The sequence below is a fragment of the Carassius auratus genome, unplaced genomic scaffold, assembly GCF_003368295.1.
Source record: "Carassius auratus strain Wakin unplaced genomic scaffold, ASM336829v1 scaf_tig00214720, whole genome shotgun sequence".
In the NCBI taxonomy this organism is placed as follows: domain Eukaryota; kingdom Metazoa; phylum Chordata; class Actinopteri; order Cypriniformes; family Cyprinidae; genus Carassius; species Carassius auratus.
In genome coordinates this window covers 589,472-661,560 of record NW_020527781.1, presented here as the reverse complement: position 1 = coordinate 661,560, position 72,089 = coordinate 589,472, and the positions used below count along the sequence as shown (strand labels likewise).

General features: G+C 36.7%; 4 protein-coding genes across 5 annotated transcripts; 1 reads left to right on the top strand and 3 right to left on the bottom strand.

Annotated features, from left to right (window-relative positions):
- Positions 1-2,825: 2,825 nt before the first annotated feature.
- Positions 2,826-11,182, bottom strand: LOC113092864 (gastrula zinc finger protein XlCGF8.2DB-like). Of its 2 annotated transcripts, none has more exons than XM_026258636.1 (3): positions 11,056-11,182; positions 10,186-10,339; positions 2,826-4,484 (listed from the first exon to the last, which is right to left on the bottom strand). In XM_026258636.1, the coding sequence occupies exons 2-3, from the start codon at positions 10,268-10,270 to the stop codon at positions 3,400-3,402; spliced, it is 1,170 nt and encodes a 389-aa protein (XP_026114421.1). In that variant the 5' UTR covers positions 10,271-10,339; positions 11,056-11,182; the 3' UTR covers positions 2,826-3,399. The 2 variants fall into 2 exon arrangements, with proteins under 2 accessions (XP_026114421.1, XP_026114422.1); XM_026258637.1 differs by lacking the exon at positions 11,056-11,182 and adding an exon at positions 10,714-10,806.
- Positions 11,183-41,322: 30,140 nt separating this feature from the next.
- Positions 41,323-42,481, bottom strand: LOC113092865 (uncharacterized). The gene is made up of 3 exons (XM_026258638.1): positions 42,338-42,481; positions 42,173-42,226; positions 41,323-42,078 (listed from the first exon to the last, which is right to left on the bottom strand). Exons 1-3 carry the CDS (start codon positions 42,423-42,425, stop codon positions 41,528-41,530), a joined length of 693 nt encoding a protein of 230 aa, XP_026114423.1. The 5' UTR covers positions 42,426-42,481; the 3' UTR covers positions 41,323-41,527.
- Positions 42,482-48,931: 6,450 nt separating this feature from the next.
- Positions 48,932-51,920, top strand: LOC113092868 (uncharacterized). The gene is made up of 7 exons (XM_026258642.1): positions 48,932-49,124; positions 49,483-49,615; positions 49,761-49,868; positions 50,241-50,294; positions 50,395-50,547; positions 50,772-50,953; positions 51,264-51,920. The coding sequence occupies exons 1-7, from the start codon at positions 49,062-49,064 to the stop codon at positions 51,735-51,737; spliced, it is 1,167 nt and encodes a 388-aa protein (XP_026114427.1). The 5' UTR covers positions 48,932-49,061; the 3' UTR covers positions 51,738-51,920.
- A 12,345-nt stretch (positions 51,921-64,265) lies between these two features.
- On the bottom strand, positions 64,266-70,502 carry LOC113092866 (secretagogin-like). Its single transcript, XM_026258639.1, has 11 exons — positions 70,307-70,502; positions 70,082-70,152; positions 68,546-68,638; positions 67,729-67,818; positions 67,475-67,531; positions 67,274-67,351; positions 66,513-66,568; positions 65,811-65,856; positions 65,651-65,710; positions 64,850-64,918; positions 64,266-64,530 (listed from the first exon to the last, which is right to left on the bottom strand). The coding sequence occupies exons 1-11, from the start codon at positions 70,374-70,376 to the stop codon at positions 64,393-64,395; spliced, it is 828 nt and encodes a 275-aa protein (XP_026114424.1). The 5' UTR covers positions 70,377-70,502; the 3' UTR covers positions 64,266-64,392.
- Between the last annotated feature and the right edge of the window lie 1,587 nt (positions 70,503-72,089).

Sequence of the window (72,089 nt, the reverse complement as noted above, 5' to 3'; positions counted from 1 at the left end):
ACAGTACTTAACATGCATGTATTGCACTACTCCCCTGAGGACTCACTCTTTCCACTCTTTCTCTACTATAGGAGAGGAAGAATTGTATAAACTTGTTAAATCATCTAAACCGGGGGTGCAGAACGTTGTTCCTGGGAGGCCTGTGTCCCTGCAGAGTTTAGCTTCAACCCTAATCAAACACACCTGAAGATAACCAAGGTCTTCAGGATGCAGGTAGTTTTTTTTTTTTTTTCAAGGTTGAAGCTTAACTCTGCAGGGACACAGGCCCTCCAGGATCAACGTTCCCCACCCCTGATCTAAACCAACAACATGTATGTTAGACCTTATTCCATCTAAGCTTCTAAAAGAGGTGCTTCCAGTAGTTATAGATCATCTTCTGACTAATATTAATTCCTCATTGTCATTAGGATATGTCCCCAAAACCTTCAAACTGGCTGTTAATTAATCCCTCATCAAAAAAAACAACAACTTGACCCCAAAGAGCTAGTTAATTATAGTCCGATCTTGAATCTACCTTTTCTTTCACGATTATATTCCTTCTTTGGGAAAAATGGTATCTTTGAGGATTTTCAGTTCGGATTTAGACCTTATCATAGTACTGAGACTGCTCTCCTTAGAGTTACAAATGACCTGCTCTTATCATCTGATCGTGATTGTAACTCTATATTAGTGCTATTGAATCTAAGTCCTGCGTTCGACACTATTGACCACAACATTCTTTTGCATAGACTAGAACACTTTGTTGGCATTAATGGAAGTGCATTAGCATGGTTTAAATCATACTTATATGACCGCCATCAATTCATAGCAGTAAATAAAGAGGTACCATATTGATTACAAGTGCAGCATGAAGTACCTCAAGGCTCAGTACTAGCGCCGTTATTCTTCACGCTTTACATGTTACCCTTTGGAGATAACATCAGCAAACACATTGTTAGCATTCACGGTTATGCTGATGATAGTAGCCCGGCGAAACATACCAATTTGAAAAACTGATGGAATGTATAATCAATATAAAAAACGATATGACTGGTAATTTTTTACCGTTAAATTTTGAAAAAAACAGGTGTTAGAAAAACATCTCAAAAATATATCTAAATTAAGGCCTATGCTCTCAATGTCAAATGCAGGAATGTTATTTATTTTATTGGGTGGTTGTTCTGCACGCTCAGTAAACAAACTACAGCTAGTCCAAAATGCAGCAGCAAGAGTTCTTACTAGGACCAGGAAGTATGACCATATTATCCCGGTCCTGTCAACACTGCATTGGCTCTCTATCAAACATAGTATAGATTTTAAAATCTTGCTTATTACTTATAAAGCCCTGAATGGTTTAGCACCTCAGTATTTGAATGAGCTCCTGTTCCATTATAGTCCTCTACGTCCACTGCGTTCTCAAAGCCCAGGCAATGTGATAATACCTACAATATCAAAATCAACTGCAGCAGTCAGATCCTTTTCATATTTGGCACCTAAACTCTGGAATAACCTACCTAACATTGTTCGGGAGGCAGTCTAGATTAAAGACCCATCTCTTTAACCTGTCTTACAGTTAACACACTAATATGCTTGTAATATCCAAATCTGTTAAAGGATTTTAAGGCTGCATTAATTATGTAAACCGGAACCGGGAACACTTCCCATAACACCCAATGTAATTGCTACATCATTAGAAGATTGGCACCTATGTGAATATAAGTCTGTTGCTCTCTTATTCCGAGGTCACCGTAGGCACCAGATCCAGTCTGTATCCAGATCAGAGGGTCACTGCAGTCACCCGGATTCAGTACGTATCCAGACCAGATGGTGGATCAGCACCTAGAAAGGACCTCTACTGCCCTGAAAGACAGCAGAGACCAGGACAACTAGATCCCCAGATACAGATCCCCTGTAAAGACCTTGTCTCAGAGGAGCACCAGGACAAGACCACAGGAAACAGATGATTCTTCTGCACAATCTGACTTTGCTGCAGCCTGGAATTGAACTACTGGTTTCATCTGGTCAGAGGAAAACTGTCCCCCGACTGAGCCTGGTTTCTCCCAAGGTCTTTTCTCCATTCTGTCACAGATGGAGTTTTGGTTCCTTGCCACTGTCGCCTCTGGCTTTCTTAGTTGGGTCATTTCGTTTACAGCAATATTGTTGACTTGATTGCAAATGAATGCACAGACACTATTTAAACTGAACTGAGACGATGACATCACTGAATTCACTGATGAACTGCCTTTAAATGACATTTTGCATTAGTGACACACTGTTTTGCTAATGAATGTTGTTCCAGTTGCTTTGATCTTTTTTTTTAAGCGATAAATAAATAAAGGTGACTTGACTTGACTTGAGTAATTAATGATTGAATTTTAATTCTGGGGTGAATAAATTTCAAAGTATTTTTGAAAGTAAACTTAAAATTGCCTGGGGAACAACTGGGGGTTCAGTGCTTTGCTCAAGGGCACTTCATCCATGGGTGCTGAGTGTGGAAGAGAGCGCTGTTCATTCACTCCCTCCCATGACAACTCCTGCCAGCACCAAGACATGAACCTGCAACCGGGTTACAAGTCCAACTCTAACCATTAAGCCACAGCTGCCCCACACATATAATTTTTAAGATATACTGATTTTAATGTTCGCTGGACGGACTGTTGACGAAGTATAAGCTAATCTAATTTTAGAATCGGTTTAATCAAATTAATTTGAATCTTTAGATTCAATCCCCCTGTAAAGGAGCTAAAATTCCCTACACAGATTTACAGTGTTCAACAGAAAAGAAAAGGATGATAGCAAAATTTTTTTTCATTCTGCTGTAAAGCAACTTTAAAAAGAATACAATATAATAGTAAACAGTGAATTTTTATTTACGGTCAGTTCATCGTTGATTTAGTGATAATCCAGCTCAGTTCTGTTCTCTTCCAATTGTGTCTGTGCAAACAAGTCCATAATATTGTCAAATTCTAACTGTCCCCAACTAAGCAAGTCAAACGGCTATTGTGGCAAGGAGTCACTCACCTAAATGGGACATGTAATGAATGGTCAGAAATTTCAAAGTCAGATTCAGTTTCATATCAAATTATTTATATTTGTATTGAGAATTTTCACAATTACATTTCAGGTGTATCTGTGAATGATGATTATGCTCTTCTATTAGAGTGAATATGTAGGTAATTTCTGAAACTACTGCATTTCTTATGCCTCAATGAGAAACAGTACAATTTTATTCCAGAACAAGTCAGGAAATGACATGAAGTCTGACTGATAAGTCCACTCTACAGTGTGAGGTCTCATGTGAATGGTAATGTTTGCTTTAAGTTTGAATCTTATCCCACACTAAGGCCAAATTAAAGGCTTTGGTCTAATGTGAATTTTTCTCATGATTCTTTTTTCGGATATCCTGTCTCTTAAACTCCTTCAACACTTATGACATTTAATTAATTTTGAGTGAATTCTCATGTGGTGATTAAGGGTAAATTTATATCTGAAACTCTTTCCACACTGATCACATGTGAATGGCTTCTCTCCAGTGTGAATTCTCATGTGGGATTTAAGGTTTTTCTTATGTGGAAAACTCTTTCCACACTGAAGGCATACAAAAGGCTGCTCTCCAGTGTGAACTCTCATGTGGACTTTGAGGCTTCCTTTTCTAGTAAAAGTTTTTCCACACTGTTGACAGGTGAAAGGGCTCCCTCCGCTGTGAACTCTCATGTGAACTTTTAGATTTCCTTTTAGGTTGAAACTCTTTCCACACTGATCACACACAAATGGCTTCTCTCCAGTGTGAATTATCATGTGGTTTTTAAGGTTTCCTTGTTGATCAAAATGTTTCCCACACTGTTGGCAGTTAAAAGAGCTCTCTCCAGTGTGAATTCTCATGTGAATTTTTAAGGTACTAGATTTATTGAAACTTTTTCCACACTGTTGGCAAATGTAAGGCTTCACTCCAGTGTGAACTCGTACGTGATCGCTGAGATTTCCTTTTCGGCTAAAACTCTTTCCACACTGAGGACATGTGTGAGGCTTCTCTCCAGTGTGAATTCTCATGTGTTCTTTAAGGTTTCCTCTTTTGCTAAATATTTTTCCACACTGCAGGCATATGGAAGAGCTCTCATTAGCATGAGCTCTCATGTGGAATAAAAAGTTATTTTTTCTGTTAAAATATTTTCCACACTGCTGGCAGGTGAAAGAGCTCTCCCCAGTGTGAACCCTCATATGGACTTTAAGGTGTGCTTTTTGAGTAAAACACTTTCCACACTCTTGGCAGGTGAAAGGCTTCTCTCCAGAATGAACTCTCAGATGGACTGTAAGGTTTCCATGTTGATTGAAATACTTTCCACAATGAAAGCAGATTAATGGAGGCAGAGCCCGTAACTTTCGAGGTTTCTTTGCAGTCTGTGAGCAACATTTTTCTCCAGGTATAGAATCCTGATGCTTCTCAAACTGATTTTTCTCTTCCATTTCATTCGATAAATTATACTCCTCTTTCAGTGGCATCAGATCTAAGGTGAAAAGAGACAAATAAAAGTCATTAAGCATGTTATATTCTGGGGTATATTCTGCTGGTCTGTAAATAGTATGCTTCATTAATATGGGGTGTATCTGCACATGCTCCTCCAAACTGTTTTTTAAGCCAATTAATTTTAGAATGTCCCACATAGGACTACCCTTAACAATTAATTAAACCACTGGCTTGTCATGTCAAACCAACATATAAAGTCATTAAGTCATAAATATGAATTCATCATTTAAACTTTTTCCTACTCAAAATTTCGACCTAGTATGTCATCCGTGTCAACTTTTTTTTCTTGTACTTATGATTTAAAGGGGTGGTTGACTGCTATTTTTCTAGGCTTAATTGTGTTTATGTGGTGCAGTCTAACATGCTTAATAAAAAAAAAAACAAAAAAAAACAACCACAACAAACTATTTTTCACATAATTTACCGTTATTCTCAACTGCACTATTCAAGTCATGTCAGATACATCGTATTTACGAGTTAAACGCACATGAACGCTGCCACAAAGTTGTAATTATGAGTGGGAAACTGAATTTTCTTTAAGCTCGCAGTTTCCGAGTTGGGGGTGTCAATGAGAAACATCAATGGACCGATGGATACAACGCTGTTGTTGACAGTAATTTATTTAGTTGAAATTGATAGACAGATTAAAGTGGCTTCATAAATTATTTAATAAAAATAAAATTGCAAACCACACCTGATGCAATTTCCTTGCTTTTCATTTTCTATAAGGAGAGTTAACAAACCCTGTTTTATTTTCTTGTAATTTATTAAAAGAAGGTACATCGCCATCTTGTGCCGACTTAACTGACTTGAATGCACTTGATGTCGTAATTACGAATTGTCAACTCGGGAGTACAAAATTCACAGGAGGAACTGAACGAAGCATATCCCTTCGCTCATGAATGCTCTGTTGATTTCCTGGTTTTCCTTTATGAAGCCCCTCCCTTGGAAATACATAATGGGCTCAGATTGATTAACTGGCCCAGTGTTTTGTGATTCGCTAAACCGCATGCAGCTCGTCCAGAAATGTCACACCCCTCACCTCAGTGTCATGTGCTCTGGTTGTAAAGTATACAATGGCATCATCAAAACTTATCAATTTGAGCTTGACTGAGACCCAGAGAATATTAGTGAAGAGGATTGTGCAAAACCTGTGCAAACACAACTCTTACAGGGTGTTTTCAGAATCTTATATTTTTTTGGTTTGTTATTATATTTAGATATGCTGTTATTTGTGAATGCTACTACTTATGTTAGCTTCTAATCAGGGGTGTATCAGTTCACAAAATTCACAGTTCAGTTCGATATCACACAGTGGTGTCATGGTTCAGTACGTTTTCAATATGGGGGCAGTTTTTGGTTAACCACTGTGCCAACTGTGCCCCATCCCGTTTTTGATTAATTCTTTATTTAAACGGTACATACACATTTCTAAATCATACGATAAGAAAATGTATTAAAAAAAAACAAAGCACACATTTTTTGAGGATGCAAATAGCTTCTGAATATTTTTTTATCCAGTTTTTTTTTACTTTCAGAAAAAGAGAGAATAACAAATACAGTGTGCCGTGTGTGTGTGTGTGTGTGTGAGACAGGGTCAATGCATTTAAACAGCTCAGTTTAATCACTGTTAATGCACTGCTTTAATTGATGCGCATGCGCGCACACACACACACACACACACACACACACACACACACACCACTTGCACACAGAGATCTGAGACCGCGCTGTGCAAAAAGTAACATTGAGAAGCGCATAAACTTGACGGCAAAGTTAAAAATTTTCAACTCGGCAGCAGATGCGAATTCGCGTCAAACACAAATGCAAAAAAGCACCATTCGCGCGTAATGAGCGTGTTGCTCAATTCACATCATTTGCGCAAATTCGCATCTGTCGCATTCATAAATTCGCATCGAAAGGAGACAGACCATTAGGCAACACAGCTGGGGCACACATCTGGTGAATTTATTTATTTTTTTAAAGGGCAGCTGTGGCCTAATGGTTAGAGACCTTGGCTAGTTACCAGAAGGTTGTCGGTTGTGCACTTGGATGGGTTAAATGCAAAGCACCAATTCTGAGTATGGGTTAGAAATATCATGACTTTCACTTTCGCAACACAGATACCTTCCAGTTTCAGATAGTTTTATTTAACTCCCATCAAGTTAAAAATACAAAATAAATGCACAGCCATTTTCACTCTGCATCGAAAACATATGATCATGCTGTTGAATCTCTGATAACTTTTAAGGCTTATTCTGCAGCATTACTATAAGCCTTTTGAAGGGTTGTGTCACAGAGCTGTAAAAACAGTTATGCTCACCAAGTGAATTAATTGCGTGTGTGCCAAACTCTTTTTACAAAGCAAAAACAAACAGTCTTCTTCAATCCAAGAGTGTTTCTCTCGGTTAATGTGTGCGATGTCATCTTACAGTCTGAAAGGTCTGTCATAGCTAATTAGCACATGCCGTTGTGAATAATTAAGTGAAACATCTCATAGGATAAGAACACGCAGTCTCCTGAATAATTTAATAGACACTGAGGCGTCAGCAATGTACTATAGTCAATTGCCACGTCACAATTTGTGATGTCAACACAATGTACACTTTAAACCCAGAAGATGAAAAAAGGTCATTTTCTCCAACATTAACAGATCAGAGACCTCTGCTAAAATCTCTTACAAAACAGTCTGGGGTTTCATGACCCTTTAAGATGGTCTTGGTCTCATCCAAATTTGTACTTTTGCAAAGATTTTGGCACTATGATGCTTTTAAACCAAAACAATAGATCCAATGGGAAGTGGCATAACTTTGCTTTTAAGAGTGGTGGGGACAGCGCACAACTCATTTTGCTAGTTTTTTATTACCTAATTTACTTGGGGACTGGGTATAAAGTTAAATACATCAATGTACCAGGGGCAACGGCAGAAAATTTTGAACGCGAGTGCTGAGGGGGTGCTCGATTACTGACAGGGAGCTGGGCAATTCAGGGCTACAGACTCATTCTTCCCACTGGTCAAACTTTTTGAGTTGGTAGCAAGAGCAAAATTCTTTGTTTTTCCACTACAACATGCTATTAATCAATGCATGCTGATGAACTTTTATCATAGTTTATAGCTATAAGGAAACAAAAATGGTTGGATTCATTGTTATTTGTAATAAAAATGCACAACAACAATAAAACAGGAAGATTCAATGACAAACAATCTTTGAAAACTTATTAACAAAAACGAATTAGATGAGGTATGGCATTGGCCTACACTACATGCTGTATTAGGCTATATAATTACTGATAAATTACAGAACGTTTAGCACACACAGAGGAATTAAAAATAAATAGCCTAAACTTTTGTTATCCTTGCAGCGCGTCAGTTATGCGGTAGCCAATATTGTGGGACAAATTAACTTTAATTTTAATTTAATAAAAAGTAATAACTTCATAATAATAATAGTCCTCAATCATTCGGTTTATAATGCATACTGAACCGAATGCCTCGTTACCAACTGGTTCAATACAAATACGTTTATTGTTACAGCCCTACTTCTGGTGCAATCTTTTACTTTACTTTAGTGTAAAAACCATAAATCTTCGCCTAATTTTTGCTGTGCGCACCTTCGCGCTCCTGCTTCAGCGAGTAGAGGGAGCACAAAGTAACGCAGGGTTAGTTGTAACACACGTGTTCTGAATATTTATTAGTAACCACATTAACATTATACAGAAAAAAATGTGCACAAAATTTCAAAAAGCTTTTGAAGATATCACTGAACATTATTTTACCATAGTAAAATTTTAATTATGGCTTAAGTAAATTATTAATCTGAGTTTTCTTTATTCATTCATACACTCCGTTACAATGTGCTATTCTATGACATAGCTATGTAGTTTAAATTAATGAGAAACAACGAGAAACAGGTGAATAAAGACTGGCAGTCAATATTCAATATTTAGAAATTATTTCAAGACGTTAAGCATTTTTGCTCGTTTATGTGGGCCATCAAGCATTTATTGCAATGTGTTCATTGTTAAACTCTAAAATCCGATTATTTTTAATTCTTAAATAAAACACCATTTTATTTTAACAATTATTTTTTATTTTATTCCAGTGATTTCAAAGCTGAATCTTTAGCATCATTACTTCAGTCACATGATCCTTCAGAAACCATTTTAATATTATAATTTGCTGCTTAAACACATTATTATATTAACAGCGAAGTAAAAATTTTTTTAGGTTTCAGATACAGATTTGAATAGAAAGTTCAGATCGGAGATGGAAATCTTTTGTAACATTATAAAATGTCTTTATCATGTCTTTATGATCAATTTTAAATCATTCTTGCTAAATAAAAGTATTAATTTCAACCCCCCCCCCCCAACTGACTCCAAGCTTTTGAATGGTATATTGTTTTGATTGGAATAGTAGTATAATGTAACAACAGTTTTTATTTCTGTTAAAAATTCATCTTTGGATTTTTCTATTCATCATAGAATAAGGCAAAAATAGCAATATGTACATCGCAATACCTAATTAAAATAATGATCCCCCACACTATAGTTTAAAACATGTACAAAACTATGTGGATTTTTCAAATAATGGAGAACTTTCATGGGTTTTTCCTACAACAGATTTTAATGAGAGCCTGTTTAAGAGCATTTGCATTATATTAAGCCATTCAAGTCTCAATATCCTGGTTCTCTTTAAAATAATATGGATATCAACATCCATACATCAAAGTAATTGCGATGAATCTCATGATTTTGTCAGATCTTTTTTCGTCCACAGTCTCTATTGTTTTGAGTGTATTCTGTAATAATGATCACTTTACATATAATCTTAATGCCATTACGGTTAAGTTGATCACCCGCCTCACAGTTTGATTTATAAAAAATAGCTAATTTTTTTTTTTTGTGTGTGTTTTAGTGTTATAAATTAATGGTTTTCAATTTAGAAGTAAATAAAGGGCCTAATGATACACAAAAACTATTTTTGTTTAAAATCCCCTTGAACAGGAAGTTTTGGTCTGAACTAACGGTTGGAGAGACATGGTTACTCATATTATGGCCAAGCCATTAAACTGATGTCATCAGATAAGGAGTGCCCTTCCAGAGTGTAAGCCAATGATCAGATTTTTTTTTTTTTGGGATTAATACATTTTTTACCTTAAGACTTCTTGTGCTCACTAATAAAATAAATATTGTACATTTTGATTTCATGCTGACTTTAAGGTTACTTACATACAATTTTAAAGGTCCCCTAATGTGCCTTGAAACAAGCAGCATTATTCTATGTGATGAACGTTTCAACTGAAACAGAAAAAGAGGGCAGGACATATTGAGCAGCCCCACCCCCCTTTTAAAAATAGGGGGGCCAACAACTTTTGACTAAGTCTAAAGCCGCATTTGACAGCAACAGTCTAATAGATTACTGCCTGGATTCAATACGAAACTCTTAGTAAAATGTACTATCATGGATTCGTACATCACGATATTGATGCTGAAATGACACATCGTGCAGCCCCATTTCACTGTACCAAAAATACGACACTTTGAACAAGTCACTGATCTCAGCCAGCACTTCAGCATCTATACTATTCTTTCAATGGAAAGTAGCTAACATGTATGAAATGTAGCTGACATTTTAATGAGTATCATGTCACAGCTTTGTGAATAAAAAAAACCCCAACCTGTTTGTTCCTCAGTATCTTCTTGTTTCACCCTGACTGCTTCTTCAATCTTGATGTCTTCACACTCCTCTTTAATTAACGCCATCTTTATAATAGTGTCACGTGGATCTCAGTCGCTTCAGTAGGAGTCTTCTGTGTGTTTGGACACTCTGTCCTGTTTAAGATTTACATAATTAACAAGAAAGACAAAAAATCCAAACTAACTGCGTGTGTCTCAATCAGCTCCCGAGTTCAGTAGTCAATGCAATGGTATGAAATCGGTCAAAGAGATATTAGGTCTTTACCAAAAAACAAAAACAAATGTTACACAAAAACACTCAAAACTAGCATTTATAAAAGAACACAAATGATATGTAAGGTTCAATAAATGCCAAACATGCATCATTAATGGCTCAGGCGGCCTATTAAATCGTTGATAATATATGTTTGGTATTTATTGATTCACATATTATATAATGGATTATACATTCATCAAAAAGATCGCGGATTGATTGTTAAAAGTGTCAAGTTTGTTCTCGTTTCATTTACATTGTATTGAGCAGCGTGCGGTGATTCGAGCGATTCTTAATAAATAATTTCACTAAACAACTGCTTCAAATAACATGGATTTTAAGCTCAGTTTCTCTCAGCAGTATGTGACAGTGGCAGAAACCGTGTTTACGACGAACTGGTTCACTATATAGGGAGCGAAAATGAGACGCACTTTTCCTGTTACTCACGGGTGGCGCTTTATTCACACAAATTAACGCTCATTAACGTTAAACAATGCACTTCAGTTAGACATTCTATAATTAAACACCACTTAAAGAATTAAATAAAAAATGGCAAGGTTTGCATCGATTTAAATAATTGTAATGCTTATAAACAAACCTCTCTTCAGCAGAATCACAACAGATGCAGGAACGCGTCGCAGCGTTGTGACGTCACATCGTGGGATCGTGTTAAGAGTCCTATTCCCATGCTGTGTCTGAAATGACAGAAGTGCATAGACATGTACCGACAAACATAGGTATTCAGAGTTAAATTCTTGGTGGAATAAGTTTAAATACATATTTTTTTTCTATTACATACTGAATGTTACTGCCATTTTTTTGGAACATGTAATAAGTGAGAATTAACAGCTGTCATATTTGAGTACTTGTTTTTGTTCATACTTTGTTCATACAGAAAAAGCCATACCAAAAACTAACATTTTACTTGTATTTAATGTTGCTTTAAAAGACACCAAAGGTAACATGCTGCAGTGTGCTAGTGAGCCGAATTAAATGTGATGTTGTGTGTTTTGTTTGTGGTCACTATGAGATTCCACCTGAGCAGCATCAAATCTCTTTATAATCTGTGTAAAGGCAATTCAGAGAATTGTTTCTAAACACATTATAAATGTTAGAACTGTAATGTTGAAAACATGCTACAAACACTGTAAACTATGAGGTACTGAATTGTAGAGTAAGACTATTAAACATTTTTTCTACATATTTGATTTCAGGATTTTCTGGATGGACCTGAAATCATGTCTCAATAATGGTTGGAGTAAGTTCTAACATATCTCATTATACAATTAACTCAGACTTACTCTTTTACTGTTACAACTAACCCAGAGTCTTGTAGCCATGAACTAGCTCACCTTACAGCTAACAGTCAAAACATTAAAACTAACAACTTCCATTAAAAATATCTGCACAGCCAAACAGTCACAGACACACAATAGACCTAATTTAACTTTGATGAGTTTAACTACAAAGCAGGAACTGCCATCACAAAAATAGTGTAAAGGTGTAAAGGTAAAGTATAAAAAGTTGACTTTTTACTTCAAAATAATTTTTTCCCTATAAAATCCGCTGTGTCTGCCAAAGGGCTCTCCTCCTTCACAGAATCGATTTTACCAAGTATAACATTTTCCTGAATCAACATCTTTGTTTACCCTTGAACAACATTGTGATTAACCAATCAGATTTGAAGAACCAGTTTATAGTTTTGGTGAAGTTTAGGCTTAGAATCTGTGTTTGGTGCTTGTATATCAGTGTCATTCATCTATCATTTCCTCTGATTTTAGGGATTACTCATGCTTCAGGTTACATTCAGGTGTAGAGATATAGTTAAGACTAAATTTATGAACTAAAATGTTGTTCCAGGGTCAACAAAATAGACATTGGCATGTGAATTTCGCATCTGACTTCCACACCCCTCAGTGTGGGTATAAGTGGCAGCAGGTGCACCACATTAATTCATGGTTTTGCTGAGGAGCCGAGCCGGTGACCCGGCAGCTCAGCGATGGTACAGCAGCTGTGGCGATGGGATGAGATATCTTCGCTCCCTATGTAACCGAGATGTTCCTTTCATTTGGTTACTCTCAACATCACATTGCTGATGACCGACAAATTGGGATCCCTACCAACACGCCACAGGTGCTGCCCCTCCAGTGCCCCCGTGTAGGCATCCTGATACTTCCTATCGACTTCACTCGTGGCGGGAATGTTGCTGGAGACCCAAGGGAGTGCATTTTGGTGCAATATGGACACGCGACATGTTCAGAATGAATAAACTTTAATAAACTACAGAACAGCAAAACAGTCCTCCTAATAATCACCAACCATTTGATTTGCCCTCTCTCTCTCTCTCCTCTCAACCTGTAGCAGGTGTGTGGTGAGCACACTGGCACCATTGTTCTGTGTCTGCCATCGCATCATCAAGTGCACACTTGTGGTGGTTGAAAAGAGACCACCCACATGACTGTAAAGTGCTTTTGGTGTACAACAATACACAAAAAAACTATATAAATGCATAATTTATTAATTCAAGGCACCTCATGAATATGGTCTCCTTGGCACTACCCACCTCACCTTGAGTTTACCGTATAGACAGGCCTTCCGTCACCCAAATACTTCCAGCTCCATCCCACCCAGTAAGACACTTCATGAATAGGGTCTCCTTGTGGCGCTACCCACCTCAGCCTGAGAATATAGAGACAAACACAGGCTTTCTGTCACCAAAAATATTCCCAGCTCCATCCTTTTTTAATTGGGAAACCTTACCACAGAATAATAGAAAGGCTTAGGAACAATTACATCCTGCCTTGTCTCTACAGTTGTCAAAATCCTAATGTTTTTTCCTCTGGTGTGGGAAGAGCCAGAGTGATCCTTGGTATTACTGGGCAATATTACATCCTTGCTTCACATCAGTGTTGTAAGGTATGCAAAAGATACTGGTTCGCTGATAAAGCTCAGTGGCTGGACATGCTTATACAGCGATTCAGAAACATCTTGCCAGCCTTCCTCACCCATAAGAATGCAATCTATAAAACAGTGATGGATGAACTGAGGCACTCCAGTAAGCCCATAATGACATGGCAAACCAGCTGTCTGCTTCATCTTAAATATGAAATTGCCCATCTGGCCTACATTGTCAGAGTACAGTACGTCAAGGATGCTGAAGCAGGGCTGTATGGTCAGAAAACCATCACTGAGGCACTGAGGAAGGATGACACACTAGCACCATTGGGGGTTCGAAGACACTGATGGGTTGAATGTGGTGTCTGTCTCTGCAGATTATTTAGTGTCTTCTTCATGAATATCAGCGGCAGGAAACAGCTCTCACTCAACTCCTACAAGGCACTTTTGGACAGGTGTTAAAGTCAGATCACATATGCAAAGTTGCTTTGATGAACGAGTACTCTGATTCAGTCTCCAGTTTTCAAGATCTCCACATGGAACCACTTCGCTCCCTTCCACAAGACGGAATGCGATGCTGTGATCGTTGGAGACTCCATCGTCCAGCACTTCCGTGCAACGTTAGCTGAAAGTATAGTTTACACTCACTGTTTCTCTGGTGCTTATGTTCTTGCCCTGAAGGGCTACGAGAGCATTGGATCTGTCGTGCTGCACACAGGGGTTAAAGAAACCAAGCTGTGACAGATACTGAAGAGGTACTTTAGGAGCCTGATCGATACGAGGAACAGCTGATCATAGCTGTATATGGATTGCCATTTTGAAATAAATTTAGTAGCAGAGCTACTAAAAGAGATTTTTTTTTTGTGCTGCAAATCTATTTATCCTTTGCTGGAATTTCCGCGTCTTAATGGAGAAGCGCGCCATTGTTGCTTAGCAACGGCAGACGCCTCAGGAGCACTTCTGCCCGATTGCTTTGGAAAGAAGGAGAGAGGGCGCACCTAGCGTTTTCCAAGCGTTTTAGGCGCGATATGTGAACGGCTGTGACGGCTGGTGAAAGGACAGTCTGGAAACAATAGCAAGTTAACAAAGTTTAATGAGACGATGAGATATTGTGCAAAGACACACAAAGACGATGATTCAGGAACACTCCAGAGGGATGATTAATGCGGTGAGAAGTCCAGACAGTAATGGAGTGCAGGTGAGGAGTCCGGGTGTTGACGACGTGAGGCAGCAGGAGAGAGTGGCACAGGAACTGCGGGGAACAGAGCCGAAGGTAAGTGTCCGTGGCTGAGTGATCGTGCGGAGAGTGGATGAGGTTCTGGGGAAACACAGACATCTAAACACAAACTACACAGAAGCCAGATGGGGATAAACACATCTTCAAATATGCCTTGGAGAATCACAGAAAGTGACCAAATTAGGTTTTTAAAAACTTTTTTTTTTTTTTTTTTTTTTGAGAAATTCGAATATCATTTTTATTTATCGAATAATTAGAGAAGAAAATATTTTTTATCGAAAATACATTTTGGTCCAAAAAAAAAAAAAAAACTACTTTATTCAGCATTGTCTTCTCTTCCGGGCCTATTGTGAACGCACTCACTGCAGTGTAGTGATATCCGGTTCGCGAATGAATCATTCGATTTAACCGGTTCTTCTTGAACCAGTTCACCAAATCAAACTGAATCATTTGAAACAGTTCGTGTCTCCAATAAGAATTAATCCACAAATTACTTGAGCTGTTAACTTTTTTAATGTGGCTGACACTCCCTTTGAGTTAAAATAAACCAATCTCCTGGAGTAATTTATTTACTCAAACAGTACACTGACTGAACTGCTGTGAAGAGAGAACTGAAGATGAACACAGAGCTTAGCCAGATAACGAACGAAAGATTGACTCGTTGCATCACTTTTCGGATCACCAGTACACTGAACCAAGAACCGTTTCTGTCGGATGCGTCCGATTCGAGAACCGAGTAGATGATGATGCTGTACATGCGTGATTCAGTGTGAAACAGAATGACACACATATATTATGGAGATAATCTTCATAGAGCGTTAAATATTATGAGCTATACAAAGTTTAAAGATGTCAAAGCAGTATTCTTATCACGTATTCTTATTCTTATTGAGGGCAGAGATATAATATACTTATTTCAAATTTTACTTGCCGCAGCCATTAAAGCTGCAAATGTGTGATTTTTGTAATTGACCACAAGAGGGCACATTTCCAAAAATAACAAAGGCGAAGCTTGATGACGCTATGAAGCAGGTGGCGATGGGAGATGTCGTTTTTAATGCGTTTTCACCATAGCAATGTATCTAAATTGGATAAACGAATCATGATCATGGATGAGGTGATTTATTCGTTTTTGTATTACCTGTATATCTGATCTTATTATTTTATGTCATCATAATTAATGAACTGCAAGAAACGTGAAATGTTATACTATATGTAACCCCTCTCTCCCGGGTCCTCTCTGACGCTCCTCGCACTCACTCTGAGTGGGGTTCGAATCCGGGTCTTCAGCATGGGAGGCAGACGCACTAACAAGGAGGCTAAATGGCTACAGCCACTAGCGTCTGGTCTCCATTACATATATTATCCTGTTACAACTTACAGCTATTTGTTAAATGATTTGTTGGGTTAATGTTGTGCAGTGTTACGTGTTTATGGTTACGCTGGCGCCGATACAGGATGGCTGCCTCCTTGACGAGCTCCGCATATGTTTTTGTGTTTTTGTTAGTTTGTCCTGTCTTTAGTTATATTCCTGCCATCAGTTTCACCAGGGAAGAACTGCTGAACATTCGGCAGAACGCACCACAAGATGTTTTTCCGGATTTCAATTATTCAGATGTTTTAGTGAACGTTGTTATCGGAGGAGCGGCGGCGCTGATCAAGCGCTTCAGGACGCGCAGACGGGGGAAGCGAGCGGGAGCGCTCGTCAGACTCAGGAAGCGCGGATTTCGAACGCCGTTGCCTAGCATCCATCTGGCAAATCTCCGCTCTCTACCCAACAAAACGGACGAACTCCTTCTGCTTTCTTGGACTAATAAGGATTTCACACACTCTGCTGCTCTGTGTTTCACGGAAACCTGGCTGAATGACACCATACCGGACAGCGCACTCCATCTGCCGGGCTTTCAGCTGTTTAGAGCGGATCGTGAATCAGAATCCACTGGGAAATGGCGCAGCGGCGGGACATGCTTTTACATCAATGAACGGTGGTGTACAGATGTAACTGTGTTAAAGAAGACGTGCTGCTCAAATCTCGAAACACTCTTCATTAACTGCAAGCCGTTCTATTCGCTGCGGGAGTTTCACTCGTTCATTCTGGTCAGTGTTTACATCCATCCTCAAGCGCATGTGAGCTCAGCTTTACAGAAACTCGCTGATCAGATCACAGAGACAGAACAACAACACCCGGACTCTGTTTTAATCATTCTAGGGGACTTTAATAAAGCCAATCTGTCCCGTGAACTGCGAAAATACAGACAGCATGTTACATGTCCCACAAGAGACAGTAATATATTGGATCACTGTTACACCACAATAAAGGATGCATATCACTCTGAACCACGAGCAGCTTTGGGACGTTCTGATCACCTTCTGGTTCATCTTATACCGTCCTACAGGCAGAAACTAAAATCAGCTAAACCTGTATCAAGGACTGTAAAAAGATGGACTAATGAAGCAGAGCAGGATTTACAATCTTGTTTTGACCTCACTGATTGGAGTGTTTTTGAAGCTGCTGCCACCGATCTGGATGAACTCACAGAGACCGTAACATCATATATCAGTTTCTGTGAGGATATGTATATTCCTACAAAGACTCAACTAATTTACAATAATGACAAACCGTGGTTCACTGCAAAACTCAGACAGCTCCGTCAGGCCAAAGAAGATGCTTACGTGAAGGGGGACAATGTCTTGTATAAACAGGCTAAATACACATTGGAAAAGGAGATCAAAGTGGCAAAGAGGAATTATTCTGAAAAAATAAGGACTCAGTTCACTTCCAACGACTCCGCATCAGTGTGGAAAAGTCTAAAGAAGATCACCAATTACAAGACACCACCCCCCAGCACTGTAGAGAATCAACGACTGGCAGACGATCTGAACGAGTTTTACTGCAGGTTTGAAAGAACACCCTTCACCTGCCCTGAACGCCTCCCCACAAAACCATTGACACCCTTCACAACTCCTGCAACCAGCCCTGAATGCCTCTCCAAACTACCATTCACACCATTAACAGCTCCAGCAACCAGCCCCGAATGCCTCTCCAAACAAACGTTCACACCATTAACAGCTCCTGCAACCCATCCTGTACACCTCTCCAAACAACCGTTCACACCTATAACAACTCCTGCAACCTGCCCTGAACACCTCTCCAATCAAGCACTCTCACCATTCTCACCTCCTGCATCCCCCCTCTCCCCCACACCTGCAATTCAGATCAGCGAGGATGCGGTGCGCCAGGTCTTCCGGAAGCAGAAAAGGAAAAAAGCACCAGGCCCAGATGGTGTTACACCAGCCTGTCTGAAATCCTGTGCTGACCAGCTGGCCCCCATCTTCACACAGATCTTCAACAGATCGCTGGAGCTGTGCGAAGTCCCTTCATGCCTCAAACGTTCCACCATCATCCCCATCCCTAAGAAACCCAAAATTACAGGACTAAATGACTACAGGCCTGTGGCTCTAACGTCTGTAGTCATGAAGTCATTTGAAAAACTGGTGCTGGGCCACCTGAAGGACATCACTGGGCCCTTGCTGGATCCTCTTCAGTTTGCCTACAGAGCAAACAGGTCTGTGGACGATGCAGTAAACATTGGACTGCATTATGTTCTGCAACACCTAGACAGACCGGGGACTTATGTGAGGATCCTGTTTGTGGACTTCAGCTCGGCCTTCAACACGATCATCCCAAACCTCCTCCTGCCCAAACTAAATCAGCTCTCCGTGCCCGCCTCCATCTGTCAGTGGATCAACAGCTTCCTGACAGACAGGCAGCAGCTAGTGAGGTTGGGTAAATACACATCCAGCACCCGTACAATCAGCACCGGAGCTGGGGAGGGCTGGGGAGGGCTGCATTCTCTCCCCACTGCTCTTCTCCCTGTACACCAACGATTGCACATCTAAGGACCCCTCTGTCAAGCTCCTGAAGTTTGCAGATGACACCACACTCATCGGCCTCATTCAGGACGGTGACGAGTCTGCTTACAGACAGGAGGTAAAAGAGCTGGCTGTCTGGTGCACTCTCAACAACCTGGAGCTTAACACGCTCAAAACAGTGGAGATGATCGTGGACTTCAGGAGAAACCCCCCTGCACTCCCCCCACTCACCATCATGAACAGCCCTGTGACTGCAGTGGAGTCATTCAGGTTCCTGGGAACCACCATCTCTCAGGACCTGAAGTGGGACATTCACATTGACTCCATTGTGAAAAAGGCCCAGCAAAGGTTGTACTTCCTCCCCCAGCTGAGGAAGTTTAACCTGCCACAGGAGCTGCTGAAACGGTTCTACTCCACCATCATTGAATCCATCCTCTGCACTTCAGTAACTGTCTGGTTCAGCTCAGCTTCTAAATCTGACCTCAGAAGACTACAGAGAGTAGTCCGGACTGCTGAGCGAATCATCGGTTCAACTCTCCCATCTATTCAAGAACTGTACTTATCCAGAGTGAGAAAAAGGGCTGTCAAAATCACTCTGGACCCCTCACATCCAGCACACTCCCTCTTTGAACTGTTGCCATCTGGTCGACGCTACAGAGCACTGAACACCAGAACGACCAGACACAGGACCAGTTTCTTCCCTCAGGCAATCCATCTTATGAACAGCTGACAATAACGGCACACTAATAATAACACACTACACTTTATATTTATATACACACACACTTTATTTATCTAACACACATACTTAGTATACACTTAAATTTTGCACACAATATATATGTACATACATAACTTCACTTGTAATATACCTGCCTACAATTGTCATTTGTATATTGTCATTCACTGTCTACATATTTGTATTTTTTATTCTTTTATATGGGCTGTGAGACCTAAGTTCTGTCGCTGTCATTCTGTTGTACTGCGGAGCTTCTGTCACGAAAACAAATTCCTCGTATGTGTAAACATACCTGGCAATAAAGCTCATTCTGATTCTGATTCTGATTAATGCCGTGTTGTTTAACGTGCTCAAAACAATCGTTCTAAAAGTAAATTTGAACGAACATTTGCAAGTAATGACTAAATATATTTTTAACAACACATATCCGATTGTATTTAATTGTACTGCCATAATCTCGGTCACCACACGTGATAAAAATCCTTACCTTAGTACAAAGAGCAATATAACTTTGTTTATAAGTGCGATTATTGAAACTGTTACAGTCCATTTGCCACGTTATGTTATTTTCTCACAGGTAACGTTATTGATAAAAAAATGCTACAGTGACAGAATGTACAGGCATGTGGTGTAATTAATATCTATTAAAATCGTCTTTACTGTAACTATTACGTTACTTGTACAATAACAAAATAAATAATTGATTTGCTTACCTGTCTATCAATACACTCGCGAGAGCAGAGTCTCTGTCAAGTCCAAGATTTTCGCGCAGCTCTCTCCATCTCGTAAACGCCTGGCCGATATTTATCCTGGTTTTATTCCTCCGTTTGTCACACAGTCTGCGTGTATCCGAATATGGACGCTTACGTTTACTGGCACTTCAATACTCGCCAAAGAGTAATCGTGATCCATAACAACGACAACCAAACCATATGCGCGACTATAACATAACCACCACTTCCGCATTTGACCATGTGATATTCCGGTGTGGTGGAACATCACATGGTCTACACCGGAAAAAAAGTATAGAGCAGACATTGCGTCACTGAGAGGCGACATTCCTTTTCCAGGACGGCCAGTTATTTAAAATCGGAATTTCTCTGAAATAAAATTTTTTTGGAGACTTTCGAGATATTGTAAGTACACAACTGGAGGAAATATATCACACTGTTCAAGTTATTTTCGGAAATTTTATTACAAAATTCCTCCATATTGGAGCTTTAAGTGTATTACATGCAGATGGTTAAAACCTGAACCGCCATCATACAATGCTTGGATTCAAAAAGTATGGCAGTTGTACAAAATGGAACAAATCACATTTGCATTACGACTTCAGAAAGCGGTTTTCTTAAAGAGGTGGGCCCCTGTAATGCCTTTAATACTCCAGTGATCATATTTCTTTATTTTATACTTCTTTATTTTATTATTTTCTTTATTATTATTATTTTCTATTTACTTTTTCCTACTACTAGGTGTATTTGTTTTCATTCTCTGTAAAATATATACGATATAATTACGTTTTGAAGTATTGTCAATATTGTGGAAACGTATTGGACTAACATGTTAAAAGCCAATGCCATATTTTGTTGTATGTAATGCTGTGGTTCTACATAAAAATATAAGTTAAAAAAAGCACTTCTGCACAATCTGAACACCATTAAGGATTAGCTAAAGGTGAACCATGATCAAATTGTTTGGACCCATTCTCTGTCAAGGAGAATAATTGCTAAAAACCTATGTCAGCATTAAGTGATAACGTGAAGAAGGATAACGTGATTCCACAACATAGAGCATCTTTTGTCATATACTCCCACTACCAGAAAAACAAATCATGAGCTAATCATGTGACATCGATATCCTGAGTCATCCTGAGTTTCCTGTCAGCCATGTTTGCTATTTACTCAAAAGGAGTTAACATTTTAAGCAGGACTCATCAATAATTAATGGACAAAGGATCCAAACAGCGAGTCCTATGACTTGTGACTTGCTTGCGTATTTTTCTACAAACTGAACTTTTCAATAAATAATCTCAAAAGAACAACCATTGAGAATTCTGAAGGTTTAACTATATTCACAAATAATATGTTTTATGTCTTATATATGGTTGATGTGTTCAAGGTAGTCGGTGCAACTTGCGATAATGCTATTGAAGGAGTGGATGCCGAGTTGCCATATCCTTCATACTGATATTATATTATATTATTACATGATTTCTTGTTTGACTATTAATCAAGTTATAGCAAGAGTGAAATGTGTAACCTTATGTGTGCTGTATTTCTTTTCCTCAAGATTAATGTCCACATATTATGTGTGTGTATCCAACCGTAATGATAAGACACTTGCCAGTGCTAGAAAGCCCTGAATTTTAGATAAGTTCTCTGTGTACGTGTGTTAGTATCTGTCTGTACAGGGAGAAGCTCAGACAGTCCCAGGACAAACGATCAACTGCCAGTGTCCAGCATGTCATATACGTCTTTGGAGAGTTTATCTAGGTTTTGGAACCAATCAGAATTTTGTTGACTCATGTATTGACGCAATTAGTATCCTCTGTCAGGGTATAACTGTGGTTGATTTTGTATTGTACTGGGGGCGGCCTGCGAATTCCTTCGAGAGTGTTGAAGCTGACTTCTGCTGATGAAATTGCAAACTATTTTCTGCAAGTAAAATTATTATTATTAATTGAACTCATCTCTGAGTCCTGGTCTTCATTGTGACATATCTGGTCCTTGGGTTTTAACTGTAAATTCCCCTACACTATTAAATGTTTGTAAGATGTGGAAAGGATAGTGTTGAACGAATGGCCGAGATCTTTGCAAGACTGTGAAATGAATGAAAAGTTGGTATTTTGAATTGTGTGTATTGTACAACACGTTATATAAGTTATTAAACAAAAGTCTGCAAAGATATTTCCCCATGTGATAAGTGGGAGTGTGATGGAAAGGAATGGATGCTCCGCCTTGCAACAAGTGGATTGGAAGAGCGCATCATGGGATGGACCAAATCCGATTGGATAAAACCCCAAAGCCTGAACTAATTCAGCACGCTTCCTTCTTTGCCATGGCCTGAACTACCTACTCCAACACACTGCTAGCATTCTTGTCATCCAGAACTCAAAACGACTCCGTTGAAACTTCATGACTGCCAAGAATCTTTGAAGTCTTGCAAACAGTGAAAACTGTTCTACTTAAACAGACATCCAACCAGGAGGTTCATCACCAGGGGCCGTTCTTCGTACATCGCTTTTTACATCCGAGATCAAATGACACATCCAAGATGATATCATCGTGCTAATCATGATCCGGTCAATTGAGTTCTTCGAACACACCTGTTGTGTATAATTAGTATCGCTGGATTGAGTTATCTGAGATAATTGCGCGTTCATGTGTTGTCTTAAAAGGGGATATGTATCGATACTCGAAACCATGATCAGCAGTGCAGCGATTGGCTGGTGGCAAGACGGCAATGTAATGACGTCATTTAAAATGACACCCGATGAAAAACTTGACAAATTTCTGGACTTTTATAAGGAAACAGCCAAGCAAACAAAACTACATAAATGTTATAATAGATACATGAAACAGATAATAGATTTTAGTTTTTATTTTATTTGAATTTTTTTCATGATTCCCAATTATTTAGATTTCGCAAGTTGTGCAGTCTTTACATTTTTATTTCAATGTAGAAATTATGTATTCATTTCATTTTATATTTGGACAGATTTGTTACGTGACAGCATTAATGAAAGTTTCAATATCATGTTATTTGCATCTCCTGCACTCCATCAAGCCACTCTTATAATAGCGTCATCACTCAAAATAATGCACGACTCTATTATCTGTATAGCATGTGTGTAAGACTCTAATACAATTATGAAGTAATAATTTTATGACAAATAAATATTTCAGTGAGTAAAACTGGCTGTGATTTCATTATGTCGAGAGCAAAAGAATCAGTGAAGCGTTTTCCTAAACTGTTTTGAATCGAAATTTTGAATCAAACTGTCCGAAAGAATTATTGGTGATCCGAAAACCGATGCAACCGGTTCTTGACTCGAGAACGAGTCAATCGTTCGTTATCTGGCTCGGCTCTGTGTTCATCTTCAGTTCTCTATTCACAGTAGTTCAGTCAGCGTACTGTTAAGAGTACATTAATTAGTCCGGGACATTGGTTTATTTTAACTCAGAGGGAGTGTCAGTCACATTAAAAAAACGTTAACAGTAATTTGTGTATTAATGCATATTGTAGACGCGAACAGCCTCAACGATTCAGTTCGATTTGGTTCAAGAATATCCGGTTACATCAAGTGATTCGTTCGCGAACCGAATATCACAAACTGCTATGTTTTGAACTCTCTCAAAACAGACACAGAAGAGAAGACAATGCTGAATAAAGGTGTAGTTTTTGCTATTTTTGGATAAAAAAAAGAATCATAAATATTGTATATTAAATTTAGATGAATCACAAGATACACCATGCTCACCCAGTATTCGTAGCCATGCTTAACTCTTAGAAACCAGAATTGTTTCAGCTGACTGGAGTTTTTCTGGTGCTGCCATGTTGTACTCATTTATAGCTGTACTTCATTGAGCCATATCCTTTCAGTTTTTTCTGAATTGTTTATATCTTATGTTTTTATCTTTAAAATTCAAATTCATGTCATCTTAATAGTATAAAGTACGTATCATATCCACCAGATTCTTGGTGATACACAGCCCCATTTAATCACAGACGTTGTACAATCTAAGAAGGTTGCTAAGCCATATTGTGTTTTCAATATTACTTCATTTGACAGGTGCTTCAAAGAAATGTTATATTTTGAGTCAGCTGCTCAAGAGTCCAAGTAAAGTGACAGGTCCTTTTTTACGTCTTGTTTTGACAGTTCAAAAAGAAGTGTAAGCTTACACTGTTAAGAGAAATGATACTTTATTGCTTCACAGATGTATTAAACAAAGTAAAGTTTGTATTGAAAGACTGTCATGTGAGATGTTTAAGTACGTATTACCCTTGATGAAAACCTGCAAAAATTCCAAAGGAAACTCCGAAAGTATGAAAACAGTTTTTGTTTTCCTTCTTGGTTCAGGTGAAGTCCATCATGTTTGTAAAGGTTTGGGATTACTTTTCCATTTTTGAGAAATGGTTTTTTAGTGTTCAGAAACAGAATGTTTTTTGTTTGTGAAGACCAGTAGTGAAGCAAGCTGTTGCATTGTTTGATTGTAGTTTTGACCGCAGAGTCGTCTTTTGCTTGTGGTAAAATAGCGCTGATTGCGAAATACAGGACGTGTGAATTAACTTGTGAGATTCTTGATATGAGAGTTTTCATTCTCTGGATGACAGTCGATGAAGACGCTCCACTCGTGATGTCGTTTGTTCCTATGTGGAGAATCACTATTGTGTAGTTGTGCAGTTTCTCAAAGTGTTTCACGTGTTGTTGAACGGATCTCACTAGAGTCGTGTCTGGATGAACCCAGCATTGTGCGTTTGGAAAGTAATGCTCAATATCCCAACACACTGAGTCTGTGAAGAAACAGACCTGAAGACCTGGAGAAGAACACAAATACTAGTTTTTACTGTGCTCAGAATAAATGATGAGTATATTGAATGTTTATTAATAATGTGTGTGTTAGTTGTTTACCTTTTGGTACAATGAATGTTCTTTTGCTGATTGTAATTCTTATTGAGCTTTTATCTAAAGAGACATGGAGAATGCATGTAAATATATTAGTACAATTACATTTTAGTTTGTGAACAGTTTCTTTGAATTTTATTCTATATTATTGTAGCTTTGATGTTCACTTACCATCTGTTTGTTCCTCATCATCTTCTTGTTTCACTCTGAATGCTTCTTCAATCTTCACGTCTTCACTCTCCATTTTAATAAATGGCATCTTTATAATAGTTTCACAAGGATCTCAGCTTCACCAGGTTTTTTTTTGGTTTGAATATGTTGTCCTGTTCAATATCAGAATAATTAATAGTTATGAAGAAATTATAACTTAGTGATTGTTAATGTCTTCAAATCATCCTATTAATCCAAAAACACTATAAATTTATAAAATAATGAAAATTCTATAATATCTTAATACATAGTTATTGTTTACTGTTGAATTTACTGTTGTTAAATTTCCTAGATTGCATTTTTATGAAAACATTAACTATTGGAAAACCAACAAAACAACAAACCATATACCTACAAAATCCAATTACAGCTGTTGTAAATTCTTGGAGCAAAGAGCAGGAGACTCTTAACTGAGATGCTGCTGTTTAGTGCTGCGGTCTTCAAGTGTGACTAAAACTGTGAAACACTCTAAGTTTATACAGATTTTAGTGGGCCGTCCTTAGAGATGAAGAGAAAGCAAACAAAAGATGTAAACAGTTATAGCAGCTCTGAAACAATCTGCATAACTATAAGACTCATTATCAGAGACATCAGGAAAAGTCCAGATGCATTCAGACTTAACTCAGGTGTTTATTAGCATCAATAATGAGCATCAATTACAGTAATGGGGCAGAAGCATCAAGAGCATCAGACAGACAAAAGATTGATTTTACAATTGTGTTCCCACATACTTAAAGCAAAAGAGATTCATTTAAAAAATGAAATGACATTTTTTCTTCTAGTGACTTCATAACAATGTTCTAATAAAGTGTAAAGGATAGTATAATGAAAGTCATTCTGTAACAAACTGTAGACTGTCTCTACAGTACATGTTTGAAAATACAGCAAGCTGTGAAAATAAATAATTTAAACTAAATAATTACAAATAGTCTCAATATCTGATTTTCATAAATACTGAAATTATAATTATAATAATAATTTTGTTTAAAGTGCTTGGCTCGTGCATTGTGAGGACTTCCTGTATTTTTGCTTCTTTATGATGAATCGCTTGCTGGATAAAAGCGTCTGTTAAATGAATATTCGTGTAAATGTGATCTTGATAAATATTAATATTGCTTCATGTATAATAGATTTCTCAAATACTATAATAGTGCATATAATCACTATTTTTATTCATAAAAAAATATTCCAAATAATATTTTTATTTTCTAATTCATACATCAATAGAATTAATTACCTCAAAAAGCTCCTTGACATATTTATTTACAATAGCACATTAAAAGATGATCTGATGTGTCCTTTCAACACAATTACTGCAGAAGAAAAAATGAATCTCTTTTGCTTTAAGTATGTGGGAACACAAATGTAAAATCAATCTTTTGTCTGTCTGATGCTCTTGATGCTTCTGCCCCATTACTGTAATTGATGCTCATTATTGATGCTAATAAACACCTGAGTTAAGTCTGAATGCATCTGGACTTTTCCTGATGTCTCTGATAATGAGTCTTATAGTTATGCTGATTGTTTTAGAGCTGCTGAAACTCTTGAGTCTGAATGGTTCCTATAACTGTTTACATACTTTGAAAACTTTGTTTGCTTTCTCATCATCTTTAAGGACGGCACTCTAAAATCTGTATAAAATTACAGTGATTCATGGCTTCCCAGTTTTCATCAGATGCAATATGTACTTAAACAGCTCATATGAAAGTATTTTAACACAAACTAGACTTTGTTCAATACATTTGTGAAGCAATATGCCTCCCTATAGAAATGTTTGACTGAGTGGTATTAAAAATAAATAAAATCAGTACATTTCAGTATCAGTAGAAATGAGTGACAACATTGCTTAGGGTTGGGTATTACATATCCTCAATCTGTTGTGATTACTGTATAAATATCTGTATTGTACAACATGACAGTATAATTATTAAAGAAGTAAAAGGGATGTACTTGTTAAAAGATAGTACACTCAAAAATAAAAATTCTGTTATCATTTACTCATTTACAGAAGATTTTTTGAAGAATGTTGGTAAACAAACATTTGCTGGACCTGACTGACCATATTTTTTATGGTCACACACATTAGAACAATGTAATGTATAACAATTTAAACAATATATTGAAAATTTGTATAGAGTTTATTGTATAATGTCTATTTTATTCTAAGATACTAGTTAAAGTGTCATAAAAACCTAAAACACATTTTTGAGATGCTAACATTTATGAACAGATTGCACATCAGTGAAAACAACGGAGGTGGATCAGTCCTGTTATTGGGTTTCTTTACTGTAGAAGGATCATGACTGTATGAAGGACGTCATGTATTCTTTGAAGTATCAGGCCATTTTGACAAGAATTGTGATGCCTTTGTTACAAAGACTGAAGTTGATGATAAATTGACTTTCCTGCAGGGCAGTCATCCCAAAGTACACATCCAGATCTACTACTGCTTGGTTCAGGGATCAGTCAAAGATTGAACTTAAGTGGCCTGTTCAGTCTCCAGGCTTATTTTTCATTGCAAATATCTGGTTGAATTTGAAGAAAGGAGTGGCAATGTGAAAACCAAATTTTATCTGCGATCTGGAAGCTTTTTCAGACAAGACTGTAGTAGAGAGGTGACAGAAGCTTCTAAACATTTACAGACAAAGTTTACCAGTGATTTTAAAGAATCAAATATTCTGCACGAAGGGGGCTGAATAATTTTGAACATGAAGGTTTAGAGCCAGTTTGAATTTTATCACGATTCATCAATATTCCATTTTCAGAATCAATCAAAAGTGTATTAACAAACTTTCTCTAATACTTATGCCTTTGTTGAATTGATTTCATAAAATGTTGTTCTCCGCAGCATGTCTTGCAGGAATCATTTTGATTGCAACTGCATATATGTGTTAATTGGCAATGGTGATTGGCTGCTGTAGCTGGAGACGTCTACGTCAGCGGTTTTCTGAGCTTTTCTCAGTATTGTTCATGAGAATGGTTATCTCCCAGCAGAGAATTCAAATCAGACGAACAATCTTCCACGCAGTCAGTTTAATTCTGTAAACATAATCATAACAATATTTAATATAACAACACATGGAGCATGCATGAGAGAGCCATTTCTTCCCTGAATATAAAACAAGATGGTTTTATACTGCCAAGGACGTGTTAGCTCCTACCAAGGGGCGTGGTGAGCTGGAAACTGGAAACATCACCTGCCACCTCTTATCACCATCCAATCAGAAAAATCAACTGCAGTAGCCACCGTTCAACCTGAAGATGGCAGCACTCAGACGTTTTTACACCATATATTGTAGAATTAAAACAGTTTATACTGAACTGTCAAAAAAGTTACTCAAATCAATGAACAGCACTAATAAAGCCCCATTCTTACAGATCATTAACTAAAAAAAGTTCAGGTATATTAAAATGAGCATTATGATATGTACAGGTATATTATGTGCAAAAAAAATTTAAGTGTACGCTAAGTATGTGTGTTAGATAAATAAGTGTATGTATATGTAAATATAAATAGGTTAGTGTGTTCCACAGTTTTTTTCAATTGTTCATCAGATGGATTGCCTGAGGGAAGAAACTTTTCCTGTGTCTGGTCGTTCTGGTGTTCAGTGCTCTGTAGCGTCGACCAGATGGCAACAGTTCAAAGAGGGAGTGTGCTGGATGTGAGGGGTCCAGAGTGATTTTGCCAGCCCTTTTGCTCACTCTGGATAAGTACAGTTCTTGAATAGATGGGAGGGTTGAACCGATGATTCGCTCAGCAGTCAGGACTACACTCTGTAGTCTTCTGAGGTCAGATTTAGAAGCTGAGCTGAACCAGACAGTTACTGAAGTGCAGAGGATGGATTCGATGATGGTGGAGTAGAACTGTTTCAGCAGCTCCTGTGGCAGGTTAAACTTCCTCAGCTGGCGGAGAAAGTACAACCTCTGCTGGGCCTTTTTCACAATGGAGTCAATGTGAATGTCCCACTTCAGGTCCTGAGAGATAGTGGTTCCCAGGATCCTGAATGACTCCACTGCAGTCACAGGGCTGTTCATGATGGTGAGTGGGGGGAGTGCAGGGGGTTTCTCCTGAAGTCCACGATCATCTCCACTGTTTTGTAGGTGTTAAGCTCCAGGTTGTTGAGAGTGCACCTGACAGCCAGCTCTTTAACCTCCTGTCTGTAAGCAGACTCGTCACCATCCTGAATGAGGCTGATGAGAGTGGTGTCATCTGCAAACTCCAGGAGCTTGACAGAGGGGTCCTTAGACGTGCAATCGTTAGCCTGGTGCTTTCCTCCTTTATTGCTTCCGGAAGACCTGGCGCACAGCATCCTCGCTGATCTGAATTGCAGGTGTGAGGGAGAGGTGGGATGCAAGAGGTGTGAATGGTGAGAGCGCTTGATTGGAGATGTGTTCAGGGTGGGTTGCAGGAGTTGTTAATGGTGTGAATGGTTGTGTGGGGAGGCGTTCAGGGCAGGTGAAGGGTGTTCTTTCAAACCTGCAGTAAAACTCGTTCAGATCGTCTGCCAGTCGTTGATTCAGTGCTGGGGGGTGGTGTTTTGTAATTGGTGATCTTCTTTAGACTTTTCCACACTGATGCGGAGTCGTTCAAAGTAAACTGAGTTTACCAGAATAATTCCACTTTGATCTCCTTTTCCAGTGTGTATTTAGCCTGTTTATACAAGACATTGTCCCCCTTCAGGTAAGCATCTTCTTTGGCCTGACGGAGCTGTCTGAGTTTTGCAGTGAACCACGATTTGTCATTGTTTTAATTTAATTGAGTCCTGGTAGGAATGCATATATCCTCACACAAACTGATATATGATGTTACAGTCTCTGTGAGTTCATCCAGATCGGTGGCAGCAGCTTCAAAAACACTCCAATCAGTGAAGTCAAAACAAGTTTGTAAATCCTGCTCTGCTTCATTAGTCCATCTTTTTACAGTCCTTGATACAGGTTTAGCTGATTTTAGTTTCTGCCAGTAGGACGGTATAAGATGAACCAGAAGGTGATCAGAATGTCCCAAAGCTGCTCGTGGAACAGAGTGATATGCATCCTTTATTGTTGGGGTGTAACAGTGATCCAATATATTACTGTCTCTTGTGGGACATGTAACATGCTGTCTGTATTTTGGCAGTTCACGGGAGAGATTGGCTTTATTAAAGTCCCCAAGAATGATTAAAACAGAGTCCGGGTGTTGTTGTTCTGTGTCTGTGATCTGCTAAGCGTGCGCTTGCGGATGGATGTAAACACTTGCCAGAATGAATGAATGAAACTCCCACGGCGAATAGAACGGCTTGCAGTTAATGAAGAGTGTTTCGAGATTTGAGCAGCACATCTTCTTTAACACAGTTACATCTGTACACCACCGTTCATTGATGTAAAAGCATGTCCCGCCGCCACGCGATTTCCCCGTTGATTCTGCTTCGCGGTCCGCTCTGAACAGCTGAAAGTCCGGCAGATGGAGCACGCTGTCCGGTATGGCGTCATTCAGCCAAGTTTCCGTGAAACACAGAGCAGCAGAGTGTGAGAAATCCTTATTTGTCCGAGAGAGAGAAGAAGCAGGTTGTCCGTTTTGTTGGGTAGAGAGCGGAGATTTGCCAGATGGATGCTAGGCAACGGCGTTCGAAATCCGCGTTTTTTTTTGTCTCACGAGCGTGCAAGCTCTTTTTCCCCGTCTGCGCGTCCTCTTGAAGCCTGTGATCAGCGCAGCCGCTCCGCCGACAATAATGTCCAGCAAAACATCAGAATAGTCGAAAACCGGTGATATATCAGGAGATGTGTGTTGCCGAATGTCCAGCAATTCGTCCTAATTCAGATGGTGAAACTGATTGCAGGAATATAACTAAAGATATGACAAACTAACAAAAACACAAAAAAAACTGAAGAGCACGTCACGGAGACAGCCATCCTGTATCGGGGCCAGTGTTATCGTTAAGAAGGATAATTGTTGTGTTTAATGTTTTGCCCCTTGCTTGAGCAGCTTATTATACAAACCTAGAAGTCAAATTCTTAAAACAATATGTCTATGACTATGAAAGATTGTTACTAAAAACGCAATATTTTTGTCTAGTTTTCATCTGCCCCCCTTATATAATGGTAGGGAAAACCCAGATATTCATTCATTACACAAAGACTAATATATTTTGAATGTTTATTTATTTTAATTTTGATGATTACTGACAACTAAGGAAAATCCCAAATATTGAATATTGTGAAAAGGTTCAATATTGAAGACACCTGGTGCCACACTCTTATCAGGTAATTAACTCAAATCACCTGCAAAGGCCTTTAAATGGTCTCTTAGTCTAGTTCTATAGGCTACACAATCATGGAGAAGATTGCCGACTTGACCAAAAGATGACCATTGAGACCTTGCACAAGGAAGGCAAGACACAAAAGGTGTGTCCAAGCGCATTAATAGAGAGGTGAAGGGAAGGAAAAGATGTGGTAGAAAAAAAGTGTACAAGCAATAGGGATAACCGCACCCTGGAGAGGATTGTGAAACAAAACCCATTCAAAAATGTGGGGGAGATTCACAAGGAGTGGACTGCAGCTGGAGTCAGCGCTTCAATAACCACTACACAGACGTATACAAGACATGGGTTTCAGCTGTCGCTTTCCTTTTGACAATCCACTCTTGAACAACAGACAAGCGTCGCCTGGGCTAAAGTACCTGGTTTAAGCAACATGATATCCCTGTTCTTAATTGGACATCAAACTCGCCTGACCTTGAATGTATGTACGGTATACTGTCCATGTCCAGAAAAGTAATAAAAACATCATCAAAGTAGTCCATGTGACATCAGATGGTCAGACTGGTAGTTTCTGCCAGTAGGACGGTATAAGATGAACCAGAAGGTGATCAGAATGTCCCAAAGCTGCTCGTGGAACAGAGTGATATGCATCCTTTATTGTTGGGGTGTAACAGTGATCCAATATATTACTGTCTCTTGTGGGACATGTAACATGCTGTCTGTATTTTGGCAGTTCACGGGAGAGATTGGCTTTATTAAAGTCCCCAAGAATGATTAAAACAGAGTCCGGGTGTTGTTGTTCTGTGTCTGTGATCTGCTAAGCGTGCGCTTGCGGATGGATGTAAACACTTGCCAGAATGAATGAATGAAACTCCCACGGCGAATAGAACGGCTTGCAGTTAATGAAGAGTGTTTCGAGATTTGAGCAGCACATCTTCTTTAACACAGTTACATCTGTACACCACCGTTCATTGATGTAAAAGCATGTCCCGCCGCCACGCGATTTCCCCGTTGATTCTGCTTCGCGGTCCGCTCTGAACAGCTGAAAGTCCGGCAGATGGAGCACGCTGTCCGGTATGGCGTCATTCAGCCAAGTTTCCGTGAAACACAGAGCAGCAGAGTGTGAGAAATCCTTATTTGTCCGAGAGAGAGAAGAAGCAGGTTGTCCGTTTTGTTGGGTAGAGAGCGGAGATTTGCCAGATGGATGCTAGGCAACGGCGTTCGAAATCCGCGTTTTTTTTTGTCTCACGAGCGTGCAAGCTCTTTTTCCCCGTCTGCGCGTCCTCTTGAAGCCTGTGATCAGCGCAGCCGCTCCGCCGACAATAATGTCCAGCAAAACATCAGAATAGTCGAAAACCGGTGATATATCAGGAGATGTGTGTTGCCGAATGTCCAGCAATTCGTCCTAATTCAGATGGTGAAACTGATTGCAGGAATATAACTAAAGATATGACAAACTAACAAAAACACAAAAAAAACTGAAGAGCACGTCACGGAGACAGCCATCCTGTATCGGGGCCAGTGTTATCGTTAAGAAGGATAATTGTTGTGTTTAATGTTTTGCCCCTTGCTTGAGCAGCTTATTATACAAACCTAGAAGTCAAATTCTTAAAACAATATGTCTATGACTATGAAAGATTGTTACTAAAAACGCAATATTTTTGTCTAGTTTTCATCTGCCCCCCTTATATAATGGTAGGGAAAACCCAGATATTCATTCATTACACAAAGACTAATATATTTTGAATGTTTATTTATTTTAATTTTGATGATTATAACTGACAACTAAGGAAAATCCCAAATATTGAATATTGTGAAAAGGTTCAATATTGAAGACACCTGGTGCCACACTCTTATCAGGTAATTAACTCAAATCACCTGCAAAGGCCTTTAAATGGTCTCTTAGTCTAGTTCTATAGGCTACACAATCATGGAGAAGATTGCCGACTTGACCAAAAGATGACCATTGAGACCTTGCACAAGGAAGGCAAGACACAAAAGGTGTGTCCAAGCGCATTAATAGAGAGGTGAAGGGAAGGAAAAGATGTGGTAGAAAAAAAGTGTACAAGCAATAGGGATAACCGCACCCTGGAGAGGATTGTGAAACAAAACCCATTCAAAAATGTGGGGGAGATTCACAAGGAGTGGACTGCAGCTGGAGTCAGCGCTTCAATAACCACTACACAGACGTATACAAGACATGGGTTTCAGCTGTCGCTTTCCTTTTGACAATCCACTCTTGAACAACAGACAAGCGTCGCCTGGGCTAAAGTACCTGGTTTAAGCAACATGATATCCCTGTTCTTAATTGGACATCAAACTCGCCTGACCTTGAATGTATGTACGGTATACTGTCCATGTCCAGAAAAGTAATAAAAACATCATCAAAGTAGTCCATGTGACATCAGATGGTCAGTTGGAATTTTTTGAAGCATCGAAAATACATTTTGGTCCAAAAATAGCAAAAACTACTATGTTATTCAGCATCGTCTTCTCTTCCGGATCACAAGATACACCATGTTCACCCAGTATTCCTGGCCATGCATAACTCTCTGACTGGAGTTTTTCTGGTGCTGCCATGTTGCACTCCTCTATAGCTGTACTTAATTGAGCATTTTCCTTTTCAGTGTTTTCATTATTATTATTATTTTGCATTGCTTATATCTACATCTTGATCTTTAAAATTCAAATACAATGTCACCATAATAGTATTGCAGTAAATGTCTACTGATATCTTTATTATCATAAAGTACGTATCATATCCACCAGATTCTTGGTGATACACAGCCCCATTTAATCACAGACTTTGTACAATCTAAGTAGGTTGCTAAGCCATATTGTGCTTTCAATATTACTTCATTTGACAGGTGCTTCAAAGAAATGTTACATTTTGAGTCAGCTGTTCAAGAGTCCAAGTAAAGTGACCGGTCCTTTTTTACGTCTTGTTTTGATGAAGTTCAAAAAGAAGTGTGAGCTTAAACTGTTAAGAGAAATTATACTTTATTGCTTCACAGATGTATTAAACAAAGTAAAGTTTGTGTTTAAAGACTGATGTGAGATGTTTAAGTACGTCTTGCACGTGAAGAAAACCTACAAAAATGCCAGAGGAAACTCTGAAAGTATGAAAACAGTTTTTGTTTTCCTTCTTGGTTCAGGTGAAGTCCATCATGTTTGTAAAGGTTTGGGATTAATTTTCCATTTTTGAGAAATGGTTTGTTAGTGTTCAGAAACAGAATGTGTCTTGTGTGTGTAGACCAATAGTGAAGCAAGCTGTTGCATTGTTTGATTGTAGTTTTGACCGTAGAGTCGTCTTTTGCTCGCGGTAAAATAGCACTGATTGCGAAATACAGGATGTGTGAATTAACTTGTGAGATTCTTGATATGAGAGTTTTCATTCTCTGGATGACAGTCGATGAAGACGCTCCACTTGAGATGTCGTTTGTTCCTATGTGGAGAATCACTATTGTGTAGTTGTGCAGTTTTTCAAAGTGTTTCACGTGTTGTTGAACGGATCTCACTAGAGTCGTGTCTGGATGAACCCAGCATTGTGCGTTTGGAAAGTAATGCTCAATATCCCAACACACTGAGTCTGTGAAGAAACAGACCTGAAGACCTGGAGAAGAACACAAATACTAGTTTTTACTGTGCTCAGAATAAATGATGAGTATATTGAATGTTTATTAATAATATATGTATCAGTTGTTTACCTTTTGGTACATTGAATGTTCTTTTGCTGATTGTAATTCTTATATAGCTTTTATCTAAAGAGACATGGAGAATGCATTCAAATATATTAGTACAATTACATTTTAGTTTGTGAACAGTTTCTTTGAATTTTATTCTATATTATTGTAGCTTTCATGTCCACTTACCATCTGTTTGTTCCTCATCATCTTCTTGTTTCGCTCTGAATGCTTCTTCAATCTTCACGTCTTCACTCTCCATTTTAATAAATGCCATCTTTATAACAGTTTCACAAGGATCTCAGCTTCACCAGGGGGTTTTCTGTTTGGATATGTTGTCCTGTTCAATATCAGAATAATTAACAGAAAGGAAGAAATAATAATTGAGTGATTGAGTTAATGTCTTCAAATCCTAATAATCCAAAAATTATATACATTTATAAAATAATGAAAATTCTTTTTAATACATACTTATTGTTTACTTTTTAATAATTTTCATAGATTGATTTTTTATGAAAACATTCACTATTGGAAAACAAAATAACAAACCATATACCTGCAAAATCCAATTACAGCTGTTGTAAATTCTTGGAGCAAACACCATGAGACTCTTAACTGAGATGCTGCTGTTTAGTGCTGCGGTCTTCAAGTGTGACTAAAACTGTGAAACACTCTTAAGTTTATACAGATTTTAGTGGGCCGTCCTTAGAGATGAAGAGAAAGCAAACAAAAGATGTAAACAGTTATAGCAGCTCTGAAACAATCTGCATAACTATAAGACTCATTATCAGAGACATCAGGAGTCCAGATGCATTCAGACTTAACGCAGGGTTTATTAGCATCAATATAAGCATCAATTACAGTAATGGGGCAGAAGCATCAAGAGCATCAGACAGACAAAAGATTGATTTTACATTTGCGTTCCCACATACTTAAAGCAAAAGAGATTCATTTTAAATTTTTTCTTCTGCAGTAATTGTGTTGAAAGGACAGATCAGATCATCTTTAAATTTGCTATTGTAAATAAATTTGGCAAGGAGCTTTCTGAGTTAATTCATTTTATAGATGTATGAATTTGAAAATAAAACCTATTATTTGGAATTATTTTGGTGACTAAAAATAGTGATTATATGCACTATTATATTATTTGAGAAATCTGTTATACATGAAGAAATATTTATTAAGATCACATTTACATTTACACACATATTCAATTAGCAGATGCCTTTATCCAGCAAGCGATTCATCATAAAGAAGCAAAAATATTAGGGGTAAATATTAGTTCAAGATACATGAAAATAATTTATTGAGACTATTTGCAAATATTTTGTGTAAATGATTATTTATTTTCACAGCTTGCTGTATTTTCAACAATGTACTGTAGGGACAGTCTACAGATTGTTACAGTACAGCTTTCATTATCATATCCTTTACACTTTATGAGAACATTATCAAATATTTGAGTACAATCACATGACACAACATCCAGATTAAAACTAGTCAAAACTAGTCTCTGAATATTATTATAATATTCAGTCTCTATCAACACAAGATAACTATAACTTTATACAGATAAGCTCCGAAGTACAATATTTACAATATAATAAACAATGTAATATAATAATGAAAATATTCAATAAGATGCCAAGGGGACATTAACTTGTAATCATTGTGGCAGAGCATCAAAATTCAGTGCCATCAGTTTGCCAAAAAGAAAAAAAAACACACCTAACGTTTTACACGTGGTAGAGAGCAGGTGTTCGATACTTTCATACAAAATAACAATTTAAAAATACAGACATTTTCTTGAACTTGAAAGTTTGCGTCAGATTGGCTTTATGAATGATTAACACAACAAATATTTCTGCCCTTGTTTCATGAATGAGGCCCAATATCAATAAAACATGAAATATACTAATAATTTATTCTGTATTTTTGTTCTTCTCCAGCTCTTCAGGTTTGTTTCTTAACAGACTCAGTTTCTCAAAAATGGAAAATTTCTCAAAAATGGAAAAGTAATCCCAAACCTTTACAAACATGATGGACTTCACCTGAACCAAGAAGGAAAACACAAACTGTTTTCATACTTTCAGAGTTTCCTCTGGCATTTTTGCAGGTTTTCATCATGTGCAAGATAATTCATACATCAATAGAATTAATTACCTCAAAAAGCTCCTTGACAAATTTATTTACAATAGCTTTTATATAAAAATGTCATTATATTTTTTAAATGAATCTCTTTTGTTTAAGTATGTGGGAACACAATTGTAAAATCAATCTTTTGTCTGTCTGATGCTCTTGATGCTTCTGCCCCATTACTGTAATTGATGCTCATTATTGATGCTAATAAACACCTGAGTTAAGTCTGAATGCATCTGGACTTTTCCTGATGTCTCTGATAATATGTCTTATAGTTATGCTGATTGTTTCAGAGCTGCTGTAACTCTGAATAGTTCATATAACTGTTTACATCTTTTGTTTGCTTTCTCCTTCATCTTTAAGGACTTTTCACTTTCCCAGTTTCATCAGATGCAGTATGTACTTAAACAGCTCATATGAAAGTCTTTTAACACAAACTAGACTTTGTTCAATACAGTTGTGAAGAAATATGCCTCCCTATAGAAATATTTTACTGAGTGGTATTAAAAATTAATAAAAACAGTACATTTCAGTTTCAGTAGAAAGGAGTGACAGCACTCTCTTTTTTTTTAATTATTATAATTTTCTTTCTCCTGATATGAAGTTAACTGTATATGAACAACATAATGGTTTGTGATACCCCTAATGACCTGTCCGTTTTGTTCTTTTACATGTGTTGCATAAAAAAGTATAAAAAAGTAAAATAAATAAATATAAAAAAACTAAGAAAATTAAATTTAGTTAAACCATGTAACCAACTTTAATTAAAATGAAAACTCCTTACTAGCTTACTAAAATTACTAAAACTAAAACCCAAAATGAAAGCTAAAGAGAAATATTAAAAAATAATCATTTATCAAGTCAATAATTTATCAAGTTTTACAGCATTTATCAAGCCAAAGCTTTCAAGTTTGTTGGAACATAAATCTAAACTTAAATGTGCATTTGAAAAAAATGAATGCAATTTTATAAATAAAAATAAATTAAACTGAAAATATAACAAATTAAATATATAAAACCAGGAACATTTGTGTTTGGTATAAATGACACAGAACATCTAAAGTGCATTCTAATTTCAAACTTAAATCGCAGTCTGTTCATTATTAAAATAAAGTACAGTCAACCAAACATATAAAAGGCTACACTGGTCAGTTTAAATAGACCGTAGTATACCGGTCCACTCTGCTGTTATGCAAAGGACGTTTTTGCTCACGTGAAAAGGATGATCTTTTACATCTAGTTTACATTAACAAAATAAAAAAAATTATAGTTTAACATTCAGATAAATTGTGAATATGGAAACATTTGGATATGTGCAGAACGAGACGTGAGCAATAACCTCCAAATACATCTAGTTAAACCCGCACTCGCTCGCCTCTTATGCAAGCACTCATGCACTGTCACGATCTAATGCACTGTAAATGCCTGATTTTTTTAAAACAAATAGGCCTAGCGGAACGCAAAATTTCTTAATCGAACATTTTGCAGAACAAGGATCAAAGCACAGCCACAAGCGCCACAGTTACATTTGGGATCATTTTATTTTTAATACTATAGTGTCATTTGAAAACGTTGCAATTGCATTTTAAAATACAACAACAAGCACCTCGGCACCATTTAAAGAGGCGCATTCAGGCACGTCGGCTAAGCAGGGTTAAACCTGGTCAGTACCTGGATGGGAGACCTCATGGGAAAAACTAGTTTGCTGCTGGAAGAGGTGCTAGTGAGGCCAGCAGGGGGTGCTCGCACCGTGGTCTGTGTGGGTCCTAGCGCCCCAGTGTAGTGATGGTGACACTATACTGTCAACAAGCACCGTTCTTCTAATGCGACGTTAAACAGAGGTCCTGACTCTCTGGTCAGTTAAAATCCCAGGATGTCTTTAGAAAAGAGCAGATGTGTGACCTCGGCATCCTGGCTAAATTTGCCCATTGGTCTCTGACCATCATGGCCTCCTAACAATCCCCATATCTGCTGATTGGCTTCATCACTCCGTCTCCTCTCCACCAGTAATCTGGTGTGTGGTGGGCGTTCTGGTGCACTATGGCTGCCGTCGCATCATCCAGGTGGATGCTTGTGGAAAGGTTCAATATTGAAGACACCTGGTGCCACACTTTAATCAGCTAATTAACTTAAAACTCAAAGGCCTTTAAATGGTCTCTCAGTCTAGTTCTGAAGCCTACTCAATCATGGGAAAGACTGACTTGACAGTTGTCCAAAAGATGACCATTGATACCTTGCACAAGGAGGGCAAGACACAAAAAGTCATTGCAAAAGAGGCTGGCTGTTCACAGAGCTCTGTGTCCAAGCACATTAATAGAGAGGTGAAGGGAAGGAAAACATGTGGTAGAAAAAAAGTGTACAAGCAATAGGGAGAGGATTGTGAAACAAAACCCATTCAAAAATATGGGGGAGATTCACAAAGAGTGGACTGCAGCTGGAGTCACTGCTTCAAGAACCACTACACACAGACGTATACAAGACATGTCGCATTGCTTGTGTCAAGCCACTCTTGAACAACAGACAGCGCCAGAAGCATCTAAAGACAAAAAGGACTGGACTGCTGAAGAGTGGTTCAAAGTTATGTTCTCTGATGAAAGTAAATTTTGCACTTCCTTTGGAAATCAGGGTCCCAAAGTCTGGAGGATGAGAGGAGAGGCACACAATCCAGGTTGCTTGAGGTCCAGTGTAAAGTTTCCACAGTCAGTGATGGTTTGGGGTGCCATGTCATCTGCTGGTGTTGGTCCACTGTCTTTTCTGAGGTCCAAGGTCAATGCAGCCATATACCAGGAATATTTAGAGCACTTCATGCTTCCTGCTGCTGACCAACTTTATGGAGATTTAATTTTTCCTACATGACTTGGCACCTGCTCACAGTGCCAAAGCTACCAATACCTGGTTTAAGGACCATGGTATCCCTGTTCTTAATTTGCCAGCAAAATCGCCTGACACTCATAATGTGAAGAGGAAGGTGTGATATGCCAGACCCTAGAATGCAGAAGAGCTGAAGGCCACTATCAGAGCAACCTGGGCTCTCATAACACCTGAGCAGTGCCACAGACTGATGACTCCATGCCACGCAGCATTGCTGCAGTAATTCAGGCAAAAGGAGCCCCAACTAAGTATTGAGTGCTGTACATGCTCATACTTTTCATGTTCATAATTTTCAAGTTCATGTTCAAGATTTCTAGAAATCCTTTCTTTGTATTGTTCTTAAGTAATCTTTGTATTGGTCTTAAGTAATCTAAATTTCTGAGATATTGAATTTGGGATTTTCCTTAGTTGTCAGTTATAATTATCAAAATTAAAAGAAATAAACTAAAAAAAAAGTTTCACATATTGAATTGAATTAGTAAAATCAATAAATTTGACAATATTCTAATCATATGACTAGCACCTGTACATTTAAAAATTATATTTTGTTTATAAAGCCCTAAAAATGTGTATCCCTCAGTATCTGACCAAACTCCTCCATCTGTACAATATTTACAGAACTCTGAGATCTTGTGATTGATGGTCTGAAACTTTGGAACAGCCTTCCTGTCAATACCATATTAGGATATACTTATTATCTCTTGTGTTTAATGATTATTGACCATTGGTTTGATTATTGGACTATTATGTTTGTTCTTTATTATTGGTCATTTTATTTCTGAATAATTACTAGTCCTTTTTTTCATTAATATTGTGTAGTTTGTAAAACTAAATTAAACTAAATTGAGCTTGATTAAATATAGATGAATCACAAGATAAACCATGCTCACCCTGTATTCATTGCCATGCATAACTCTCAGATACCAAAATTGTTTCAGATGACTGGAGTTTTTCTGTTGCTGCCATGTTGTACTCATATGCGGGGGTGGCAGTGACTCAGTGGTTCATGTAGGTTGTCTTCAAACTAGAAGGTTGGTGGTTCAATCCCTGGTGAATGTGAGGTAACTTGTAAAGCGCTTTGGATGGCCATGTGGTCTGTTGAAAGACCAAATGCAGTCCATTTACCATTGCTGTACTTTAGCCTTTTCTTTACATTTTTTCTGCACTGTTTATATCTTATGTTTTGATTTTTAATAGTCAAATACCATTATTCTTACTAGTATTGCAGCACATCTTTATTGTCATACAGTACAAAACATATCCACCAGTTTTTTGATGATACATAGCCCTATTTAATCATAGGTTTTTTACAATTTAAGAAGGTTGCTAAGCCATATTTTACTTAGAATTTTACTTCATTTGGCAGGTGCTTCAAAAACATTATATATTTTGAGTCAGTTCTTCACAAGTCCAAGTAAAGTGACAGGTCCTTTTTTAGGTCTTGTTTTGATGAAGTTCAAAAAGAAGTGTGAGCTTTTGTTGTTAGGTGAAGTGATACTTTATTGCTTCACAGATGTATTAAACAAAGTATAGTTTGTGTTTAAAGACTGATGTGAGATGTTTAAGTACGTCTTGCACGTGAAGAAAACCTGCAAAAATGCCAGAGGAAACTCTGAAAGTATGAAAACAGTTTTTGTTTTCCTTCTTGGTTCAGGTGAAGTCCATCATGCTTGTAAAGGTTTGGGATTATTTTTCCATTTTTGAGAAATGTTTTTTTAGTCTTCAGAAACAGAATGTGTCTTGTGTGTGTAGACCAGTAGTGAAGCAAGCTGTTGCATTGTTTGATTGTAGTTTTGACCGTAGAGTCGTCTTTTGCTCGTGGTAAAATAGCACTGATTGCGAAATACAGGATGTGTGAATTAACTTGTGAGATTCTTGATATGAGAGTTTTCATTCTCTGGACGACAGTCGATGAAGACGCTCCGCTCGAGATGTCGTTTGTTCCTATGTGGAGAATCACTATTGTGTAGTTGTGCAGTTTCTCAAAGTGTTTCACGTGTTGTTGAACGGATCTCACTAGAGTCGTGTCTGGATGAACCCAGCATTGTGCGTTTGGAAAGTAATGCTCAATATCCCAACACACTGAGTCTGTGAAGAAACAGACCTGAAGACCTGGAGAAGAACACAAATACTAGTTTTTACTGTGCTCAGAATAAATGATGAGTATATTGAATGTTTATTAATAATGTATGTAACAGTTGTTTACCTTTTGGTACATTGAATGTTCTTTTGCTGATTGTAATTCTTATATAGCTTTTATCTAAAGAGACATGGAGAATGCATGCAAATATATTAGTACAATTACATTTTAGTTTGTGAACAGTTTCTTTGAATTTTATTCTATATTATTGTAGCTTTGATGTTCACTTACCATCTGTTTGTTCCTCATCATCTTCTTGTTTCACTCTGAATGCTTCTTCAATCTTCACGTCTTCACTCTCCATTTTAATAAATGCCATCTTTATAACAGTTTCAAAAGGATCTCAGCTTCACCAGGGGGTTTTCTGTTTGGATATGTTGTCCTGTTCAATATCAGAATAATTAACAGAAAGAAAAAAATTAAAACTCAAATGAGTGATTGTTAATGTCCTCAGATGATACTAATAATCTCAAAGCACTATTCATTCATAAAATAATGAAAATTCTACAATAATCTTAATAGATACTTACTTTTTATACTTTTTATAGATTGCATTTTTAATGAAAACATTCCCTATTGGAAAACAAACAAAACAACAAACCATGTACCTGCAAAATCCAGTTAAAGCTGTTGTAAACTCTCGAGGCAAGTTTAGTGCTGCGGTCTTCAAGTGTGACTAAAACAGTGAATCACTGTAACTTTATACAGATTTTAGTGGGCCGTCCTTAGAGATGAAGAGAAAGAAAACAAAAGATGTAAACAGTTATAGCAGCTCTGAAACAATCAGCATAACTATAAGACTCATTATCAGAGACATCAGGAAAAGTCCAGATGCATTCAGACTTAACTCAGGTGTTTATTAACATCAATAATGAGCATCAATTACAGTAATGGGGCAGAAGCATCAAGAGTCAATGTTAATTTGAACATTTAAACAGGATTTATACTTATGAGCCTAGAATTTGATTTTCAGCACAATATTCTTTTTTTCAGTAATTTTGCAGAAAGGAAAGATCATCTTTTTATGTGCAATTGTAAATAAATTTGTTGATATATTTATTCTTAGCAAAGGAGTGAATTACTAAATTGTTTGAAGTGCCCTTGTTAAAAAATAAACATGTATAATTTGGAAGTATTTAGGAGAATACAGATACTGCTTATACATTAAACTCTATGTATTACTATTTAGATATTTTCAGCTATATTTTTTTTTAACAAAACAAAATCTTTGCAACGCCTTGAAAAAAAGGTAATATATATCTTTTACATTCATTTAAAAATTCTTCATGAAATCAATGCAAATTTAATTTCGAAGTTAATATTGTTTTTAACAACTGTTTACTTATTGGCCTATATGTGCCTCCAAACATTATAAAAATGTCCAAACTGCAAACATAATTTAGCCAGAAAACACAACATTAAATGGAAATTATGTTTTAGCTTATGAGGCGTATATTCAAGTTTTTGAATATGAACTTTTCCAACCACCATATAATGTTAGTGGACTCAAAAGATGTAAAGCATCTTAAATTCGTTCATACATAAACATACATTTCTGAGGCTGTTAGCATTCAACCTTTACCTTTGGATGATCTCCAATGAACATGCTGCAGCCTCCTGCCATTCAAGAGTATTTAGTAAATTACAAAAACAGCCATAGAGGACAACTTTCAAAACTGGTTAGGTAAAATTAAGCCATAAAGTACAGCTAAACTAAGTACAGCTAATTTATCATCGGATGAGAAGATATCTTAATTGACCAGGGTACACCACAAGCTTTCAACACAGATCTCAATCTTTTATTGTGTAGCCCAGCATTTGGAGACAAATAGCTCATTATCCTTACAAAGATTACTATTATAACAAATAGGGGACATTTCTAATAAAGTGGATATGATAATAAAGGACTACTTACAGGCTTTTAAAAATTATATGGGTTAATCAACTTTAACTGAACGTGTTAAACAAAAATTCAAGAGTGTTCAACACACAGTCTAAATATCTAAAATACAGAGTGTTGGTAAATAGGATTTAAGAGTGTATATGTACATGTATATTTACTCCCACCTCAACATTAATTCTCGACTCTCCGTCCCAGTAGGTGGCAGAATAGGAACCAAAAGCAGGTTTCCCAACTGCTATAAAACATCCAAGAAACGCAGAAGTAGTAGTCAGTACCAGTCACTCTTCAATTAAATTGTACCGTATTCAAAATATATATTAAAAAATGAATACATTTGACATAAATTTCAAGGACCCCCCCCCCTTTTTTTTTAACTACAATTCACTTAAATTTTTGAAAAGTGGACAGAAAAAATGTGATGTATGGAGCATTTCTCAAATGAACATCTACTTTACTGAATAATCACATTTGCATTCTCCAAAATACTTCCAAATAATAAATGTTTATAAAAAAAAGACATTATTACTTCAGCCCCATTAATGTAATTGATGGTTATAAACATCCTGCGTTAAGTGTGAATGCATCTGGACTTTTCCTGATGTCTCTGATGATGAGTGTTATAGTTATGCTGATTGTTTTAGAGCTACTGAAACTGAGTCTGAATGGTTCCTATAACGGTTTACATGTTTTGAATACTTTGTTTGCTTTGTCTTCATCTTTAAGGACGGCCCACTAAAATGTGTATAGAGTTACAGTGTTTCACTGCTTTAGTCACACTTGATGACTGCAGCAATAAACACTATTATAAAGATGCCATAAATTAAAGAGGAGAGTGTATACCCTTGTGAAAAAGAAGTTTGGCTAATTGTATTAAAATTTACTTTTGTGTGCTACAAAACTTAAAAGTATACTTTCTTTAAAAGTGCATTTGCAGATAATATCATTTAATTTAAATTAAGAGGTTACACTTTAATGACAGTAGGTCTTAACATAATTAAGTGCACTTTATAAAAATGCACTTCATGTCATGTATTACTTAAACGTACATTTGACATAATTATGATTTTATTGTGTTTTAAATACACTTATTTTTATATATTTATCAATATACTAATGCACATTTAGAAAAATTTATTTTAATTTCAACTTAAGTGTAAGTGTAAATTACTTTTGTTAATGTATTTTAAATGTATTACTATTTAGGCTATAATACATACTATGTGCATTAATGCAGTTAATAAAAATAAACTTAAAAACACTTTATTATATAGTATACTCTAATAAAACTTACTGTGGAAATTTGCATCACCAGCTCCTGCTCTATGTATTCTATCAGTTTAATCTTCTACATACTATTTGACATACAGTGTAATTTATGTACTCTATTTGTATGTAATAGTACCATAATTTAAATCCGTGTATGGAATACTTTCAATATTATTATGTTGTTAACTTAAACACACATTTAAGTGCATCAATTGCAAGCAAAAGTTTAACAAATCTTAACCAAATTAATTGCATTCATATAGCCTACATTTGGTTTCTATTAAAGGCTAAACCCCACTGTAAAATTGAATTTAGTTAGGTGAATGAGTCTAACCAAAGCCTTTGGACTAACTACACATTGATTTAGAACTTGAGCATTACTTTCCAAACTCACAATGCTGGGTTCATCCAGACACGACTCTAGTGAGATCCGTTCAACAACACGTGAAACACTTTGAGAAACTGCACAACTACACAATAGTGATTCTCCACATAGGAACAAATGACATCAAAAGTGGAGCATCTTCAACTCTACGGTCAAAACTACAATCAAACAATGCAACAGCTTGCTTCACTACTGGTCTACACACACATTCTGTTTCTGAACACTAACAAACCAATTCCTCAAAAATGGAAAAATAATCCCAAACCTTTACAAACATGATGGACTTCACCTGAACCAAGAAGGAAAACAAAAACTGTTTTCATACTTTCAGAGTTTCCTCTGGCATTTTTCATCACGTGCAAGACGTACTTAAACATCTCACATCAGTGTCTTTTAACACAAACTCTACTTTGTTCAATTCATTTGTGAAGCTATATATATATATATATTAGGGGTGTAACGGTTCACAAAATTCACGGTTCGGTTCGATACGATACACTGATGTCACGGTTCGGTTCGGTTCGGTTCGATACGTTTTAGATACAGCAAAATGTAAAAACATCTCAACTTTTCAGAATGCCGCAAGCGCACCGCGGGTCATGTGACAAGAACCAACCAATCAGCTTCATCCTTTCCCGTAACAACGTTGAGAGCTCAGCCAAGATGAAGGAACAGCTGATCATAGTTGTATATGGATTGCAATTAAAATAAATAAATTAAAAATTAATTAATTAAATGCAATTAAAATAAATAAATTCAGTAGCAGAGCTACTGCAAGCGATTTTTAGAGCTGCAAATCCATTTATCCTTCGCTGAAATTTCCGCGTCTCATGGAGAGAGCACGTCATTGTTGCTTAGCAAAGACAGACGCCTCATGAGCGCTTCTGCCCGAGCGCTTTGGAAAGGAGGAGAAAGACGCGCTTAGCGTTTTCCATGCGTTTTTAGGCACGATATGTGAACGGCCCCTAAGGCGCTCGCTCACTCAGCACGCGCTGAAGGCTCGTTGCAAAATGTCTAATGCATTTAACAGACCAGAAATATAAGATCCTAAAATAACCAACAGGTCTGGTGTTTGGGTTGGATTCCCTGTAAGCTATAGTGTCTAAATGCTGCAGGGATAGTTTGCTGCGTGCATGTTTCTCCTTTTTTTCGTCTTGACTCTTTTCCCAGATAGTACTGACGCATATATCCCAGATATTCCCGCTGTTTTTTTTTTTGTTTTTTTTTGTAATCCCGCTGGTGTACCCTGTCATGTTGCAGATGCGACATACCGTTGTTTTTTTATCCACCACTCTCTTGCCATCACCATTATAGCTTAAAGGGAATCCAAAGTGCACCCAAACACCAGACCTGTTGGTTATTGGAGGATCTTCTCATTTCTAGTCTGTTAAACGCATTGGCTATTTTGCAACGAGCCTTCAGCGCGTACTGAGTGAGCGAGCGCCTGCTGAGTAGCCTAACATAAACATATAAGATGGTGTTTTTTTCTTCTTCGGGAGTGTCAGGGGCGTTGCCTGTTACGTTGTTTGGGTTATTGGGCTACCTTGTTGAACGCATATCATTATATTTCTTTCTCTCTCTTTTTTTTTTTTTCAAATATAATTAATTACTCCAACGAACCGTTCGGTATACATAATGCGTACCGCGTACCGAACCGAAAGCGTCGTACCGAACGGTTCAATACGAATACGCGTATCGTTACACCCCTAATATATATATATATATATATATATATATGTATCTTTATAAAGGGATAGTTATCTCATGTTTGATAGAGGCTGAATATAATAATAATATGCAGAGACTAGTTTTAATCCGTGTCGTGTCGTGATTGTCCTCAAACTTTTGACAATTTTGTTAAAAATGCGTGGCTTGTGCATTGTGAGGACTTCCTGTATTTTTGCTTCCTTATGATGAATCGCTTGCTGGATAAAAGCGTCTGCTAAATGAATATTTGTCAAAATGTGATCTTGATAAATATTGCTTCATGTATAATATATTTCTCAAATACTATAATAGTGCATATAATCACTATTTTTATTCATAAAAAAATATTCCAAATAATATTTTTATTTTCCAATTCATACATTAATAGAATTACATCAAAAAGCTCCTTGGCAAATTTATTTACAATAGCACATTAAAAGATGATCCGATCTGTCCTTTCAACACAATTACTGCAGAAGAAAATTATTTATATAAAAATGTCATTACATTTTTAAATGAATCTCTTTTGTTTAAGTATGTGGGAACACAAATGTAAAATCAATCTTTTGTCTGTCTGATGCTCTTGATGCTTCTGCCCCATTACTGTAATTGATGCTCATTATTGATGCTAATAAACCCTGAGTTAAGTCTGAATGCCTCTTAACTTTTCCTGATGTCTCTGATAATGAGTCTTATAGTTATGCTGATTGTTTCGGAGCTGCTGTAACTGTTTACATCTTTTGTTTGCTTTCTCTTCATCTTTAAGGACAGCCCACTAAAATCTGTATAAAGTTACAGTGATTCACTGTTTTAGTCACACTTGAAGACCGCAGCACTAAACAGCAGCATCTCAGTTAACAGTCTCATGGTGTTTGCTTCAAGAGTTTTCAACAGCTTTAACTGGATTTTGTAAGTAGTTTGTCCTTAGAAAGTTACCATATGGATACTTTTCTAACCACTGTGATAGATGTATATTCTAGAGTTTGTTATTTTAGTGTACTGAATATTGCATCTTTTATGGAGAAACTATTCACTCTTAACAATGGTAAATGAGTAAAAGTGAGTATGAAATTATGTGTTTGACATCTAAAGAAACTGAACAAGTACATATTTAATCATTTAACAACATTCCTTTCTATAGAAGGATAAATAAAAAAGTACATTGCAGATTAAAAAATCTGTAAATCTGTAAAGAGCAGGACCACTGAAATCAGTTTGATCAAACAAAGTCCACATTTTCCTTTCCATCCACCTTTTACAGAATACAAATAGTTTTTACTCTTCAGTATTCATCAGTTATTCCCTGTGTAGACTAAAACTTTGTTTGTAAATTGGTTTTCATTTAAAGTTAAAATTAAGTACCAGTTTGTGGAAATCTGCAAGTTTAATGACACATTTAGATTTTCTTACGATTACAATTTAAGCTCACATTCAGACACTTCAATACATAGTTTTAAACCCACCATCAATGCGGTGCAGTTTTTATTAGCATGTAGAAAAGACTTTTATTTTGGTCTGACTATGTGACATCAAAACACTGCGTCGGGCTCCTGCGATTTGGCTGAAAAAGTTTTGAGTTTTTTTTTTTATTATTCTCTCCAAAGCTAAATGAGTGACTCAAAATGTTCTTCTTGATTCCGATTTGCTCAGTGAACTCTGGACCTTCTTTCACTTTCTGATTCTATATCCTTGAAATGACAAAATATTTTTTCTCTCCAACAAACACAACAGTTAGTGTCTTGAATCATTCACTGCAGGTGCACAAATCTCTCTCTCTCTCTTCATATATATATATATATATATATATATATATATATATATATATATATATATATATATGGATCATTTTCTAGTACAAACACATGCATAAGGCGTGAATCTGTGACAAGTCTTAAACCTGTATTCTTTTTTCTTGCAAATAACAAGCTTTGTACACTCTCTTTTGAACTTAATATATATGTGAAATATGGTGCAGCCTCTGTAGAAGCAACGTTGTTGTGTTTTGTTTTGAGTGTTTTTGACTAATCATGCCATTATTGACTATGCTTTGACTGACCGTTTGGATTTTTTAAATGTATTTTTATTGTTTTAATTAATTATTCTCATCTTGAACAGGAAAAACTCATAAAAAACAACTGGGATCCACTTGACACTCTTAAAAAGATGGCATTTATTAAAGATGAGATTCAAGACATGAAGATTGAAGAAACATTCAGAGTCAAAAAAGAAGATCCTGAGGAACAAACAGGTTGGATTTTTATTTTAAAATAAATGTATTTTCAAATAATTATTTATCATTTTTTATATGTTTTAAAACAATATTTTATTTAACAATAAAATAAGATTTTTTTAAATGATGTATCAATATATTTTGCCTTATGTTTTCTCTATAGTACAGAGGGGTTTTCGAATGAATCGTAGAATTAAAATGGAGAGTGAAGACATGAAGACTGAAGAAGTGTTGAGAGTGAAACAAGAAGATGATGAGGAACAAACAGATGGTTGGTGCACAGTGAAGCTATAATAACAATACTGAATAGACTTTAAAGTATCAGAAACTGTTTAGAAGCAAAAATCGTCCCCTTGGAATTATAAGGTTCTATCTGCATTCCGAGTAGTTTTGAGATATTGAGCTTCAAAGTTTTTGTGTTCCATTCCACTGTGTAGATAGAACCTTATTGTTTTTTAAATAAAAAGTCCCATAATGTACAGAACATTAAAAAATCTATCACATAATGTAAATACGTTGACACAGAATAAGAATATGTGAATAACTCAATTTTGACAAAAATGTCAGATAGAACCTTATAATTCCAAGGGGACGAAATATCATTATACTAACATATTAACATGCCTTCTCCATGTCTCTTTAGATAAAAGCTCAATAAAAACTACAATCAGCAAAAGAACATTCATTGTACCAAAAGGTAAACAACTAACGAAAGAGATGACAAACCTGCTTTTCTCATTTGATTGCATTTCTCGTGATTAATTCTTGTCATTATCATTCGTGATTATTTAAAAAAGATATGGCTGTCTGGAACGAGGCAAGTGAAGACGCATTGATCAGCATGATCCGGGAAAGGCCGGCTTTATATGACATTACAGAAAAATCATATTCCAGCCGTGTGGAGAAAGCTGAAATGTGGCGTGAGATCGAAAATAAACTTGTCATATCAGGTAAGATTTTCTTTTAGGCAATCGAGGTCTTTAGAAAGAAAAGTTGTTTTTTATTTTTAAATGGGCCATAATTTGGTTTATGGAAACAGGCGGTTATTAATGTTATCTGCTAGCATCTAGTGTTCGTCCAGTAGAGCAAAAAGAAAAAAATTGGCATTACAAATAGTCATGAAACGGACAAATATCTAGGCATAATGCTTACAAAATATAACCTTATCCCTTAGAGAAAGAGCTCAAGAAGCGATGGGATTCATTGCGAACCCAGTACTTGCGTTATAAGAAACAAGGACCCTCAGGAAGTTCTGGATCTCAGAAGACTGGCAGGCAGCAATGGATCTTGAACCGCCTGCAGTTTCTACAGCCTCACATGAAAAGGAATGAGAGAACTTCAAATTTAACTATCAGGGTAAATAAACAAAGCTATGTTTTTTTTCAAAATAAAAAGAAACATTTTGCTTTTATAAAGTGGCCACTGATTGTTCAGATGGGTCTATTTACAAGTAACTCAACATATTAACAAAAGCTGTTAAATTAATTAGTCATATTATCTTCCACACTCTGCCATAAAGTGCTTCTGAATAGAGCCATTTCACCAGTTAGCAGGGTATTGTTGTAGCTTTGCCCTGTTATTGTTATGGGTGATTGGTGAACAGTTGTTAGAATCTATGGGATCACATAATTTGCATTTTGATTCTTATTTTTTTTTTTTTTATAAGGAATCTTTGGCTGATAGTGATTCCTGTTCACCCTCAGATGGTACCAACAGTGACACATGGACTGGCACCCATGAAGAGCCCAGCTCCATTGAGGTGGAGGTACGGCCCAGTACATCCTTGCCTGAATCCACACTCTGTGAAAATGAGTCCACAGCTGAATCCACAGCCATTAGAAAGAAACCAAATACTCCAAAGCCTCCGGGGAAGCGCAGGAAGATGCAGGATGAATCCTCCAGTAAGGAGTCCACATACTTGATGCGCACCATTGGCAAAACTCTGGAAAAGTTGGCATCACAGGAAAACACCAATGATGCCATCTCAGCTTTCTGCAAAAATCTAGAACACAGAATGCGGAGTTTGCCAGCACATGTACTGCCACATTTCCAGCATGAGGTTGATGATTGCATTTTCAAATATTCGGTGGGCCACAACCATTCACTGGAGGCATCTGTCAATCAGTATACACACCTCTAATGTGTTACGCTGCAAAAGTGCAAGCATGTTTGCAGTATATTTGCAGTAAGTTGTACATGTACATGCACATTTGTAATTTAAATTAATTATATTATAGTGCTTGCACAATTCTATTTAGAATTTAGTCTCTTCTGTTTTTGGTTATTTTATATAATTTACCTTCTAGCTCATTTTTTGGCCCTTGTTCTTAACATTGCAAAATAAAACACTTTGACTTTGGGTAAAAAGGTACTTGGATTCACAATTCTTGATGTAAGAAGAGATCACAAAACAAATAATGACTTAAATCCTGACTTATTTAGCAAATTCACACGTCATAAAAAATACAATAAAATTGAAGCTCTGAGCATATTAATGTATATGATAAAATATGATATTAAATATCAGCTCCAAAAAATAGAGAAGTATCAGACGTGTGTGTGTGTGTGTGTGTGTGTGGAGGCTCTTCTGTGCCAAAACATGACTAAACAACTGAAGTTTAAAAAAAGAGAAAGTTGAGAATTTTGCACACAAACAACATGCATTTTAATTCAAGAACAAATATATACAAATATATACAAAAAATATTTTGAATTAGAAAATTATAGATTTTTTTTGTGAAAGTTACACACACAGAGAGAAAGACACACAAAATTGAACAAATAACAGTTTTCATTTCCACTTATGGAACACAATGCAGTGACTCAGTGACTTATATTTTGCCCCATTGAAAGGGGACTGTACTTATTAAAAGAAATAAACTTTAAGCTACAGGTGGATGCCAGCAAGCAAGAAGCTTAACTCTAATTTGGGCACTCTAGTTATTTGATGTGTATGTGGGGGGAGGAATGCCTGCAGAGGTGTTTTCTGATCATAACCCTTTAACTTTCTTGCATTCTTTACAGTTGCCGAGTCAGTGCTTGATGCGTTGGATTCTCTTTTTACAGCCCTACAATTTAATTGTTAAACAAATTAAAGGATCGGATAATGTAGAGGCAAATGTGTTATCCAGTGTTACTGATCTGATCAATTAAGTGTAATGGTTGTACAGTTGCTTCTGTTTCTCTGTGCTCTCTTGTTGCTTTAAATTTGCTTTCAGGATCCAGATTGCTGGTGGCAAGGTGGGGCAGTGTCTCAGAATGAATGGAATTGTGAAAATAATGTTTTTACTGTGATCAGAGGTGGTATAACAATTAGTACTGAAATATGATTTCTAAGTTGATGGTTCTGTTTTTTTGTTTTTTTTTATTCTTGATCTGATTGGTAACGGATCTCTTTTAAAGGCTGGTGTGTGACAGTTTTAGAGATTAACTCATCATCTCTGAGTTGCAGGTGATTGGCTGAAGTGAGTGGTTGTTGTACACCTGAACGTAATTAGGACTCTCTATAAGAGACTGGGACAGAGATGAGAGCAGGGGGGCTGTTTCTGACTTTTTATCTCAGAATTGCATGAAATAACCTAAAGTCACAATTGTGAGATATAAAGTCAGATTTCTTTTTATATAAAGTTACAATTGCAAGTTATTAAGTAAGAATTGTTTGATATAAAGTTGCAATTCTGAGGAACAAAAGTTGCAATTATCTTTTAAGATGTTTGATGGTGCGAGGACCCTCTTGTGTCTGCTTTGTCTATTCTTCTTCTTCTTCTCCCAAATGAATCGCATTTTTGAGGGCTTAAACATGCTCAAAAAGTCATGAAGCTTTGCACACGCTGAAACCTGGTGAAAATTTACGTCTAATATATGATTTAGAAGAGGGTGTGGCAAAATGGCTCGTCAGCGCCACTTATACTAAAAAAATCAACAGCCGTCCAGCTATGTTTCACATACATGCATGAAAATTGGCACACACATGTAACACACCAACACCTACAAAAAAGACTCTTGGAGCAAAATTCTAAAGCCAATGTTTTTGGCATAAAAGAAAAATGTATAATTTTGACCCATAAAATGTTTTGTTGGCTATTTCCTATATACCCATGTGACATGACTGGTTTTGTGATCCATGTTCACATATGTGACAGGCTATGATAGGAAAGCTTCCTGTGCATTTAAAAGCATCCAGACAGAGCAAACTTTTAATGGAAGCCACATGGAGGAAATAAAATTATAAAAATGTGTTCTCATCTTAATCCATTCAGAAATATACAGTCAAAAATTGCTGCATCTGTAACGACATGAGAGTATAATGTGTATCCTTAAATTTCCTGCCTACTTGTTGAAATACCTTCCCAGTTTTTAATGCTTTATTTAACACCACAACAGAAATAGATTCAGATAGACTAAGGTGGAGAAACTCATAAGACAGCCTCAAGTATCAAGTATAGCCTCGACCTTAATGTTTACTTAACATATCTTCACTTGAGTTATGATTATGAATATTAACTAAAGTCTTATGGCTTTGTAATGACATAAAGGTGGGGAACTGATAACAGGATTTTCATATTTTGGTGAACTAACACTACAATTTTCAATGTGCTTGTTCTGTTAAGATGGGGATGCAAAAAAATGTAACAAACAAGTTGTTCATATTTGTTTGTTCATTGGTATTAAGAATGAATATGGCTAATATTAGTACCAGAGGTGGTGTGTTTTGCTTGCACATAACAATAATGTGAATCTTTAAAAAATTATTTCTTTCAAAGACGGAAAATTACTTCTTGTTTCCCATCATTACTGGTTTTTAGCCTTAATGTGAAGCTGTATCATGCTGAAGTGCGTAAAATAGATTTGACAAGATACCAATCTATTTATGTCTAAATTGAAATCACTGACTTTAACTGACATAAAAGATAGAAAACACTTACCGAATCAACTTATGGTTTCCATCAATATGCCATAAAGCCATGGGTGCAGGAGAGTATACTCTTCCCTGAATTATGTTGATTCCAAGTCCATGACAAACAGTGCTCACAGGATCTACAGTCCGTAAAGTTTCCATTACTCTGGACCTCTACACCCTTGGAAAATTATACAATTTAGACTTAAAACAAATTCCATTGCACTACAGTAAACAAAACTACTTGGTATATTTTGATCCAAGTATAAACTAATCTTGTAGTCAAGACCTTCCTTCTAGTTAATTGATAGCATCAAATATGATTGAACATAAGGAATGTTGTTTTAACCGTAGAAAGGTGTCAGTACACTCTGTTTCTCAAGTTCAAATCCTCCCATGGTAAATGGAACAATTTAAAATACTGTAAAGTAAATACATCTCATTATATGTGAGAGATTGTCTATGCAGAACAGATGATTGTAACACTGTCCCATTTTTTTACTTGCAGTTAACATGCAAAAGTGAAAAGGCTTTGCTGGTGTCTCTCTTTCATGGGGCTGATCCTGTGGTGCATCCAATTGCAAATATTCAATAGTATACCCAATATACAATCAATGTGTGCATTGCATAAAGACTCACCTTAGTCCAACGCTGTTAAGGAATCCACTGACTCACTTTATTCCAGAGTCAGGACATTATGTGATGAAGTCAGATACAACTTGGCTAAGTTCCGCATCTGTTATTGCAGTGTAATACATTCGTACGAACAAACTATAATCAGACATTCTTCTTCTTATTGTTCTGTAACTGACACAGAATAAGCGTGCAGTTTCTTTTACAGTGAAATTCAATTCCAAAAGGTATTCCAATTTCTCAGGGGAAATATCCCAGTATGGGCATCCTCTGTCTCCAGTCCTTATCCTGGCAGGCCTAAATCCATGGGTTGACTGAGTCGACTGGGCTTGCAACAAGTACAATACCCTTTGCATGCTGTGTAGTATGTCGTCAGTTTTACAAAAAACACCATTACGGACACATCTATCAAGAATAGAAAGCAGGTTCTCATAACGAGTGTAGATAAAATCCAAATCCATTTCCGGTGCGTTTCAAATTGCTGACAAAGTTTAGCAGCCGATAGCTCTGTTGATTATCCTGAAAGCTATATATTTAAAAAGAAAAGAAAATCTGGTTGGCAGCTCTTCCTGACATGCTTCTGAGTTATAGTTGGACCATGGCTGCCGTTCTTGCTGTCTGGAGAAGTGTAAGAATTGGTCTGAGCTACTAAGATAAGACAATATTAAGGTATTTTTTTTAACTGTCTACTGTTTTGTCCAGGAAGATCATTTTTTTGGTCCTGTCATCAACCAAGACCTTTCTGGCCTTGGACCATATGTATACTGCATAATTACACTTGAAATGTCTACAGTGTATTTGAATTATTTGCAAACTAGCATTGGTTAAGTTAATGAAATCAATGTCATCGCTAACCAACTGTAATAATAAATCCTTCTGTCACAACAGTCCTGTTGCAAAAACTGGGTTTAATATGCTTGCTATGTTTGTTCAGCAACAAAAAAGTGATGAGTGTGAGGAGAAAACATCACATCACTCATCACATTACATTTTCATAAATTATGATTTCATGTACTCATGGATAGAGGATAGTTCATTCTTTAAGCTAATGGGCTACTTGTGTTTCAGGGGTGATCGTCATGATTATAATGATGCAGAGCTTTCTTTGGCCATCTATCAGTCACTACAGGTAGGTATTATCTTAACCATGTAAACACAGTCTGGAAGACTTTAAAGAGATGTTAATGGCAAATGCAACATTTTAAGTAGAGGTCTAAAATGAAAATATCTGTTACATGGCTACTTTAGATTTGTAGCAGACCTCTCTATAACCACAATCTCTAGTCACTACACTTTGCACTAAACTTCATCTTGGATTAAACATCTGCCCATTGTGCATTATATTATATTTATATACTAAACCATTCAGCCTCCTTTCTCTTATATTCAACAGGTATTTTGTAGATTTGTTTGTATGGATGCACCTATCACGAAGGAAAATTCACGTAGGATACTACTATAGCAAAGTCCTTTCTGTTTGATGTTATAGCAATGGCTTACCCAGATGTTATACAGACTGATTACTTAAGGTCATGTTTTTTGATGGCGAAAAAACATTTACATAACCTAAAAAAGAATTGTCTTGTCAGCCTAATCTGGAGACCCTTCAGATTGTGCTTCCATAGGCAGTGTTCTAAGTTGAATAGAAGTTAACAAATCTGTTTGTCTAATTTTCACTGATTCATTGCACCAAAACTGTTATAACTTTCAATGCAGTTCAGTTAAAGTGATTTAGGCATAGGTGAAGTATCACTTTAATTATGTCTACTAACTGAATACATAGGTTTGTAAAATGTAACTATTTGTCTGTACTACAGCGGCTGGAGAACCAGCTGGACGCTGGACCTGCACCTATGTCAAATTTAATAAATGTAATAAGAGACAACGTTTTACCAAGTTCCTTAAGAGTATTCAGTCGCTTGAGTTTTTCAACTGAAAAGAAGCTAAATGTATTATTCACTGACGCTGAAAAACACCGAAGAAGGAGCAGTGGATGAATGGAGCGCCCACAAGGGAGTTTTTCCGACTGCTTAATGTGGAGCTGAAAAACAGCCAATCCTTTTGTGGTCCAGCCGAATCAAAGAATTTGACTTTGGTGCCATGTGGTAAAAACAATGTTCACTGGCAAAAATCAAAAAGATTTGTTTTGTTATGGGTTTTGTAAATTTGTGAAATTTAGTTTGTTTGTCTTTCAGCTGTGCTGGCAGGCGAGTACAGAATTAGTAGGAAGATGCTGGCAGTGTCAGTCATTCATGCCGGCATTACACCATTTTTTTTTTCAGAAAGACTGTATAGTCTCATTTCTCATTGTCCCAGTCTTCCTGTTGACATTGATGAAATAGATGACTGGGAACTGTGGCAGTTGCTTCAAAAGCTAAGAAATAAAAAAGTTAATCAAAGTTTGACATTGCCTTGAAAAAGCCGGACCAGGAAATGTGACATCGTTTTAACATTTTAAGTTAGAAATGTATAAGTTTGAAACTTAAAAAAAGGTTTTAAGGTTTGCTTTTTTATTTAGGGGTTCAAGCACGCAGTGCTGAAACCCTATTGTAATTGTTAAGATTTTTATTATTATTATTATTATTATTCCGCCTTAAAACTAAACGTGCAGCCCAAACCGTAAGGCCTAACGGCGGCGCTACAGCGCAAAAAACAAAAATTTTAGACATTTTGGGCCACAGGTCGTAAACCGTTAGCCATAGACTCAAAAACATGGCATCGTTGCAATCCTTGGGTTAGCCCGAACAAAAGTGCACAGCGCCTTTTTTTAGCTCTATGACGCACCGTTTTCTCGCAAAATCGAGCTATATCCGAAACCTACTTTTGCGAACTAGTCCTAGGATTTTCAACCAATCGGAACCAAACCACTGCAGAAATATTCCCTGAATTTAAATTGAAATTTTGATTCTTACGCGAAACAGTACGCCAAAAAGCGTCTATGCTAACCTTAGCCAAGTGTTATTTTGACTATAACTCTTGAACGGAATGAGATATCTTCACCAAACTTGGTACACATATGTATGAGCTCAATCTTTGGTCAAATCAAAAAAATTGCGCATCTCTGCCACTTGAGGGCGCTATAAGAGAGAAAAAACACATAAATGGCTATAACTAGGCAATCGTTGGCTCGATCGACTTGAAAATTGGTATGCAATGTCTTGGTCTGAAGGGGCACAAGTACCTATGAGGACATTTGCATATCTTAAAAAACATGGCCGCCATTGGCCAAACAAATTTAAGCACCTATTTGAAAGGGTTAACGGAAGTTGATCGGAACGAAACTTACTGGGTACGTTCGACTCATGAACCTTAAGGGCTGTAAGAATTTTGAAAGAAATGGCCACTAGTTGGCGCTAACGAGTTTTATGGCTCTGTAATCACGTGGTGTTTCACATATCAACACAATATGCATATCATTTGATAGATCTCCTCATAATGCACAACTTTGCCTCAAGAACCATTGCTGTCAATCAAATCGTTCAATTGTTATTCACAAATATGTTAAAAACCTACTTTTGCAAACTAGTCCTAGGTTTTTTGTCCGATCGGAACCAAACCACTGCAGTAATATTCTGTGGACTCTCTAGATCAATAATTATCAACAAAATTGAATTTTGTCCTTTGGTTAGCTGTAAAGTGGTAATTTAGAAAAAGGGGTGTGGCCAAACATACCCCAAAGCCTATAAAACCTAAACGAAAATTCAAAACTTTATGAAACTTCGTGAAATCATGTATCAGGTGATTTTTAACAAGCATGCACATTTTCATGGAGATCGGACCATAGGTGGCGCTATAACAGTAGAAAAGGTCTCAAAACATAAGATTTATATGGTAAATGGCCTCAAATTGTCTGAAAATGCTCATATATTCACATAAACACTAGATCTTCATAACATATGATCATTCTGAACAACTTTTGGGACCAATGTTGTCAATAAAGCTGTTAATTAAATATTCAAGATTATTTAAAAAAAGTTACTTTGGCCAAGTAGTCCAAGGCTTTAAGCTGAAAATCAATAAAACCACTGAAGTACAATTCTCTAGACTCTGAAGGTCAATAATTATCAAAAACATGTTAAACAATTGCTTTTGGAGAACTATAAACCAGTGATTGTATAATATGTTCTTTTCACAGTGTACACAAAGGCCTATTAATACAAACAGAAAGCCCACAAATTATCAAAACTGTGTAAAATAATGCCTTATTTCATTCTAAACAAGCATGCAAAATTTAAGAGAGATTGGGCAAAAAACATTACACTATAACAGTTATGTTTAAAACCAGGGTTGTTTGAGTAAATGCAATTTATAACCACTAGATGGCAGTGGAAGACCACTAATGTGCTCATTCAGCAAATTGAAACAGTATTTTTGAGAAGATTTATGAATTCATGCCTAAACAATAAAAAAAAACACTGTTACAACATTTTAAATCTCACTGAGTTAAAGTTTTCCATTTTGTTCATACAGACTTATCAGTTTTTAAAATTTCATTTAATTTCAGTGCGTGTGTCTGTCTGTCAGCTTATTCTCCGTTTTGGATGTGTTTAACTGTCATCCATACATCCAGGTTGGCTCAGACCACCTCAGAGGCCCTACTGTGCTTGATCCCCATAAATGCTGCTTGCAGCTTTAATTTATATTTAATTCTATATTTTATTTTTTGTAAAGCTAGAGTGTTTGATCGATTGAAAGATATATAGATAGACTGTCCGTCATTTTTATGTAAAACCTTTAGAAAGGATGTTGTCAGAACAAACTGGCAATGTTTGGGGAAGCTACTCTGAAACTGTAGTTTGATAAGCTAAAGGAGATAGTCAAGTAAACTATTTGAAAAAGCTACATCGTTTTAAAAGCAACTGAGCTACTGTCAAGCTACTGAAAGATGTAGTTGGTATCATCAATACTTGTGGTTAATTACTCTCCAACACTGCAGTCTGATGGTCTAATCCAAGTTTAGTGAATGTAGCATTAAAAGCTCTAGGAGTAGATGCATTTAGAAGTGTTAGCCAAAAATAATAAGCTAGGGGCGTTGGAGACACCCCTAATGTTTAAATACAATTTTCATGAAAGTAGGTTGTTAGAAGCCGCTCTGCTCGGAAACGCTGGAAGAAACACAACCTGCAAATGTGTAAATAGTGAAAGCGTTGTGTTAATTATTTCAAAAATGCAAAAAAATTGGAGTAGAAAATTATAAGTTGATTTAGAAATTAATGCCAAACCAGTCTTATGATTAATCAATATGTATAGTAAATATTATGGATGTAATGGTACACAAAATTCATTGTTCAGTACGTACCTTTGTACCCTTTTTCAATTACAGTGCAGTTAGGGGGAAGAAATGCAAAAAAATAAATAAAAAATTTGATTGTCATTTATATTAACATTTTGTAAACTTTTTTTTTTAAAACAAAATTAAGTAAAATGTCTGCTTGGTTTAAAAAAAAAACATTATTATTCCAATAAATAAAATAATTCTCAAAAAATAGACAAAATATAACCGTATAAAAGTCTGTTTTCAATAACTGAATATGGTCGTAGATCTGCTGCTATAAAACACCAATTAAATTTATTATTGCTTTGGCCTGCTCTAAACTACCAGCAAGAGGCAGTTTAAATGACAAAGGGAGCAGTGTTTGCATTTGTCCGTTGTCGTATTTACGGGAAACCAAAGTGTTCCCAAACAGGAGACCTTAATGATATTTAATGAAAACAAATAGCAGCTCAATTTAATAGTTTAAGCTCTGTTGTTAATGGTAACCGTTCATATTATAGTATCGCGTATGAAAGGGCTCCTTATAGTTTACAGACAGGAAATTTTTAATTATTTACTGACAGACATATATTCATTGTTCTTCTTTATTTAACAAAAGTAAAAAAAAAAAAAAGAAGAAAAATAAGCAATTACCTTTGTTTATTTTTCTCCCCCCTGCTTTACTGAACATGTACTGAACCATGACTTCAATACCAAGGTACGGACCAAACTGTAATTTCTGTAGTTGTAGCTTTCTCAAACCAACCTAATGATTTATGGCAAGCCTAATTACAGTTATTTTCCTAATTATACACAATATAGTATGTAGTATCCAGCCACATGAGGAGTCTTCAAGAGAGAGATGTCCTTGCGGAAGAAGCTGCAAGGGCATACGTTGAAGGACGCGTTAAAGAAGCAATAGAATAGCGATTATTTCAGACATCTAAAAAGTTTTGACTTTTTTTGTGATACAAATACTTTGCAAAGTTTTTGATGTTAAAACACTGCATTTTATTTTTTTTTAAATGGAGAAAAAAAAATGCAGGTGCATCTTGTAATGCAAAGATGATCACTACAGTCCCAACACTTAGCAATAAAGTATATCAGTTTAGTATGCCAAAAGTACAATTGCAGGGTATTTATAATAGGTACATTAATATATAAATGTTTAAACAAAATATATAGATTGAGATAATAAAATATCTATAAAAAGATTACTGGCACATTTAATATAGATATACTATCTGTAAAATATCTATACATTTAAGAAATGCTAGGGTTTTAATTTCATAATATAAAAAAATAAAAAAATAATATTATTGTTAATAGGCAGTTCAGGCTTTCCTTCTATTTCAGATTTAGCTGCACACATGCATGGCTTGTTTTGCCTGAATGAAAAACGATCACCTATTCTTCTTTATCTGTTTTAGGTTGACTGAAGGGTTGAAGACTCTTGGTTTAGGTGATGCCATCAAGACATACCCAGAGATCATGAAACCCATTTTCATTGGGGGTTCAAAGCTACTTGAAGCAGAAGACATGTTGAGACTCTTTAGGGTCAATTTTAGACGTCCTGGCAGCAATAGACAAAGAGTTGAAAATCAGATCATAATGTTCTGGAGGGACTGGCTGATAGAAGTTGGGGGTATGTATTCTAGCGATACATTCTAATGACACTGTTATCCTTGTGTTATGTTTAAAAAAATATTTCAGACTCATTCCATTTAGTGACGCATGGCATTATGAAAAATTTGTTTATTCAAGTGTGCTATTAGTATACTTTATAAATTAATTAAATTAAAATAAGAACGTATACTTTCAGTCTACTTTTGTATTTCTCCAAAAAATTCTTAAAATTGCACTTAGATGTACTTGACTTAGATTAGTGATATTATCAAACTTATTTGTAATGCTCATCAATATTTCTCTTTTTTTTTTTTTTCTTAGAGGGGACCTGTTCATTTTATGGTTCTTTTTTCTCTTTCATTTAAATTAGTTTAAAGGAGAACGCTTGTGCAAAATGAACCTCGGGTGTAATAACACATTGGTACAGAGTCGACCGTTCTCTGGCATTTGTTGTGTGTAAAGTTATATCTCTATGAACAGATTAGCTTATAACGCTAGTATATGGGGCAGATCATAAGTGAAAAGAAATCGCTAGTTAATACCACTATCAAGGCTCAAAATAGCCTCACACTAACACGGTAGCATAATGAGGGTCCCTACATGCAAACCGAAGCATTGAGAACTTTGTAAGTGTACAAACAGTTTGATGAGATTCTTTATTAAGACATGCACATCACGTACACAGGCGGAAGCCATCTTTGGAAAAGAGTTCTCAATGCTTTGGTTTGCATGTAGGGACTCAGCCGGAAAGACAGGTTCCAGTTAAATGAGCACCAGTATGGGCTTGGGACTAGGTTATGAACTAAAGGTGGTTCATTGATTCCATGTGAATATTATTTTACATGGGGATATGTGATAAGGTAACAAATACATATAGAGTGTTGTTCTGTAGTGCATGATGTGCATTTGTGAAATTCAAGGGAAAATGTTAAGTTCATGTTTGGAAGGTTGGTACTGTTATGCAAAGTTATTGTTAAAAAAAAAAACCAAGATCAACATTTGGTCACTGTACAGACATAAGTGAATACTAGGTACAACTGTTAAAAGAGAGCGAGATGTGGTGTCACCACTTGTCCTGTGGGTGGCACTAGTAGATCTGAAATGCATATAAGTGTACCAAGAGAGTGAAGATGAGTTAGTCTTAGTAAAGCATGTTGAATAGCTATCTCTCTGTTGTTTGCGTCTTTACAAAGACATAACATCCACTCATTATTCCAGCTTATAAAAAGCCACATGCTGTCAAGGGGACGGATGACAGATGCGACTTTGCAGCTTTGCATTTTTATGTATCTCCAGTCAACGTGCATAATAATTAAGACTGTTTGCCCATTTGGATTATAATAAACATTTGTTTGTCCAGTGCCATGGCTGCTGACGTTAACTTTACTCATTTGCGATCATCTCTGATGATAAATAGCTGACCATTTAAAATATAGACCCCAAACCCGTATGGATCCTCTGGTAGACCTCTAATCGCAATCACCTGTCTCTCATCACCTCATCAATCTCCCTCTATAAGAATGGCTCACTTTCTATAAGTTAATATGAGATGATCTCCTCTTATGCCGTTTCAACAGAATTTTGGAAGTTTAGACTCTCTGTCAACTCAATGAACTTCAAATTTGACTCGTTGTCTTCACTGAGCCTACCGGGCTGTCTATGGGGTTTAACTGTAATCCCCCTAGACACGCAAAACAAGAAAACAAAGCACTTGAGCATCTGTTTGCCAATGGCATGACTGTTAAATAAACAGCAGCAAAGAATATAAATAATCAAGAGCCATAAGGATACACCAGACGTTGCTTTTACAAAGTGACATCTGTTCTGAGTGTTTGTGGCCTTTCAGTAGCTGGGTTTACATGGACCCTAATAATCCCATCGTAATAGGACTAGATGTAAACATGTCAATCGGATTGAATTGGCCAAGTCCGACTAAAATTTAGTTTGGATTGTAAGGGGTGGTTTATTCCTACTGCAAGCGAGAGAACATATGAACACTTGATTGGATTTAAAACCTAAACTGGAAAGTACTGCGCATGCGCAGTGACATAAAAATAGCGTAATGACTTATGAAGCACAGAACGAGCTTTTCTTCCTGGTGAATTAAGTGTCATAAATAAGTATCCTGAGCATAAATTAAATAATGATTCTTTGAACAAAGGAGGGTCCATGAGTACCACTATTTTGGCTTTACATGTTTAACAGATATAACTTTTATTGTTGTGAGGGCATTAAAGTTATTATATTTCCATAAATTACTTTCAGAATAATGCTTTTAATACCATAATACATTTTTAAAACATCGAAACAAGCAATACACAATACACGTTTTCACCTTTCCCATTCAGGTTTAAAACATAGCAATTCATAGTAGAAGTGATAACTTCAGTGTGATTGTGATTTAAGCTTTACTCCCAAACACAGGGCCAGCTCACTTTTCTGAATCTTCCCATCTTTATTCACATCACAGTGGCGCAGCAGAACCTCACGCAATTTATCCAGATCAACTCCACTGATACTGGGCTGAGATAAAGAAGAAAGCGTTGGAACAGAGAGGGAACCACAGTAGAAAAAGAAAGAGTGACAATTATTAGTTGTATTATATTACTATTGTACAAGGCTTTTACATGTTAAATCTGTCAATAAATAATTTCTAGATGTCTACAGCACAAGCTATGAAGCACAAGTCACACACTAATGTTTAATACTGAAGTTTATGGACCCAAATCAATTAAAACAACAAACCAAACATTTTGCAGTAGTGATTTCCACATGTAAGTTAACATTTGTTATAAATCTCATGACTTGATTACTTTAAGGTTCATTACTGTTAGTCACTTACCCTGACGAGCTCCATCATGTCTTTGACAAAACCATCCACCTCTGGTCCTTCAAGTGCTCCAGTCTTACTCTGGAAAGAGAGCCAACATTTTAGAGCTGGCACTGCTTTGTCAGTGCACTGTGCTTGTCATTGTGTCTAAGTACCACATTTGATATTATGCAAGGGGTTATCCTTTCTGGTTAGCCACTTTAGCTATTAGCAGTTCTTGCGAGCAACATATTCATGTTCTGTCATGACTCTCGAAGGTACATGACAATGTGTTTGGTCTTGGCGGAACAGATCTGCTACGCTTCTGCTTCTGCTTCTGCTGCTGTTGTGGCAAAGCAAGTACAGAGACTTACTACTGCCAATACATCCAGAACATGCTGCTGTGAGCATGTAAGAAATACTGCTGTTGCACATATAACATACATGAAATAACCCCATACAGGTGGAGCTGGGGAAGCTGGAGGGTTTCTGAAGTGTGCTGCAACTTCTACAGCAAGCACTATCCAAGTATTTTTCTGTTGAGCAGCAAGATCACTGGCTGCTGATACAAAAAGAACCAATCAGCTGCACCAAGTGATAATGATTTCATTACGTTATATTAAGTTTTATCTATCAGACTGCACCATCTAGAGTTTCATGACAAAACTATAGATTCGTTTTTTTTTTTAATCTTTTTGGAGGCCTTTCAAAATTGTGCCATCAACTTATCAGTCTTATTACGTCAGGACGCAATAACATATGGCATTTACATCTTAGGTGATTTAAAATTATATCTGTATTAACAACAGTAGAAAGGTTCGGATTCATTCTTACAACGTCATAATGTGCAAAGATCTTCTCAAAGTCTCTCTTTCTCTCCACTTGACTGTTGGCCTGAAGAATGTAGGAAATAAGAGAGGGCATTAAACACTGGTTTGCAGAAAAATATTACATTTAGGATTACAAAAGGTTTAATGAAGTATAAAGTACTAACATCCATTTTGAACTGCAACAGGAAGTTGTCTTGCAGAGCCAGAATTCTGGGATGGAAACAAAGTTTCATAATTCAACTCCACAACAGTTACACTTTTATCAAACTGAATTGGATCATCATTGAACTGACTTGAGCTGAATAACTGTTGCCTTCTGTAGGGCTGCTTATAACTCAAGTCGAGCTTGTCTATAATTGATAAACTGTGAAGCTGTTTTGAAACCATCTGTAATGAATAAAGCGATATATAAATACAGGTGACTTGACTTGATAATGTGGACTTCAACGCCATTGGCAGCTGCTCCCGAAAGCAACTGATCATTTGCATAAAGTTAAACTTATCTCAAATTTGTTGTGTCATTAGACACGACCACATGGTAAATGTAACTTTTTTTTTACCGGAAGTGAGTTGAGCTAAGTGCCATTTACATTTTTCTAATTTCAGCCTACTGGATTTAGGATGTAAATCATGCAGTTTAGTTTACATATTACTACTTCATTGAGTTGCAGTGCAGTTTGGATGCTTTAGTTGTCACTAGACTAACAAACCAGTATTAAATTGTCACCTGTGTGTTACTGGCAGCTACTTCATTATCATTTTAAACTAAATAGATTATAATATGTGTATGATCTGAACAAAGACCCCCAAGGCCTAAACAGCTCCACAAGCACAGAAAAAAAGCACTATTGTTAAACGCATATCACCTAGCTAGATCATTAAGATCCAAACTCCCGTCTTTGTTTTTGTCAAAGATGCTCATCTGTAAGACAAAAAAAGTATTCATGATTAAAAGTGTTACAAGCCATTTTACAAACAAAATCAACTCATAATAACAATACTGCTATTTTCACACAAACTGTCAGTTTCTAAAATTGATGATCGAGCACATACCTGTACAGAAACAAAATAATCTTGAAAAGTACGTATACCAATGTGGTTTACAACATATGCTCTAGGCATACCAGTTGTCTGAAAAAATACTGTCATAGATGGCACCATTTGAAAACACATGAACAGCTAAATGCTATTAACTCTGAGTGACAGTTTCACTTGCTGTGTGTGTAATGGAAAAAACCCACACTGCTGAGATCAGGCAAAGGAAGGTTAATGCATGGGTGACCAGCCACAGTTTGCTGATGGTGGATGTAAACAGTGCTATCACTTAATAATGCCGCGTTTCCACAGCTGGAACTTTACCCAGGAACCAGGGACTAAACAAAGTTCTGGGTAAAAAAATGCCCCTCAGAAAGTCCCTGCTGGCGAGGTAGAACTTTTTTGAAGTTCCTGAACTTTCGGGGACAGGACTTGGGTGCTAAACATCCTGATTGGTTGAGTTCACGCTGCATTGTGGTTTCGAACTGTGCCTTGGCCAAGATGTAATCATACAGAGGTGCTTCTCATTTGAGAACTTTAGGTTTATATAAATAATTAATAAACGGAAAAGAATCAAAATCAGCAGTATTACCATGGTATTTGTGTATTCATCCAACTTCCCTGGGGGAATATCCTTTTTGTGCTGCTGAAACAAGTCATTCAAGAAGCTCTGCCATCAGAAAGAGACAAACAATCAAAACACCACCCTCAATATTTAAACTTGGTCAGTGATTGTTATAATATGTTAATGTAATTGACAGTCTCTGCCAATGAATCATGTGTATGCATTTACCTTGAGCTCCACAGCTGATATGTATCCACTGCTGTCAGCATCGTATTTCCTCCAGATCTATCATAGGAAATGTGCAAAACCTTTTTAACAATCATCCCACACTACCACAGCCGGTATATATAAATACAATTGATGATCATCACGACTCAAATAAACTACCACCTGAAATCACAATACAGAAATGTGTGATGCCAAAGACTGTTTAGACATTATATTTAAAAATGTTGTTGTGTGAAATGAAAGTAAAGGTTTACCTTCATGAACTCCACGCTGTTATCCAGTGAAGCCTCTCGACGAAAGATAAGAAGGAAGTTCTCATCCACCGGCAGGATCATGTTAGCTAGCTGGTATGAACGCAAACAGACACATTCAGTAATATGGGTTTATTTCCTAATTTACTTATTCAGATCAAATGTCCTTCTGCCTCTACTAATTATGGTTTGCTTTCTTAAGTGTTTATTTTATATGGAAAAACAAAGACTTCTATGAAATGTATTTAATCATAACACTGAATGGCAGCAGTTTGACATGATATTATAAAGATGTTGAGACATGAAAATGTAAAATCTGTTTGAAGTATAGAATAAATCATGCAATATCCGGCATTGGTTTTTCAGATAATAATTGACTTTTGTCAGATAAAAAAGCCACTATGTGATTATGTACATTAATGACAGCACTAATGGCTCTGATTGCTGGAACTATAGTTGCTTCTAAGTGTTTCAACAATCCACAAAACAAACCATTAACATGACAGAAAATGACTCAACACTTTTAATGTTGGCTTGCGCAACTGTGCTAGAAAGAGCCGGAAGCCATAAAGTGGCTAGATAGCATCTAAAAAAGCCTTTGCCATCACAGCATGCAAACAGCAATTCAGCTGCTTTTCTCTGCAAGCAGAATGACTAATTATACAATAACGTCCTGAAAGTAACGTATCCGTTTAAAACATTTCCTTCTTTCATGGTTGCTCTTTTTTGCCAGTTCCATCACAGGATTGTCAGTTTATACTTTTGTGCAGGACTAACAGTAATGAAAAGAAAATTGTAAAAAAAAAAAAGGGTGATGTACTTCGTGTATCGCCAAGCGTCCATCTGATGTGAGATCATAGGTAGACATAAAGCTCTCCTTTATCTGCTGTACTCTCTCCTCTGTAATCTTATCCTAAAGACAGCAGAGAAAAACAAACTGGTTACTGTGACTACATTTCCATCATTCATCTCTCATTAATTCCCCACCATCACTCTTCATAGCCAATGGACTGGAACAGCTGCGCACCAATAGAGCTGCTCATAAGATATTCATTGAATATCTGACACAATCTTTATTTATTAGTAGCCTTTTTACATCACAATAACCCTCATTCACTCAGAATCACAGAGAGGGTGGGGTTTGGTTTGTTTGTTTAGTAGGGACATGCAAGTTAATGAACATCAGCGTAAAATACAAAATGTCAATAAGCCGGTTTATAGCACCTTTGCTAGATCATCTAGCAAATCTATTTTTATCTTGTATGCAGGGCTGTTGCAAGAAGTGTGTGAGGCCCTGTGTGAAGTTGAGGGGTGAGGCGCTCTGCCATTTTTGTGTGTGTGTGTGTGGGGGGGGGGGTGCTATAGTAATGAATGCAACTTTAACAAGCAACTGATCAATTGCAATGACATGCTTTTAAGAATTGTAAGAGCTACTGCATAATTATAATAATAATAATAAAGCAATTATCTAAGTAAATATCAAAGCTAAAAGAAGTTCTCTTTTAAGAGCAATCTAAAATTTTCTTCTAAAATGTTTTTTTTTCTTCTCAGTTTCCTGTGTTTATGTTCATATATTTTACTTTTATGGGAAAGAAAAGAAACTATGCATTGCCATTAAAGTGCAATTACTGAACCCACACATAAATAACCTGATTAAAAAAAAAAGCTCATTTTAGAAGAAATTTTCTTATGGCACTTAAGTGACTACTTAGTCTTTCAAAAGACAAAATGGGTGGAAAAACAGACATAAACTACATAAAATGCAGGCCAAGAGACGAGGTGCGAGGCCCTGTGCGGTCGCACATTGGCACAGCCCTTGCTACGCTACTGCTTGTATGTCTAACCACAGTTTCCTGAAAATAGAGTGATGTTTGGTTTCTTGAGACGTTGCACAAGTTCCTGAGTAACAGTGTAATACAACAGTTAAAATATATTCTTTATGAGTGTACTTTACATGTGCACACATATTTTTTTAAAACCGTGATAACCCTAGTTTCCATCCATTTTTTTCTTCTAGGATCGTAAAAGATTTAAAATTCTGTCAAAAGGTGGTGTATTTTTGTCCGGTGGCAGTGTATTTTAAGTGTCTGTTGGTGTAAAATGTAAACAGTTGTTAAATGGCTGTTGTGTGTGTTATGTTAGTGGGCGAGGGAACAGATCCTAATGTGTAAACAGCCAGAGAGCACTTTTAAAGAGCACCTAAAGAAAGAGTGTCTAATGTGCTTCCATATATCTGCACAATGTAATCAAACAGTTAGATCAAACACAGGACAGTGATGTGTTTAAAGGTTTGTGTTCATTCAAATGTAATACATCACTGGACTTTTGATTCCAATTTATTTAGTTTTTTACATACCTTTGACCCTAATTTTTCCAGCATGTGACGGAAAAAGTCATCCAACTCTTTTCCTTCAATGTAGCCATTATCTGCAGAAAGGTATTTATCTAGAATTTATCTCATGATCAGATGAGCAAGGGGTATTTATATCTAAAATGTGTCGCTATGTAAATAAGCAAACATTTAAATAACAATAAATAGACATTATTTGGAAGCAGAATGAAAATGATTTTAAATTCTCACCATCAGCGTCAAAGTGTTGCCAGATCTGTAGAAATCCAGCAGCGTCTAGATTAGCAAAGGCACAGTCCATGATGGAAATGTACAAAAAAAACGATACAGTGGTATAGAGCAAGAAGAGAAATGTGATGGAGTTGTGCACAGAGAGAGACTCGCTGAATAAACACAGAATAAAACCCCTCCTCTTTCACACCACTCTTGACAGTCATCAGCTGAAAGACCGATACCATCTGAGGCTAAACTGGGTAGGTTTCCTTTTTAAAAGATGCCTTTTACTTTTTGTAAGTAGAAATAAACACAAGGTACTGTGCTGTATAAACTGTGTCATAACTGTGTCATAAAAGTAATCTCTATTCCCCATGAAAAAAGACATCCATTTCTGTGGTGACTTGTGGATCCTGCACTTTTGTGTCTTGTGTATTCAATTGTGTAAACTTAAGCATGGAATATACAACACTACTTTTAAAATCTGAACACTAGGTATCATACACTTACCAACTTTGTAAACACTTATAAAGTAAAAACAGAGCACTGTACACTAAACAGAAGGTCACACACTATCAGACTTTTAGTTTTCTGATCTCAGTGACTGATATTCAGGGCTCTCAAGTGAGAGCATAAGTTTGGAGCGAGATAGGGGAGGGGCCACTCAAAGAGGAGGAGCCATTCAAATATTTGTAACTGCACCCAATTCTCTAAAGTTTTCGCTTGCAGTTCAATTTGACCTCTTGTTCATAATTGACCCGTACAAATAGAAATGATAACAACTGGTAAATCTGATTAAAAAAAACAAAACAAAAAACAGACAAATTCATCCAAGTAAAATAAACAGAACTGAAGAGTGGTGCTCATCCGAAAGGAAAATATATTTCTTAAAATATATTGTGATATATTGTAATATATTATTTTCCCTTTTTATTTTCTAATATATTATATATTTGAATACATTGAATAATACATTGATGATACATATATTATATAATATATTGCAAAATATACAAATGATTGCCGCTTTCAATATACTGGAAAAACTAAATATTAAATCCCATATATAAGAATATATGCCTAATATATTAAATTCAATTTTCCAATATACTGCAATATATTTTTGTTTCATAAGGGAAATGTACATATTGTGTACAAACAGTAGGATTGCAGAACTGTGTGTGTGTGTGTGTGTCTGTGTAAGAGAGAGCTCATTTCAGTTTCTGTTGTGTTTGTTGCAAAATGTTAAGTTCTTGATGACAGGGGTCCCACTTAAAGCACTGTGGCTCAAGGCCAGCCATTTTCACTGTCATGGTGAATAATAGCATTCCTAGTTTGTTTTTTTCCCTCTCTCTTCATCTCCATTTGAGTGGAAAGGCCACAGTGCTTCAGGTGGGAGCCCTCTACACTCTTGTCATCCAGGCATCAAAATGTGCAACAAATGCACAAAAAAAACAATTGATTTCATCCAGGAATCCTAAAATGAAAATGCTAAAACATGATAATAACTACATTATATATTCCACTACAGCATTAATCAGATCTTGGTCTTCCAACTTATGCTCCATGTGTGCACGCATCCAAGTTGCTTAGTAATGGACTTACCTGGGGCAGGATGACGTAATTTACTTGGAAACAACTAAAACTATGAACTCGGCAAAGAACTTCCCTCCATATACGTCCATTAATTTTAGCAGGACAAGTATATATGTAGTTAATGGGGTATATCGATACATGAATGCGTACAGACATATTGGTTTGGTGCATGCATGAGGCCTTACAACGAATACAGGCATTTCAC

Coding starts and splice junctions, on each gene's coding strand:
- LOC113092864 (XM_026258636.1), bottom strand. CDS start 10,270: ATGGCGTTAATTAAAGAGGAGTGTGAAGACATCAAGATTGAAGAAGCA. Junction 4,485..10,185: donor AGATACTGAGGAACAAACAG/GTTGGGGTTTTT, acceptor TTTTCACCTTAG/ATCTGATGCCACTGAAAGAG.
- LOC113092866 (XM_026258639.1), bottom strand. CDS start 70,376: ATGGACTGTGCCTTTGCTAATCTAGACGCTGCTGGATTTCTACAGATC. Junction 70,153..70,306: donor GCAACACTTTGACGCTGATG/GTGAGAATTTAA, acceptor ACCTTTCTGCAG/ATAATGGCTACATTGAAGGA. Junction 65,711..65,810: donor TGTTGCAGTTCAAAATGGAT/GTTAGTACTTTA, acceptor TACATTCTTCAG/GCCAACAGTCAAGTGGAGAG.
- LOC113092865 (XM_026258638.1), bottom strand. CDS start 42,425: ATGGCATTTATTAAAATGGAGAGTGAAGACGTGAAGATTGAAGAAGCA. Junction 42,227..42,337: donor TGATGAGGAACAAACAGATG/GTAAGTGAACAT, acceptor ATGTCTCTTTAG/ATAAAAGCTATATAAGAATT. Junction 42,079..42,172: donor AACATTCAATGTACCAAAAG/GTAAACAACTGT, acceptor GTTCTTCTCCAG/GTCTTCAGGTCTGTTTCTTC.
- LOC113092868 (XM_026258642.1), top strand. CDS start 49,062: ATGACAAAATATTTTTTCTCTCCAACAAACACAACAGTTAGTGTCTTG. Junction 49,616..49,760: donor AGATCCTGAGGAACAAACAG/GTTGGATTTTTA, acceptor TTTTCTCTATAG/TACAGAGGGGTTTTCGAATG. Junction 50,954..51,263: donor CTTCAAATTTAACTATCAGG/GTAAATAAACAA, acceptor TTTTTTTATAAG/GAATCTTTGGCTGATAGTGA.